Source organism: Manis pentadactyla, chromosome Y (assembly GCF_030020395.1).
Source record: "Manis pentadactyla isolate mManPen7 chromosome Y, mManPen7.hap1, whole genome shotgun sequence".
NCBI classification, from domain to species: domain Eukaryota; kingdom Metazoa; phylum Chordata; class Mammalia; order Pholidota; family Manidae; genus Manis; species Manis pentadactyla.
In genome coordinates, this window is record NC_080039.1 from 19,504,851 (window position 1) to 19,576,939 (window position 72,089).

Here is a 72,089-nt window from a genome sequence, read left to right on the forward strand (position 1 = left end):
TCTCCATGTCCACAGATGGGTCAAATCATTTGATACTTGTCCTTTTCTTGTCTCATTTCATTGAGCATGATGCCCCCTCCTCCCATCCATGTTTTTGGAAATGGTAGGATTTGATTTATTCTTATGGCTGAATGATAATTGATTGTGTATATGTACCACATCCTCTTAATCCGTTCACCTACTGATGGACACAGTCGGCTATTGTGAATAGTGCTGTTGTAACAAAGAGGTGCACATGTCTTTTTTCAACTGGGCTGCTACATTCCATCAATAAATCAATCTATCAATCTATCTGTCATCTTTGTTTCTATTATCATGTCATGTATCAACCAATCTATCTGTATATGTATCTTTCTATATTCTATAACCCATCATGTATCTATCTATATCATCTATCTACCATCTTACCATATATCTAATATATTATCTATCCACTTATCTATATATCTATTCTAATCTATCATCTGACTTCCATATATCTGCCTAATCTTTCATTTCTATCTATCTATCTTTCTATCTATCTATCTATCTATCTATCTATCTATCTATCTATCTATCTATCTATCTATCATCTATCTATCTATCTGTCTGTCTATCTGTCATCTATCTTTCAAGGTACCTATCAATCTTCCACCTATCCATCCATCTACATATGTATGCATCTATCATGTTAGTAAATCATCTATCATCTAGCAAACATTTATTTGCCTATTTATTTATCACAATTTCATGAGAAACGTTATCTTTACTAAACTAACCCATCACCAAGATCCTTCCATACACTCCATTGCAGTCACTATCTTTGAGCATTGTCAGATAATGTAGATTCACTACTTGTCTTCCCTGTTCTGTACAGCCCTCCCCATGCCCAGCAACCACAATAATGCTAATCGTAAAGTGTGCTATCCTTACCTCTGCCCTTCTTCTTGCATTCACACCTATCCACCCCAGTCTCTAGCCCTTTGGTAACTGTTACCCCAATCTTGTGATATGTGAACCTACTGGTGCTTTTTTCCCTCAGTTTTAACTTGGTTCTCCATATCCACAGTTGGGTCAAATCATTTGATAGTTGTTTTTCTCTACCTCACTTATTTCACTGAGCATAATACCCTCTAGCTCCATTCTTGTTGTTGCAAATGATAGGATTTGTTTTCTTCTTATGTCTGAATAATATTTCCTGTGTATATGAGCACATCTTCTGGAGCCATTAATCTACTGATGACAAATTAGCTTGGCAACATTGAATAGTGCTGTGATAAACATAGGGATGCATTTGTCCGTTTTAACTAGGCTTCTGTATTTGTGTTACTGGATTATTTATTTATTTATTCATTTATTTATTGCTAATCTATAATTACATGTGTAACACTACATTCACTAGACTTCCCTGATCACGAAGATCCGCCCAATGCCCCACTGCATCCACTTCCATCAACAGAGCAAGGTACTGTAGAATCCCTGTCTTCTCTTCTTGGTTCTACCCTCCGAAAACATTACATGTGCCAATCATAATGCATTCTTTCTCCCCCCAATGTTATCCCTAAATTCTCACAAGTCCTCCCTTGTCGCTTTCCCTTTGGTAACTGTTAGTTCATTCTTGGGTTCTGTGTATCTGCAGGTATTTTACGCCATCAGTTTTTTCTTGGTTATCCATGTCCACAGATGGGTCAAATCATTTAATACTTGTCCTTTTCCTGTCTCATTTCATTGAGCATAATAGCCCCTCTTTCCATCCATGTTGGAAATGGTAGGATTTGTTTTCTTCTTATGGCTGAATGATAATTGATTGTGTGTATGTACCACATCTTCTTAATCCGTTCACCTATTGATGGACACAGTAAGCTATTGAGAATAGTGCTGTGATAACAAAGAGGTGCACATGTCTTTTTTCAACTGGGCTGCTACATTCCGTCAATAAATCAATCTATCAATCTATCTGTCATCTTTGTTTCTATCTATAATGTCATGTATCAACCAATCTATCTGTATATGTATCTTTCTATATTCTATAACCCATCATGTATCTATCTATATCATCTATCTGCCATCTTTCCATATATCTAATATATTATCTATACACTTATCTATCTATTCTAGTCTGTCATCTGACTTCCAAATATCTGCCTAATCTTTCCTATCTATCTATCTATCTATCTATCTATCTATCTATCTATCTATCTATCTATCTATCTATCTATCTAACTATCTATATATCTTTCTACCTATCTATCTATCAATATGTCTGTCTATCTATTATCTATCTTTCAAGGTAACTATCAATCTTCCACCTATCCGTCCATCTACATATGTATTCATCTATCATGTTAGTAATTCATCTATCATCTATGAAACATTTATTTGCCTATTTATTTATCACAATTTCATGAGAAATATTATCTTTACTAAACTAACCCATCACCAAGATCCTTCCATACACTCCATTGCAGTCACCCTCTTTGAGGATAGTCAGATAATGTAGAATCACTACTTGGCTTCTCTGTTTTGTACAGCCCTCCCCATGCCCTGCACCCACAATAATGCTAATCGTAAAGTGTGCTATTCTTTCCTCTGCCCTTCTTCTTGCATTCACACCTGTCCAACACAGTCTCTTGCCCTTTGGTAACTGTTACCCCAATCATGGGATCTGTGAACCTACTGGTGTTTTGTTCCCTCAGTTTTTTCTTGGTTCTCCATCTGCACAGATGGGTCAAATCATTTGATAGTTCTTTTTCTCTACCTCACTTATTTCACTGATCATAATACCCTCTAGCTCCATTCATGTTGTTGCAAATGATAGGATTTCTTTTCTTCTTATGTCTGAATAATATTCCTTGTGTATATGACCACATCTTCTTGAGCCATTAATCTACTGCTGACAAATTAGCTTGGCAACTTTGAATAGTGCTGTGATAAACATATTGATTCTTTTGTCTGTTTTAACTAGGCTTCTGTGTTTGTATTTCTGGATTATTTATTTATTTATTTATTTATTGCAAATCTATAATTACATGTGTTACACTACATTTACTAGACTTCCCTGATTACGATGATCCGCCCAATGCCCCACTGCATCCACTTCCATCAGCAGAGCAAGGTACTGTAGAATCACTGTCTTCTCTGCTTGGTTCTACCTTCCCAAAACATTACAAGTGCCAATCATAATGCATTCTTTCTTCCCCCACTGTTATCCCTCCATTCTCATATATCCTCCCTAGTCGCTTTCCCTTTGGTTACTGTTATTTCATTCTTGGGTTCTGTGTGTCTGCAGCTATTTTGCTTCATCATTTTTTTTCTTGGTTCTCCATGTCCACAGATGGGTCAAATCATTTGATACTTGTCCTTTTCTTGTCTCATTTCATTGAGCATGATGCCCCCTCCTCCCATCCATGTTTTTGGAAATGGTAGGATTTGATTTATTCTTATGGCTGAATGATAATTGATTGTGTATATGTACCACATCCTCTTAATCCGTTCACCTACTGATGGACACAGTCGGCTATTGTGAATAGTGCTGTTGTAACAAAGAGGTGCACATGTCTTTTTTCAACTGGGCTGCTACATTCCATCAATAAATCAATCTATCAATCTATCTGTCATCTTTGTTTCTATTATCATGTCATGTATCAACCAATCTATCTGTATATGTATCTTTCTATATTCTATAACCCATCATGTATCTATCTATATCATCTATCTACCATCTTACCATATATCTAATATATTATCTATCCACTTATCTATATATCTATTCTAATCTATCATCTGACTTCCATATATCTGCCTAATCTTTCATTTCTATCTATCTATCTTTCTATCTATCTATCTATCTATCTATCTATCTATCTATCTATCTATCTATCATCTATCTATCTATCTGTCTGTCTATCTGTCATCTATCTTTCAAGGTACCTATCAATCTTCCACCTATCCATCCATCTACATATGTATGCATCTATCATGTTAGTAAATCATCTATCATCTAGCAAACATTTATTTGCCTATTTATTTATCACAATTTCATGAGAAACGTTATCTTTACTAAACTAACCCATCACCAAGATCCTTCCATACACTCCATTGCAGTCACTATCTTTGAGCATTGTCAGATAATGTAGATTCACTACTTGTCTTCCCTGTTCTGTACAGCCCTCCCCATGCCCAGCAACCACAATAATGCTAATCGTAAAGTGTGCTATCCTTACCTCTGCCCTTCTTCTTGCATTCACACCTATCCACCCCAGTCTCTAGCCCTTTGGTAACTGTTACCCCAATCTTGTGATATGTGAACCTACTGGTGCTTTTTTCCCTCAGTTTTAAGTTGGTTCTCCATATCCACAGTTGGGTCAAATCATTTGATAGTTGTTTTTCTCTACCTCACTTATTTCACTGAGCATAATACCCTCTAGCTCCATTCTTGTTGTTGCAAATGATAGGATTTGTTTTCTTCTTATGTCTGAATAATATTTCCTGTGTATATGAGCACATCTTCTGGAGCCATTAATCTACTGATGACAAATTAGCTTGGCAACATTGAATAGTGCTGTGATAAACATAGGGATGCATTTGTCCGTTTTAACTAGGCTTCTGTATTTGTGTTACTGGATTATTTATTTATTTATTCATTTATTTATTGCTAATCTATAATTACATGTGTAACACTACATTCACTAGACTTCCCTGATCACGAAGATCCGCCCAATGCCCCACTGCATCCACTTCCATCAACAGAGCAAGGTACTGTAGAATCCCTGTCTTCTCTTCTTGGTTCTACCCTCCGAAAACATTACATGTGCCAATCATAATGCATTCTTTCTCCCCCCAATGTTATCCCTAAATTCTCACAAGTCCTCCCTTGTCGCTTTCCCTTTGGTAACTGTTAGTTCATTCTTGGGTTCTGTGTATCTGCAGGTATTTTACGCCATCAGTTTTTTCTTGGTTATCCATGTCCACAGATGGGTCAAATCATTTAATACTTGTCCTTTTCCTGTCTCATTTCATTGAGCATAATAGCCCCTCTTTCCATCCATGTTGGAAATGGTAGGATTTGTTTTCTTCTTATGGCTGAATGATAATTGATTGTGTGTATGTACCACATCTTCTTAATCCGTTCACCTATTGATGGACACAGTAAGCTATTGAGAATAGTGCTGTGATAACAAAGAGGTGCACATGTCTTTTTTCAACTGGGCTGCTACATTCCGTCAATAAATCAATCTATCAATCTATCTGTCATCTTTGTTTCTATCTATAATGTCATGTATCAACCAATCTATCTGTATATGTATCTTTCTATATTCTATAACCCATCATGTATCTATCTATATCATCTATCTGCCATCTTTCCATATATCTAATATATTATCTATACACTTATCTATCTATTCTAGTCTGTCATCTGACTTCCAAATATCTGCCTAATCTTTCCTATCTATCTATCTATCTATCTATCTATCTATCTATCTATCTATCTATCTATCTAACTATCTATATATCTTTCTACCTATCTATCTATCAATATGTCTGTCTATCTATTATCTATCTTTCAAGGTAACTATCAATCTTCCACCTATCCGTCCATCTACATATGTATTCATCTATCATGTTAGTAATTCATCTATCATCTATGAAACATTTATTTGCCTATTTATTTATCACAATTTCATGAGAAATATTATCTTTACTAAACTAACCCATCACCAAGATCCTTCCATACACTCCATTGCAGTCACCCTCTTTGAGGATAGTCAGATAATGTAGAATCACTACTTGGCTTCTCTGTTTTGTACAGCCCTCCCCATGCCCTGCACCCACAATAATGCTAATCGTAAAGTGTGCTATTCTTTCCTCTGCCCTTCTTCTTGCATTCACACCTGTCCAACACAGTCTCTTGCCCTTTGGTAACTGTTACCCCAATCATGGGATCTGTGAACCTACTGGTGTTTTGTTCCCTCAGTTTTTTCTTGGTTCTCCATCTGCACAGATGGGTCAAATCATTTGATAGTTCTTTTTCTCTACCTCACTTATTTCACTGATCATAATACCCTCTAGCTCCATTCATGTTGTTGCAAATGATAGGATTTCTTTTCTTCTTATGTCTGAATAATATTCCTTGTGTATATGACCACATCTTCTTGAGCCATTAATCTACTGCTGACAAATTAGCTTGGCAACTTTGAATAGTGCTGTGATAAACATATTGATTCTTTTGTCTGTTTTAACTAGGCTTCTGTGTTTGTATTTCTGGATTATTTATTTATTTATTTATTTATTGCAAATCTATAATTACATGTGTTACACTACATTTACTAGACTTCCCTGATTACGATGATCCGCCCAATGCCCCACTGCATCCACTTCCATCAGCAGAGCAAGGTACTGTAGAATCACTGTCTTCTCTGCTTGGTTCTACCTTCCCAAAACATTACAAGTGCCAATCATAATGCATTCTTTCTTCCCCCACTGTTATCCCTCCATTCTCATATATCCTCCCTAGTCGCTTTCCCTTTGGTTACTGTTATTTCATTCTTGGGTTCTGTGTGTCTGCAGCTATTTTGCTTCATCATTTTTTTTCTTGGTTCTCCATGTCCACAGATGGGTCAAATCATTTGATACTTGTCCTTTTCTTGTCTCATTTCATTGAGCATGATGCCCCCTCCTCCCATCCATGTTTTTGGAAATGGTAGGATTTGATTTATTCTTATGGCTGAATGATAATTGATTGTGTATATGTACCACATCTTCTTAATCCGTTCACCTACTGATGGACACAGTCGGCTATTGTGAATAGTGCTGTTGTAACAAAGAGGTGCACATGTCTTTTTTCAACTGGGCTGCTACATTCCATCAATAAATCAATCTATCAATCTATCTGTCATCTTTGTTTCTATTATCATGTCATGTATCAACCAATCTATCTGTATATGTATCTTTCTATATTCTATAACCCATCATGTATCTATCTATATCATCTATCTACCATCTTACCATATATCTAATATATTATCTATCCACTTATCTATATATCTATTCTAATCTATCATCTGACTTCCATATATCTGCCTAATCTTTCATTTCTATCTATCTATCTTTCTATCTATCTATCTATCTATCTCTCTATCTATCTATCTATCTATCTATCTATCATCTATCTATCTATCTGTCTGTCTATCTGTCATCTATCTTTCAAGGTACCTATCAATCTTCCACCTATCCATCCATCTACATATGTATGCATCTATCATGTTAGTAAATCATCTATCATCTAGCAAACATTTATTTGCCTATTTATTTATCACAATTTCATGAGAAACGTTATCTTTACTAAACTAACCCATCACCAAGATCCTTCCATACACTCCATTGCAGTCACTATCTTTGAGCATTGTCAGATAATGTAGATTCACTACTTGTCTTCCCTGTTCTGTACAGCCCTCCCCATGCCCAGCAACCACAATAATGCTAATCGTAAAGTGTGCTATCCTTACCTCTGCCCTTCTTCTTGCATTCACACCTATCCACCCCAGTCTCTAGCCCTTTGGTAACTGTTACCCCAATCTTGTGATATGTGAACCTACTGGTGCTTTTTTCCCTCAGTTTTAACTTGGTTCTCCATATCCACAGTTGGGTCAAATCATTTGATAGTTGTTTTTCTCTACCTCACTTATTTCACTGAGCATAATACCCTCTAGCTCCATTCTTGTTGTTGCAAATGATAGGATTTGTTTTCTTCTTATGTCTGAATAATATTTCCTGTGTATATGAGCACATCTTCTGGAGCCATTAATCTACTGATGACAAATTAGCTTGGCAACATTGAATAGTGCTGTGATAAACATAGGGATGCATTTGTCCGTTTTAACTAGGCTTCTGTATTTGTGTTACTGGATTATTTATTTATTTATTCATTTATTTATTGCTAATCTATAATTACATGTGTAACACTACATTCACTAGACTTCCCTGATCACGAAGATCCGCCCAATGCCCCACTGCATCCACTTCCATCAACAGAGCAAGGTACTGTAGAATCCCTGTCTTCTCTTCTTGGTTCTACCCTCCGAAAACATTACATGTGCCAATCATAATGCATTCTTTCTCCCCCCAATGTTATCCCTAAATTCTCACAAGTCCTCCCTTGTCGCTTTCCCTTTGGTAACTGTTAGTTCATTCTTGGGTTCTGTGTATCTGCAGGTATTTTACGCCATCAGTTTTTTCTTGGTTATCCATGTCCACAGATGGGTCAAATCATTTAATACTTGTCCTTTTCCTGTCTCATTTCATTGAGCATAATAGCCCCTCTTTCCATCCATGTTGGAAATGGTAGGATTTGTTTTCTTCTTATGGCTGAATGATAATTGATTGTGTGTATGTACCACATCTTCTTAATCCGTTCACCTATTGATGGACACAGTAAGCTATTGAGAATAGTGCTGTGATAACAAAGAGGTGCACATGTCTTTTTTCAACTGGGCTGCTACATTCCGTCAATAAATCAATCTATCAATCTATCTGTCATCTTTGTTTCTATCTATAATGTCATGTATCAACCAATCTATCTGTATATGTATCTTTCTATATTCTATAACCCATCATGTATCTATCTATATCATCTATCTGCCATCTTTCCATATATCTAATATATTATCTATACACTTATCTATCTATCTATTCTAGTCTGTCATCTGACTTCCAAATATCTGCCTAATCTTTCCTATCTATCTATCTATCTATCTATCTATCTATCTATCTATCTATCTATCTATCTATCTAACTATCTATATATCTTTCTACCTATCTATCTATCAATATGTCTGTCTATCTATTATCTATCTTTCAAGGTAACTATCAATCTTCCACCTATCCGTCCATCTACATATGTATTCATCTATCATGTTAGTAATTCATCTATCATCTATGAAACATTTATTTGCCTATTTATTTATCACAATTTCATGAGAAATATTATCTTTACTAAACTAACCCATCACCAAGATCCTTCCATACACTCCATTGCAGTCACTCTCTTTGATGATAGTCAGATAATGTAGAATCACTACTTGGCTTCTCTGTTTTGTACAGCCCTCCCCATGCCCTGCACCCACAATAATGCTAATCGTAAAGTGTGCTATCCTTTCCTCTGCCCTTCTTCTTGAATTCACAGCTATCCAACACAGTCTCTTGCCCTTTGGTAACTGTTACCCCAATCTTGGGATCTGTGAACCTACTGGTGTTTAGTTCCCTCAGTTTTTTCTTGGTTCTCCATCTCCACAGATGGGTCAAATTATTTGATAGTTGTTTTTCTCTACCTCACTTATTTCACTGATCATAATACCCTCTAGCTCCATTCATGTTGTTGCAAATGATAGGATTACTTTTATTCTTATGTCTGAATAATATTCCTTGTGTATATGACCACATCTTCTTGAGCCATTAATCTACTGCTGACAAATTAGCTTGGCAACTTTGAATAGTGCTGTGATAAACATAGGGATTCATTTGTCTGTTTTAACTAGGCTTCTGTATTTGTATTTCTGGATTATTTATTTATTTATTTATTTATTGCTAATCTATAATTACATGTGTTACACTACATTTACTAGACTTCCCTGATTACGATGATCCGCCCAATGCCCCACTGCATCCACTTCCATCAGCAGAGCAAGGTACTGTAGAATCACTGTCTTCTCTGCTTGGTTCTACCTTCCCAAAACATTACAAGTGCCAATCATAATGCATTCTTTCTTCCCCCACTGTTATCCCTCCATTCTCATATATCCTCCCTAGTCGCTTTCCCTTTGGTTACTGTTATTTCATTCTTGGGTTCTGTGTGTCTGCAGCTATTTTGCTTCATCATTTTTTTTCTTGGTTCTCCATGTCCACAGATGGGTCAAATCATTTGATACTTGTCCTTTTCTTGTCTCATTTCATTGAGCATGATGCCCCCTCCTCCCATCCATGTTTTTGGAAATGGTAGGATTTGATTTATTCTTATGGCTGAATGATAATTGATTGTGTATATGTACCACATCTTCTTAATCCGTTCACCTACTGATGGACACAGTCGGCTATTGTGAATAGTGCTGTGATAACAAAGAGGTGCACATGTCTTTTTTCAACTGGGCTGCTACATTCCATCAATAAATCAATCTATCAATCTATCTGTCATCTTTGTTTCTATTATCATGTCATGTATCAACCAATCTATCTGTATATGTACCTTTCTATATTCTATAACCCATCATGTATCTATCTATATCATCTATCTACCATCTTACCATATATCTAATATATTATCTATCCACTTATCTATATATCTATTCTAATCTATCATCTGACTTCCATATATCTGCCTAATCTTTCATTTCTATCTATCTATCTTTCTATCTATCTATCTATCATCTATCTATCTATCTGTCTGTCTATCTGTCATCTATCTTTCAAGGTACCTATCAATCTTCCACCTATCCATCCATCTACATATGTATGCATCTATCATGTTAGTAAATCATCTATCATCTAGCAAACATTTATTTGCCTATTTATTTATCACAATTTCATGAGAAACGTTATCTTTACTAAACTAACCCATCACCAAGATCCTTCCATACACTCCATTGCAGTCACTATCTTTGAGCATTGTCAGATAATGTAGATTCACTACTTGTCTTCCCTGTTCTGTACAGCCCTCCCCATGCCCAGCAACCACAATAATGCTAATCGTAAAGTGTGCTATCCTTACCTCTGCCCTTCTTCTTGCATTCACACCTATCCACCCCAGTCTCTAGCCCTTTGGTAACTGTTACCCCAATCTTGTGATATGTGAACCTACTGGTGTTTTTTTCCCTCAGTTTTAACTTGGTTCTCCATATCCACAGTTGGGTCAAATCATTTGATAGTTGTTTTTCTCTACCTCACTTATTTCACTGAGCATAATACCCTCTAGCTCCATTCTTGTTGTTGCAAATGATAGGATTTGTTTTCTTCTTATGTCTGAATAATATTTCCTGTGTATATGAGCACATCTTCTGGAGCCATTAATCTACTGATGACAAATTAGCTTGGCAACATTGAATAGTGCTGTGATAAACATAGGGATGCATTTGTCCGTTTTAACTAGGCTTCTGTATTTGTGTTACTGGATTATTTATTTATTTATTCATTTATTTATTGCTAATCTATAATTACATGTGTAACACTACATTCACTAGACTTCCCTGATCACGAAGATCCGCCCAATGCCCCACTGCATCCACTTCCATCAACAGAGCAAGGTACTGTAGAATCCCTGTCTTCTCTTCTTGGTTCTACCCTCCGAAAACATTACATGTGCCAATCATAATGCATTCTTTCTCCCCCCAATGTTATCCCTAAATTCTCACAAGTCCTCCCTTGTCGCTTTCCCTTTGGTAACTGTTAGTTCATTCTTGGGTTCTGTGTATCTGCAGGTATTTTACGCCATCAGTTTTTTCTTGGTTATCCATGTCCACAGATGGGTCAAATCATTTAATACTTGTCCTTTTCCTGTCTCATTTCATTGAGCATAATAGCCCCTCTTTCCATTCATGTTGGAAATGGTAGGATTTGTTTTCTTCTTATGGCTGAATGATAATTGATTGTGTGTATGTACCACATCTTCTTAATCCGTTCACCTATTGATGGACACAGTAAGCTATTGAGAATAGTGCTGTGATAACAAAGAGGTGCACATGTCTTTTTTCAACTGGGCTGCTACATTCCGTCAATAAATCAATCTATCAATCTATCTGTCATCTTTGTTTCTATCTATAATGTCATGTATCAACCAATCTATCTGTATATGTATCTTTCTATATTCTATAACCCATCATGTATCTATCTATATCATCTATCTGCCATCTTTCCATATATCTAATATATTATCTATACACTTATCTATCTATCTATTCTAGTCTGTCATCTGACTTCCAAATATCTGCCTAATCTTTCCTATCTATCTATCTATCTATCTATCTATCTATCTATCTATCTATCTATCTAACTATCTATCTATCTAACTATCTATATATCTTTCTACCTATCTATCTATCAATATGTCTGTCTATCTATTAACTATCTTTCAAGGTAACTATCAATCTTCCACCTATCCGTCCATCTACATATGTATTCATCTATCATGTTAGTAATTCATCTATCATCTATGAAACATTTATTTGCCTATTTATTTATCACAATTTCATGAGAAATATTATCTTTACTAAACTAACCCATCACCAAGATCCTTCCATACACTCCATTGCAGTCACCCTCTTTGAGGATAGTCAGATAATGTAGAATCACTACTTGGCTTCTCTGTTTTGTACAGCCCTCCCCATGCCCTGCACCCACAATAATGCTAATCGTAAAGTGTGCTATCCTTTCCTCTGCCCTTCTTCTTGAATTCACAGCTTTCCAACACAGTCTCTTGCCCTTTGGTAACTGTTACCCCAATCTTGGGATCTGTGAACCTACTGGTGTTTAGTTCCCTCAGTTTTTTCTTGGTTCTCCATCTCCACAGATGGGTCAAATTATTTGATAGTTGTTTTTCTCTACCTCACTTATTTCACTGATCATAATACCCTCTAGCTCCATTCATGTTGTTGCAAATGATAGGATTACTTTTATTCTTATGTCTGAATAATATTCCTTGTGTATATGACCACATCTTCTTGAGCCATTAATCTACTGCTGACAAATTAGCTTGGCAACTTTGAATAGTGCTGTGATAAACATAGGGATTCATTTGTCTGTTTTAACTAGGCTTCTGTATTTGTATTTCTGGATTATTTATTTATTTATTTATTTATTGCTAATCTATAATTACATGTGTTACACTACATTTACTAGACTTCCCTGATTACGATGATCCGCCCAATGCCCCACTGCATCCACTTCCATCAGCAGAGCAAGGTACTGTAGAATCACTGTCTTCTCTGCTTGGTTCTACCTTCCCAAAACATTACAAGTGCCAATCATAATGCATTCTTTCTTCCCCCACTGTTATCCCTCCATTCTCATATATCCTCCCTAGTCGCTTTCCCTTTGGTTACTGTTATTTCATTCTTGGGTTCTGTGTGTCTGCAGCTATTTTGCTTCATCATTTTTTTTCTTGGTTCTCCATGTCCACAGATGGGTCAAATCATTTGATACTTGTCCTTTTCTTGTCTCATTTCATTGAGCATGATGCCCCCTCCTCCCATCCATGTTTTTGGAAATGGTAGGATTTGATTTATTCTTATGGCTGAATGATAATTGATTGTGTATATGTACCACATCTTCTTAATCCGTTCACCTACTGATGGACACAGTCGGCTATTGTGAATAGTGCTGTGATAACAAAGAGGTGCACATGTCTTTTTTCAACTGGGCTGCTACATTCCATCAATAAATCAATCTATCAATCTATCTGTCATCTTTGTTTCTATTATCATGTCATGTATCAACCAATCTATCTGTATATGTACCTTTCTATATTCTATAACCCATCATGTATCTATCTATATCATCTATCTACCATCTTACCATATATCTAATATATTATCTATCCACTTATCTATATATCTATTCTAATCTATCATCTGACTTCCATATATCTGCCTAATCTTTCATTTCTATCTATCTATCTTTCTATCTATCTATCTATCTATCTATCTATCTATCTATCTATCTATCTATCTATCATCTATCTATCTATCTGTCTGTCTATCTGTCATCTATCTTTCAAGGTACCTATCAATCTTCCACCTATCCATCCATCTACATATGTATGCATCTATCATGTTAGTAAATCATCTATCATCTAGCAAACATTTATTTGCCTATTTATTTATCACAATTTCATGAGAAACGTTATCTTTACTAAACTAACCCATCACCAAGATCCTTCCATACACTCCATTGCAGTCACTATCTTTGAGCATTGTCAGATAATGTAGATTCACTACTTGTCTTCCCTGTTCTGTACAGCCCTCCCCATGCCCAGCAACCACAATAATGCTAATCGTAAAGTGTGCTATCCTTACCTCTGCCCTTCTTCTTGCATTCACACCTATCCACCCCAGTCTCTAGCCCTTTGGTAACTGTTACCCCAATCTTGTGATATGTGAACCTACTGGTGTTTTTTTCCCTCAGTTTTAACTTGGTTCTCCATATCCACAGTTGGGTCAAATCATTTGATAGTTGTTTTTCTCTACCTCACTTATTTCACTGAGCATAATACCCTCTAGCTCCATTCTTGTTGTTGCAAATGATAGGATTTGTTTTCTTCTTATGTCTGAATAATATTTCCTGTGTATATGAGCACATCTTCTGGAGCCATTAATCTACTGATGACAAATTAGCTTGGCAACATTGAATAGTGCTGTGATAAACATAGGGATGCATTTGTCCGTTTTAACTAGGCTTCTGTATTTGTGTTACTGGATTATTTATTTATTTATTCATTTATTTATTGCTAATCTATAATTACATGTGTAACACTACATTCACTAGACTTCCCTGATCACGAAGATCCGCCCAATGCCCCACTGCATCCACTTCCATCAACAGAGCAAGGTACTGTAGAATCCCTGTCTTCTCTTCTTGGTTCTACCCTCCGAAAACATTACATGTGCCAATCATAATGCATTCTTTCTCCCCCCAATGTTATCCCTAAATTCTCACAAGTCCTCCCTTGTCGCTTTCCCTTTGGTAACTGTTAGTTCATTCTTGGGTTCTGTGTATCTGCAGGTATTTTACGCCATCAGTTTTTTCTTGGTTATCCATGTCCACAGATGGGTCAAATCATTTAATACTTGTCCTTTTCCTGTCTCATTTCATTGAGCATAATAGCCCCTCTTTCCATTCATGTTGGAAATGGTAGGATTTGTTTTCTTCTTATGGCTGAATGATAATTGATTGTGTGTATGTACCACATCTTCTTAATCCGTTCACCTATTGATGGACACAGTAAGCTATTGAGAATAGTGCTGTGATAACAAAGAGGTGCACATGTCTTTTTTCAACTGGGCTGCTACATTCCGTCAATAAATCAATCTATCAATCTATCTGTCATCTTTGTTTCTATCTATAATGTCATGTATCAACCAATCTATCTGTATATGTATCTTTCTATATTCTATAACCCATCATGTATCTATCTATATCATCTATCTGCCATCTTTCCATATATCTAATATATTATCTATACACTTATCTATCTATCTATTCTAGTCTGTCATCTGACTTCCAAATATCTGCCTAATCTTTCCTATCTATCTATCTATCTATCTATCTATCTATCTATCTATCTATCTATCTATCTATCTATCTAACTATCTATATATCTTTCTACCTATCTATCTATCAATATGTCTGTCTATCTATTATCTATCTTTCAAGGTAACTATCAATCTTCCACCTATCCGTCCATCTACATATGTATTCATCTATCATGTTAGTAATTCATCTATCATCTATGAAACATTTATTTGCCTATTTATTTATCACAATTTCATGAGAAATATTATCTTTACTAAACTAACCCATCACCAAGATCCTTCCATACACTCCATTGCAGTCACTCTCTTTGATGATAGTCAGATAATGTAGAATCACTACTTGGCTTCTCTGTTTTGTACAGCCCTCCCCATGCCCTGCACCCACAATAATGCTAATCGTAAAGTGTGCTATCCTTTCCTCTGCCCTTCTTCTTGAATTCACAGCTATCCAACACAGTCTCTTGCCCTTTGGTAACTGTTACCCCAATCTTGGGATCTGTGAACCTACTGGTGTTTAGTTCCCTCAGTTTTTTCTTGGTTCTCCATCTCCACAGATGGGTCAAATTATTTGATAGTTGTTTTTCTCTACCTCACTTATTTCACTGATCATAATACCCTCTAGCTCCATTCATGTTGTTGCAAATGATAGGATTACTTTTATTCTTATGTCTGAATAATATTCCTTGTGTATATGACCACATCTTCTTGAGCCATTAATCTACTGCTGACAAATTAGCTTGGCAACTTTGAATAGTGCTGTGATAAACATAGGGATTCATTTGTCTGTTTTAACTAGGCTTCTGTATTTGTATTTCTGGATTATTTATTTATTTATTTATTTATTGCTAATCTATAATTACATGTGTTACACTACATTTACTAGACTTCCCTGATTACGATGATCCGCCCAATGCCCCACTGCATCCACTTCCATCAGCAGAGCAAGGTACTGTAGAATCACTGTCTTCTCTGCTTGGTTCTACCTTCCCAAAACATTACAAGTGCCAATCATAATGCATTCTTTCTTCCCCCACTGTTATCCCTCCATTCTCATATATCCTCCCTAGTCGCTTTCCCTTTGGTTACTGTTATTTCATTCTTGGGTTCTGTGTGTCTGCAGCTATTTTGCTTCATCATTTTTTTTCTTGGTTCTCCATGTCCACAGATGGGTCAAATCATTTGATACTTGTCCTTTTCTTGTCTCATTTCATTGAGCATGATGCCCCCTCCTCCCATCCATGTTTTTGGAAATGGTAGGATTTGATTTATTCTTATGGCTGAATGATAATTGATTGTGTATATGTACCACATCTTCTTAATCCGTTCACCTACTGATGGACACAGTCGGCTATTGTGAATAGTGCTGTGATAACAAAGAGGTGCACATGTCTTTTTTCAACTGGGCTGCTACATTCCATCAATAAATCAATCTATCAATCTATCTGTCATCTTTGTTTCTATTATCATGTCATGTATCAACCAATCTATCTGTATATGTACCTTTCTATATTCTATAACCCATCATGTATCTATCTATATCATCTATCTACCATCTTACCATATATCTAATATATTATCTATCCACTTATCTATATATCTATTCTAATCTATCATCTGACTTCCATATATCTGCCTAATCTTTCATTTCTATCTATCTATCTATCTATCTATCTATCTATCTATCTATCTATCTATCTATCATCTATCTATCTATCTGTCTGTCTATCTGTCATCTATCTTTCAAGGTACCTATCAATCTTCCACCTATCCATCCATCTACATATGTATGCATCTATCATGTTAGTAAATCATCTATCATCTAGCAAACATTTATTTGCCTATTTATTTATCACAATTTCATGAGAAACGTTATCTTTACTAAACTAACCCATCACCAAGATCCTTCCATACACTCCATTGCAGTCACTATCTTTGAGCATTGTCAGATAATGTAGATTCACTACTTGTCTTCCCTGTTCTGTACAGCCCTCCCCATGCCCAGCAACCACAATAATGCTAATCGTAAAGTGTGCTATCCTTACCTCTGCCCTTCTTCTTGCATTCACACCTATCCACCCCAGTCTCTAGCCCTTTGGTAACTGTTACCCCAATCTTGTGATATGTGAACCTACTGGTGTTTTTTTCCCTCAGTTTTAACTTGGTTCTCCATATCCACAGTTGGGTCAAATCATTTGATAGTTGTTTTTCTCTACCTCACTTATTTCACTGAGCATAATACCCTCTAGCTCCATTCTTGTTGTTGCAAATGATAGGATTTGTTTTCTTCTTATGTCTGAATAATATTTCCTGTGTATATGAGCACATCTTCTGGAGCCATTAATCTACTGATGACAAATTAGCTTGGCAACATTGAATAGTGCTGTGATAAACATAGGGATGCATTTGTCCGTTTTAACTAGGCTTCTGTATTTGTGTTACTGGATTATTTATTTATTTATTCATTTATTTATTGCTAATCTATAATTACATGTGTAACACTACATTCACTAGACTTCCCTGATCACGAAGATCCGCCCAATGCCCCACTGCATCCACTTCCATCAACAGAGCAAGGTACTGTAGAATCCCTGTCTTCTCTTCTTGGTTCTACCCTCCGAAAACATTACATGTGCCAATCATAATGCATTCTTTCTCCCCCCAATGTTATCCCTAAATTCTCACAAGTCCTCCCTTGTCGCTTTCCCTTTGGTAACTGTTAGTTCATTCTTGGGTTCTGTGTATCTGCAGGTATTTTACGCCATCAGTTTTTTCTTGGTTATCCATGTCCACAGATGGGTCAAATCATTTAATACTTGTCCTTTTCCTGTCTCATTTCATTGAGCATAATAGCCCCTCTTTCCATTCATGTTGGAAATGGTAGGATTTGTTTTCTTCTTATGGCTGAATGATAATTGATTGTGTGTATGTACCACATCTTCTTAATCCGTTCACCTATTGATGGACACAGTAAGCTATTGAGAATAGTGCTGTGATAACAAAGAGGTGCACATGTCTTTTTTCAACTGGGCTGCTACATTCCGTCAATAAATCAATCTATCAATCTATCTGTCATCTTTGTTTCTATCTATAATGTCATGTATCAACCAATCTATCTGTATATGTATCTTTCTATATTCTATAACCCATCATGTATCTATCTATATCATCTATCTGCCATCTTTCCATATATCTAATATATTATCTATACACTTATCTATCTATCTATTCTAGTCTGTCATCTGACTTCCAAATATCTGCCTAATCTTTCCTATCTATCTATCTATCTATCTATCTATCTATCTATCTAACTATCTATCTATCTAACTATCTATATATCTTTCTACCTATCTATCTATCAATATGTCTGTCTATCTATTAACTATCTTTCAAGGTAACTATCAATCTTCCACCTATCCGTCCATCTACATATGTATTCATCTATCATGTTAGTAATTCATCTATCATCTATGAAACATTTATTTGCCTATTTATTTATCACAATTTCATGAGAAATATTATCTTTACTAAACTAACCCATCACCAAGATCCTTCCATACACTCCATTGCAGTCACCCTCTTTGAGGATAGTCAGATAATGTAGAATCACTACTTGGCTTCTCTGTTTTGTACAGCCCTCCCCATGCCCTGCACCCACAATAATGCTAATCGTAAAGTGTGCTATTCTTTCCTCTGACCTTCTTCTTGCATTCACACCTGTCCAACACAGTCTCTTGCCCTTTGGTAACTGTTACCCCAATCTTGGGATCTGTGAACCTACTGGTGTTTTGTTCCCTCAGTTTTTTCTTGGTTCTCCATCTGCACAGATGGGTCAAATCATTTGATAGATGTTTTTCTCTACCTCACTTATTTCACTGATCATAATACCCTCTAGCTCCATTCATGTTGTTGCAAATGATAGGATTTCTTTTCTTCTTATGTCTGAATAATATTCCTTGTGTATATGACCACATCTTCTTGAGCCATTAATCTACTGCTGACAAATTAGCTTGGCAACTTTGAATAGTGCTGTGATAAACATATTGATTCTTTTGTCTGTTTTAACAAGGCTTCTGTGTTTGTATTTCTGGATTATTTATTTATTTATTTATTTATTGCTAATCTATAATTACATGTGTTACACTACATTTACTAGACTTCCCTGATTACGATGATCCGCCCAATGCCCCACTGCATCCACTTCTATCAGCAGAGCAAGGTACTGTAGAATCACTGTCTTCTCTGCTTGGTTCTACCTCCCCAAAACATTACAAGTGCCAATCATAATGCATTCTTTCTTCCCCCACTGTTATCCCTCCATTCTCATATATCCTCCCTAGTCGCTTTCCCTTTGGTTACTGTTATTTCATTCTTGGGTTCTGTGTGTCTGCAGCTATTTTGCTTCATCATTTTTTTTCTTGGTTCTCCATGTCCACAGATGGGTCAAATCATTTGATACTTGTCCTTTTCTTGTCTCATTTCATTGAGCATGATGCCCCCTCCTCCCATCCATGTTTTTGGAAATGGTAGGATTTGATTTATTCTTATGGCTGAATGATAATTGATTGTGTATATGTACCACATCTTCTTAATCCGTTCACCTACTGATGGACACAGTCGGCTATTGTGAATAGTGCTGTGATAACAAAGAGGTGCACATGTCTTTTTTCAACTGGGCTGCTACATTCCATCAATAAATCAATCTATCAATCTATCTGTCATCTTTGTTTCTATTATCATGTCATGTATCAACCAATCTATCTGTATATGTACCTTTCTATATTCTATAACCCATCATGTATCTATCTATATCATCTATCTACCATCTTACCATATATCTAATATATTATCTATCCACTTATCTATATATCTATTCTAATCTATCATCTGACTTCCATATATCTGCCTAATCTTTCATTTCTATCTATCTATCTTTCTATCTATCTATCTATCTATCTATCTATCTATCTATCTATCTATCATCTATCTATCTATCTGTCTGTCTATCTGTCATCTATCTTTCAAGGTACCTATCAATCTTCCACCTATCCATCCATCTACATATGTATGCATCTATCATGTTAGTAAATCATCTATCATCTAGCAAACATTTATTTGCCTATTTATTTATCACAATTTCATGAGAAACGTTATCTTTACTAAACTAACCCATCACCAAGATCCTTCCATACACTCCATTGCAGTCACTATCTTTGAGCATTGTCAGATAATGTAGATTCACTACTTGTCTTCCCTGTTCTGTACAGCCCTCCCCATGCCCAGCAACCACAATAATGCTAATCGTAAAGTGTGCTATCCTTACCTCTGCCCTTCTTCTTGCATTCACACCTATCCACCCCAGTCTCTAGCCCTTTGGTAACTGTTACCCCAATCTTGTGATATGTGAACCTACTGGTGTTTTTTTCCCTCAGTTTTAACTTGGTTCTCCATATCCACAGTTGGGTCAAATCATTTGATAGTTGTTTTTCTCTACCTCACTTATTTCACTGAGCATAATACCCTCTAGCTCCATTCTTGTTGTTGCAAATGATAGGATTTGTTTTCTTCTTATGTCTGAATAATATTTCCTGTGTATATGAGCACATCTTCTGGAGCCATTAATCTACTGATGACAAATTAGCTTGGCAACATTGAATAGTGCTGTGATAAACATAGGGATGCATTTGTCCGTTTTAACTAGGCTTCTGTATTTGTGTTACTGGATTATTTATTTATTTATTCATTTATTTATTGCTAATCTATAATTACATGTGTAACACTACATTCACTAGACTTCCCTGATCACGAAGATCCGCCCAATGCCCCACTGCATCCACTTCCATCAACAGAGCAAGGTACTGTAGAATCCCTGTCTTCTCTTCTTGGTTCTACCCTCCGAAAACATTACATGTGCCAATCATAATGCATTCTTTCTCCCCCCAATGTTATCCCTAAATTCTCACAAGTCCTCCCTTGTCGCTTTCCCTTTGGTAACTGTTAGTTCATTCTTGGGTTCTGTGTATCTGCAGGTATTTTACGCCATCAGTTTTTTCTTGGTTATCCATGTCCACAGATGGGTCAAATCATTTAATACTTGTCCTTTTCCTGTCTCATTTCATTGAGCATAATAGCCCCTCTTTCCATCCATGTTGGAAATGGTAGGATTTGTTTTCTTCTTATGGCTGAATGATAATTGATTGTGTGTATGTACCACATCTTCTTAATCCGTTCACCTATTGATGGACACAGTAAGCTATTGAGAATAGTGCTGTGATAACAAAGAGGTGCACATGTCTTTTTTCAACTGGGCTGCTACATTCCGTCAATAAATCAATCTATCAATCTATCTGTCATCTTTGTTTCTATCTATAATGTCATGTATCAACCAATCTATCTGTATATGTATCTCTCTATATTCTATAACCCATCATGTATCTATCTATATCATCTATCTGCCATCTTTCCATATATCTAATATATTATCTATACACTTATCTATCTATCTATTCTAGTCTGTCATCTGACTTCCAAATATCTGCCTAATCTTTCCTATCTATCTATCTATCTATCTATCTATCTATCTATCTATCTATCTATCTATCTATCTATCTAACTATCTATATATCTTTCTACCTATCTATCTATCAATATGTCTGTCTATCTATTATCTATCTTTCAAGGTAACTATCAATCTTCCACCTATCCGTCCATCTACATATGTATTCATCTATCATGTTAGTAATTCATCTATCATCTATGAAACATTTATTTGCCTATTTAATTATCACAATTTCATGAGAAATATTATCTTTACTAAACTAACCCATCACCAAGATCCTTCCATACACTCCATTGCAGTCACTCTCTTTGATGATAGTCAGATAATGTAGAATCACTACTTGGCTTCTCTGTTTTGTACAGCCCTCCCCATGCCCTGCACCCACAATAATGCTAATCGTAAAGTGTGCTATCCTTTCCTCTGCCCTTCTTCTTGAATTCACACCTGTCCAACACAGTCTCTTGCCCTTTGGTAACTGTTACCCCAATCTTGGGATCTGTGAACCTACTGGTGTTTAGTTCCCTCAGTTTTTTCTTGGTTCTCCATCTCCACAGATGGGTCAAATTATTTGATAGTTGTTTTTCTCTACCTCACTTATTTCACTGATCATAATACCCTCTAGCTCCATTCATGTTGTTGCAAATGATAGGATTACTTTTATTCTTATGTCTGAATAATATTCCTTGTGTATATGACCACATCTTCTTGAGCCATTAATCTACTGCTGACAAATTAGCTTGGCAACTTTGAATAGTGCTGTGATAAACATAGGGATTCATTTGTCTGTTTTAACTAGGCTTCTGTATTTGTATTTCTGGATTATTTATTTATTTATTTATTTATTGCTAATCTATAATTACATGTGTTACACTACATTTACTAGACTTCCCTGATTACGATGATCCGCCCAATGCCCCACAGCATCCACTTCCATCAGCAGAGCAAGGTACTGTAGAATCACTGTCTTCTCTGCTTGGTTCTACCTTCCCAAAACATTACAAGTGCCAATCATAATGCATTCTTTCTTCCCCCACTGTTATCCCTCCATTCTCATATATCCTCCCTAGTCGCTTTCCCTTTGGTTACTGTTATTTCATTCTTGGGTTCTGTGTGTCTGCAGCTATTTTGCTTCATCATTTTTTTTCTTGGTTCTCCATGTCCACAGATGGGTCAAATCATTTGATACTTGTCCTTTTCTTGTCTCATTTCACTGAGCATGATGCCCCCTCCTCCCATCCATGTTTTTGGAAATGGTAGGATTTGATTTATTCTTATGGCTGAATGATAATTGATTGTGTATATGTACCACATCTTCTTAATCCGTTCACCTACTGATGGACACAGTCGGCTATTGTGAATAGTGCTGTGATAACAAAGAGGTGCACATGTCTTTTTTCAACTGGGCTGCTACATTCCATCAATAAATCAATCTATCAATCTATCTGTCATCTTTGTTTCTATTATCATGTCATGTATCAACCAATCTATCTGTATATGTATCTTTCTATATTCTATAACCCATCATGTATCTATCTATATCATCTATCTACCATCTTACCATATATCTAATATATTATCTATCCACTTATCTATATATCTATTCTAATCTATCATCTGACTTCCATATATCTGCCTAATCTTTCATTTCTATCTATCTATCTTTCTATCTATCTATCTATCTATCTATCTATCTATCTATCTATCTATCTATCTATCATCTATCTATCTATCTGTCTGTCTATCTGTCATCTATCTTTCAAGGTACCTATCAATCTTCCACCTATCCATCCATCTACATATGTATGCATCTATCATGTTAGTAAATCATCTATCATCTAGCAAACATTTATTTGCCTATTTATTTATCACAATTTCATGAGAAACGTTATCTTTACTAAACTAACCCATCACCAAGATCCTTCCATACACTCCATTGCAGTCACTATCTTTGAGCATTGTCAGATAATGTAGATTCACTACTTGTCTTCCCTGTTCTGTACAGCCCTCCCCATGCCCAGCAACCACAATAATGCTAATCGTAAAGTGTGCTATCCTTACCTCTGCCCTTCTTCTTGCATTCACACCTATCCACCCCAGTCTCTAGCCCTTTGGTAACTGTTACCCCAATCTTGTGATATGTGAACCTACTGGTGTTTTTTTCCCTCAGTTTTAACTTGGTTCTCCATATCCACAGTTGGGTCAAATCATTTGATAGTTGTTTTTCTCTACCTCACTTATTTCACTGAGCATAATACCCTCTAGCTCCATTCTTGTTGTTGCAAATGATAGGATTTGTTTTCTTCTTATGTCTGAATAATATTTCCTGTGTATATGAGCACATCTTCTGGAGCCATTAATCTACTGATGACAAATTAGCTTGGCAACATTGAATAGTGCTGTGATAAACATAGGGATGCATTTGTCCGTTTTAACTAGGCTTCTGTATTTGTGTTACTGGATTATTTATTTATTTATTCATTTATTTATTGCTAATCTATAATTACATGTGTAACACTACATTCACTAGACTTCCCTGATCACGAAGATCCGCCCAATGCCCCACTGCATCCACTTCCATCAACAGAGCAAGGTACTGTAGAATCCCTGTCTTCTCTTCTTGGTTCTACCCTCCGAAAACATTACATGTGCCAATCATAATGCATTCTTTCTCCCCCCAATGTTATCCCTAAATTCTCACAAGTCCTCCCTTGTCGCTTTCCCTTTGGTAACTGTTAGTTCATTCTTGGGTTCTGTGTATCTGCAGGTATTTTACGCCATCAGTTTTTTCTTGGTTATCCATGTCCACAGATGGGTCAAATCATTTAATACTTGTCCTTTTCCTGTCTCATTTCATTGAGCATAATAGCCCCTCTTTCCATCCATGTTGGAAATGGTAGGATTTGTTTTCTTCTTATGGCTGAATGATAATTGATTGTGTGTATGTACCACATCTTCTTAATCCGTTCACCTATTGATGGACACAGTAAGCTATTGAGAATAGTGCTGTGATAACAAAGAGGTGCACATGTCTTTTTTCAACTGGGCTGCTACATTCCGTCAATAAATCAATCTATCAATCTATCTGTCATCTTTGTTTCTATCTATAATGTCATGTATCAACCAATCTATCTGTATATGTATCTCTCTATATTCTATAACCCATCATGTATCTATCTATATCATCTATCTGCCATCTTTCCATATATCTAATATATTATCTATACACTTATCTATCTATCTATTCTAGTCTGTCATCTGACTTCCAAATATCTGCCTAATCTTTCCTATCTATCTATCTATCTATCTATCTATCTATCTATCTATCTATCTATCTATCTATCTAACTATCTATATATCTTTCTACCTATCTATCTATCAATATGTCTGTCTATCTATTATCTATCTTTCAAGGTGACTATCAATCTTCCACCTATCCGTCCATCTACATATGTATTCATCTATCATGTTAGAAATTCATCTATCATCTATGAAACATTTATTTGCCTATTTATTTATCACAATTTCATGAGAAATATTATCTTTACTAAACTAACCCATCACCAAGATCCTTCCATACACTCCATTGCAGTCACCCTCTTTGAGGATAGTCAGATAATGTAGAATCACTACTTGGCTTCTCTGTTTTGTACAGCCCTCCCCATGCCCTGCACCCACAATAATGCTAATCGTAAAGTGTGCTATCCTTTCCTCTGCCCTTCTTCTTGAATTCACACCTATCCAACACAGTCTCTTGCCCTTTGGTAACTGTTACCCCAATCTTGGGATCTTTGAACCAACTGGTGTTTAGTTCCCTCAGTTTTTTCTTGGTTCTCCATCTCCACAGATGGGTCAAATTATTTGATAGTTGTTTTTCTCTACCTCACTTATTTCACTGATCATAATACCCTCTAGCTCCATTCATGTTGTTGCAAATGATAGGATTACTTTTATTCTTATGTCTGAATAATATTCCTTGTGTATATGACCATATCTTCTTGAGCCATTAATCTACTGCTGACAAATTAGCTTGGCAACTTTGAATAGTGCTGTGATAAACATAGGGATTCATTTGTCTGTTTTAACTAGGCTTCTGTATTTGTATTTCTGGATTATTTATTTATTTATTTATTTATTGCTAATCTATAATTACACGTGTTACACTACATTTACTAGACTTCCCTGATTACGATGATCCGCCCAATGCCCCACTGCATCCACTTCCATCAGCAGAGCAAGGTACTGTAGAATCACTGTCTTCTCTGCTTGGTTCTACCTTCCCAAAACATTACATGTGCCAATCATAATGCATTCTTTCTTCCCCCACTGTTATCCCTCCATTCTCATATATCCTCCCTAGTCGCTTTCCCTTTGGTTACTGTTATTTCATTCTTGGGTTCTGTGTGTCTGCAGCAATTTTGCTTCATCATTTTTTTTCTTGGTTCTCCATGTCCACAGATGGGTCAAATCATTTGATACTTGTCCTTTTCTTGTCTCATTTCATTGAGCATGATGCCCCCTCCTCCCATCCATGTTTTTGGAAATGGTAGGATTTGATTTATTCTTATGGCTGAATGATAATTGATTGTGTATATGTACCACATCTTCTTAATCCGTTCACCTACTGATGGACACAGTCGGCTATTGTGAATAGTGCTGTGATAACAAAGAGGTGCACATGTCTTTTTTCAACTGGGCTGCTACATTCCATCAATAAATCAATCTATCAATCTATCTGTCATCTTTGTTTCTATTATCATGTCATGTATCAACCAATCTATCTGTATATGTATCTTTCTATATTCTATAACCCATCATGTATCTATCTATATCATCTATCTACCATCTTACCATATATCTAATATATTATCTATCCACTTATCTATATATCTATTCTAATCTATCATCTGACTTCCATATATCTGCCTAATCTTTCATTTCTATCTATCTATCTTTCTATCTATCTATCTATCTATCTATCTATCTATCTATCTATCTATCTATCATCTATCTGTCTATCTGTCTGTCTATCTGTCATCTATCTTTCAAGGTACCTATCAATCTTCCACCTATCCATCCATCTACATATGTATGCATCTATCATGTTAGTAAATCATCTATCATCTAGCAAACATTTATTTGCCTATTTATTTATCACAATTTCATGAGAAACGTTATCTTTACTAAACTAACCCATCACCAAGATCCTTCCATACACTCCATTGCAGTCACTATCTTTGAGCATTGTCAGATAATGTAGATTCACTACTTGTCTTCCCTGTTCTGTACAGCCCTCCCCATGCCCAGCAACCACAATAATGCTAATCGTAAAGTGTGCTATCCTTACCTCTGCCCTTCTTCTTGCATTCACACCTATCCACCCCAGTCTCTAGCCCTTTGGTAACTGTTACCCCAATCTTGTGATATGTGAACCTACTGGTGTTTTTTTCCCTCAGTTTTAACTTGGTTCTCCATATCCACAGTTGGGTCAAATCATTTGATAGTTGTTTTTCTCTACCTCACTTATTTCACTGAGCATAATACCCTCTAGCTCCATTCTTGTTGTTGCAAATGATAGGATTTGTTTTCTTCTTATGTCTGAATAATATTTCCTGTGTATATGAGCACATCTTCTGGAGCCATTAATCTACTGATGACAAATTAGCTTGGCAACATTGAATAGTGCTGTGATAAACATAGGGATGCATTTGTCCGTTTTAACTAGGCTTCTGTATTTGTGTTACTGGATTATTTATTTATTTATTCATTTATTTATTGCTAATCTATAATTACATGTGTAACACTACATTCACTAGACTTCCCTGATCACGAAGATCCGCCCAATGCCCCACTGCATCCACTTCCATCAACAGAGCAAGGTACTGTAGAATCCCTGTCTTCTCTTCTTGGTTCTACCCTCCGAAAACATTACATGTGCCAATCATAATGCATTCTTTCTCCCCCCAATGTTATCCCTAAATTCTCACAAGTCCTCCCTTGTCGCTTTCCCTTTGGTAACTGTTAGTTCATTCTTGGGTTCTGTGTATCTGCAGGTATTTTACGCCATCAGTTTTTTCTTGGTTATCCATGTCCACAGATGGGTCAAATCATTTAATACTTGTCCTTTTCCTGTCTCATTTCATTGAGCATAATAGCCCCTCTTTCCATCCATGTTGGAAATGGTAGGATTTGTTTTCTTCTTATGGCTGAATGATAATTGATTGTGTGTATGTACCACATCTTCTTAATCCGTTCACCTATTGATGGACACAGTAAGCTATTGAGAATAGTGCTGTGATAACAAAGAGGTGCACATGTCTTTTTTCAACTGGGCTGCTACATTCCGTCAATAAATCAATCTATCAATCTATCTGTCATCTTTGTTTCTATCTATAATGTCATGTATCAACCAATCTATCTGTATATGTATCTTTCTATATTCTATAACCCATCATGTATCTATCTATATCATCTATCTGCCATCTTTCCATCTATCTAATATATTATCTATACACTTATCTATCTATCTATTCTAGTCTGTCATCTGACTTCCAAATATCTGCCTAATCTTTCCTATCTATCTATCTATCTATCTATCTATCTATCTATCTATCTATCTATCTATCTATCTATCTATCTATCTAACTATCTATATATCTTTCTACCTATCTACCTATCAATATGTCTGTCTATCTATTATCTATCTTTCAAGGTGACTATCAATCTTCCACCTATCCGTCCATCTACATATGTATTCATCTATCATGTTAGAAATTCATCTATCATCTATGAAACATTTATTTGCCTATTTATTTATCACAATTTCATGAGAAATATTATCTTTACTAAACTAACCCATCACCAAGATCCTTCCATACACTCCATTGCAGTCACCCTCTTTGAGGATAGTCAGATAATGTAGAATCACTACTTGGCTTCTCTGTTTTGTACAGCCCTCCCCATGCCCTGCACCCACAATAATGCTAATCGTAAAGTGTGCTATCCTTTCCTCTGCCCTTCTTCTTGAATTCACACCTATCCAACACAGTCTCTTGCCCTTTGGTAACTGTTACCCCAATCTTGGGATCTGTGAACCAACTGGTGTTTAGTTCTCTCAGTTTTTTCTTGGTTCTCCATCTCCACAGATGGGTCAAATTATTTGATAGTTGTTTTTCTCTACCTCACTTATTTCACTGATCATAATACCCTCTAGCTCCATTCATGTTGTTGCAAATGATAGGATTACTTTTATTCTTATGTCTGAATAATATTCCTTGTGTATATGACCACATCTTCTTGAGCCATTAATCTACTGCTGACAAATTAGCTTGGCAACTTTGAATAGTGCTGTGATAAACATAGGGATTCATTTGTCTGTTTTAACTAGGCTTCTGTATTTGTATTTCTGGATTATTTATTTATTTATTTATTTATTGCTAATCTATAATTACATGTGTTACACTACATTTACTAGACTTCCCTGATTACGATGATCCGCCCAATGCCCCACTGCATCCACTTCCATCAGCAGAGCAAGGTACTGTAGAATCACTGTCTTCTCTGCTTGGTTCTACCTTCCCAAAACATTACATGTGCCAATCATAATGCATTCTTTCTTCCCCCACTGTTATCCCTCCATTCTCATATATCCTCCCTAGTCGCTTTCCCTTTGGTTACTGTTATTTCATTCTTGGGTTCTGTGTGTCTGCAGCTATTTTGCTTCATCATTTTTTTTCTTGGTTCTCCATGTCCACAGATGGGTCAAATCATTTGATACTTGTCCTTTTCTTGTCTCATTTCATTGAGCATGATGCCCCCTCCTCCCATCCATGTTTTTGGAAATGGTAGGATTTGATTTATTCTTATGGCTGAATGATAATTGATTGTGTATATGTACCACATCTTCTTAATCCGTTCACCTACTGATGGACACAGTCGGCTATTGTGAATAGTGCTGTGATAACAAAGAGGTGCACATGTCTTTTTTCAACTGGGCTGCTACATTCCATCAATAAATCAATCTATCAATCTATCTGTCATCTTTGTTTCTATTATCATGTCATGTATCAACCAATCTATCTGTATATGTATCTTTCTATATTCTATAACCCATCATGTATCTATCTATATCATCTATCTACCATCTTACCATATATCTAATATATTATCTATCCACTTATCTATATATCTATTCTAATCTATCATCTGACTTCCATATATCTGCCTAATCTTTCATTTCTATCTATCTATCTTTCTATCTATCTATCTATCTATCTATCTATCTATCTATCATCTATCTATCTATCTGTCTGTCTATCTGTCATCTATCTTTCAAGGTACCTATCAATCTTCCACCTATCCATCCATCTACATATGTATGCATCTATCATGTTAGTAAATCATCTATCATCTAGCAAACATTTATTTGCCTATTTATTTATCACAATTTCATGAGAAACGTTATCTTTACTAAACTAACCCATCACCAAGATCCTTCCATACACTCCATTGCAGTCACTATCTTTGAGCATTGTCAGATAATGTAGATTCACTACTTGTCTTCCCTGTTCTGTACAGCCCTCCCCATGCCCAGCAACCACAATAATGCTAATCGTAAAGTGTGCTATCCTTACCTCTGCCCTTCTTCTTGCATTCACACCTATCCACCCCAGTCTCTAGCCCTTTGGTAACTGTTACCCCAATCTTGTGATATGTGAACCTACTGGTGTTTTTTTCCCTCAGTTTTAACTTGGTTCTCCATATCCACAGTTGGGTCAAATCATTTGATAGTTGTTTTTCTCTACCTCACTTATTTCACTGAGCATAATACCCTCTAGCTCCATTCTTGTTGTTGCAAATGATAGGATTTGTTTTCTTCTTATGTCTGAATAATATTTCCTGTGTATATGAGCACATCTTCTGGAGCCATTAATCTACTGATGACAAATTAGCTTGGCAACATTGAATAGTGCTGTGATAAACATAGGGATGCATTTGTCCGTTTTAACTAGGCTTCTGTATTTGTGTTACTGGATTATTTATTTATTTATTCATTTATTTATTGCTAATCTATAATTACATGTGTAACACTACATTCACTAGACTTCCCTGATCACGAAGATCCGCCCAATGCCCCACTGCATCCACTTCCATCAACAGAGCAAGGTACTGTAGAATCCCTGTCTTCTCTTCTTGGTTCTACCCTCCGAAAACATTACATGTGCCAATCATAATGCATTCTTTCTCCCCCCAATGTTATCCCTAAATTCTCACAAGTCCTCCCTTGTCGCTTTCCCTTTGGTAACTGTTAGTTCATTCTTGGGTTCTGTGTATCTGCAGGTATTTTACGCCATCAGTTTTTTCTTGTTTATCCATGTCCACAGATGGGTCAAATCATTTAATACTTGTCCTTTTCCTGTCTCATTTCATTGAGCATAATAGCCCCTCTTTCCATCCATGTTGGAAATGGTAGGATTTGTTTTCTTCTTATGGCTGAATGATAATTGATTGTGTGTATGTACCACATCTTCTTAATCCGTTCACCTATTGATGGACACAGTAAGCTATTGAGAATAGTGCTGTGATAACAAAGAGGTGCACATGTCTTTTTTCAACTGGGCTGCTACATTCCGTCAATAAATCAATCTATCAATCTATCTGTCATCTTTGTTTCTATCTATAATGTCATGTATCAACCAATCTATCTGTATATGTATCTTTCTATATTCTATAACCCATCATGTATCTATCTATATCATCTATCTGCCATCTTTCCATATATCTAATATATTATCTATACACTTATCTATCTATCTATTCTAGTCTGTCATCTGACTTCCAAATATCTGCCTAATCTTTCCTATCTATCTATCTATCTATCTATCTATCTATCTATCTATCTATCTATCTATCTATCTAACTATCTATATATCTTTCTACCTATCTATATATCAATATGTCTGTCTATCTATTATCTATCTTTCAAGGTGACTATCAATCTTCCACCTATCCGTCCATCTACATATGTATTCATCTATCATGTTAGAAATTCATCTATCATCTATGAAACATTTATTTGCCTATTTATTTATCACAATTTCATGAGAAATATTATCTTTACTAAACTAACCCATCACCAAGATCCTTCCATACACTCCATTGCAGTCACCCTCTTTGAGGATAGTCAGATAATGTAGAATCACTACTTGGCTTCTCTGTTTTGTACAGCCCTCCCCATGCCCTGCACCCACAATAATGCTAATCGTAAAGTGTGCTATCCTTTCCTCTGCCCTTCTTCTTGAATTCACACCTATCCAACACAGTCTCTTGCCCTTTGGTAACTGTTACCCCAATCTTGGGATCTGTGAACCAACTGGTGTTTAGTTCTCTCAGTTTTTTCTTGGTTCTCCATCTCCACAGATGGGTCAAATTATTTGATAGTTGTTTTTCTCTACCTCACTTATTTCACTGATCATAATACCCTCTAGCTCCATTCATGTTGTTGCAAATGATAGGATTACTTTTATTCTTATGTCTGAATAATATTCCTTGTGTATATGACCACATCTTCTTGAGCCATTAATCTACTGCTGACAAATTAGCTTGGCAACTTTGAATAGTGCTGTGATAAACATAGGGATTCATTTGTCTGTTTTAACTAGGCTTCTGTATTTGTATTTCTGGATTATTTATTTATTTATTTATTTATTGCTAATCTATAATTACATGTGTTACACTACATTTACTAGACTTCCCTGATTACGATGATCCGCCCAATGCCCCACTGCATCCACTTCCATCAGCAGAGCAAGGTACTGTAGAATCACTGTCTTCTCTGCTTGGTTCTACCTTCCCAAAACATTACATGTGCCAATCATAATGCATTCTTTCTTCCCAAACTGTTATCCCTCCATTCTCATATATCCTCCCTAGTCGCTTTCCCTTTGGTTACTGTTATTTCATTCTTGGGTTCTGTGTGTCTGCAGCTATTTTGCTTCATCATTTTTTTTCTTGGTTCTCCATGTCCACAGATGGGTCAAATCATTTGATACTTGTCCTTTTCTTGTCTCATTTCATTGAGCATGATGCCCCCTCCTCCCATCCATGTTTTTGGAAATGGTAGGATTTGATTTATTCTTATGGCTGAATGATAATTGATTGTGTATATGTACCACATCTTCTTAATCCGTTCACCTACTGATGGACACAGTCGGCTATTGTGAATAGTGCTGTGATAACAAAGAGGTGCACATGTCTTTTTTCAACTGGGCTGCTACATTCCATCAATAAATCAATCTATCAATCTATCTGTCATCTTTGTTTCTATTATCATGTCATGTATCAACCAATCTATCTGTATATGTATCTTTCTATATTCTATAACCCATCATGTATCTATCTATATCATCTATCTACCATCTTACCATATATCTAATATATTATCTATCCACTTATCTATATATCTATTCTAATCTATCATCTGACTTCCATATATCTGCCTAATCTTTCATTTCTATCTATCTATCTTTCTATCTATCTATCTATCTATCTATCTATCTATCTATCTATCTATCTATCATCTATCTATCTATCTGTCTGTCTATCTGTCATCTATCTTTCAAGGTACCTATCAATCTTCCACCTATCCATCCATCTACATATGTATGCATCTATCATGTTAGTAAATCATCTATCATCTAGCAAACATTTATTTGCCTATTTATTTATCACAATTTCATGAGAAACGTTATCTTTACTAAACTAACCCATCACCAAGATCCTTCCATACACTCCATTGCAGTCACTATCTTTGAGCATTGTCAGATAATGTAGATTCACTACTTGTCTTTCCTGTTCTGTACAGCCCTCCCCATGCCCAGCAACCACAATAATGCTAATCGTAAAGTGTGCTATCCTTACCTCTGCCCTTCTTCTTGCATTCACACCTATCCACCCCAGTCTCTAGCCCTTTGGTAACTGTTACCCCAATCTTGTGATATGTGAACCTACTGGTGTTTTTTTCCCTCAGTTTTAACTTGGTTCTCCATATCCACAGTTGGGTCAAATCATTTGATAGTTGTTTTTCTCTACCTCACTTATTTCACTGAGCATAATACCCTCTAGCTCCATTCTTGTTGTTGCAAATGATAGGATTTGTTTTCTTCTTATGTCTGAATAATATTTCCTGTGTATATGAGCACATCTTCTGGAGCCATTAATCTACTGATGACAAATTAGCTTGGCAACATTGAATAGTGCTGTGATAAACATAGGGATGCATTTGTCCGTTTTAACTAGGCTTCTGTATTTGTGTTACTGGATTATTTATTTATTTATTCATTTATTTATTGCTAATCTATAATTACATGTGTAACACTACATTCACTAGACTTCCCTGATCACGAAGATCCGCCCAATGCCCCACTGCATCCACTTCCATCAACAGAGCAAGGTACTGTAGAATCCCTGTCTTCTCTTCTTGGTTCTACCCTCCGAAAACATTACATGTGCCAATCATAATGCATTCTTTCTCCCCCCAATGTTATCCCTAAATTCTCACAAGTCCTCCCTTGTCGCTTTCCCTTTGGTAACTGTTAGTTCATTCTTGGGTTCTGTGTATCTGCAGGTATTTTACGCCATCAGTTTTTTCTTGTTTATCCATGTCCACAGATGGGTCAAATCATTTAATACTTGTCCTTTTCCTGTCTCATTTCATTGAGCATAATAGCCCCTCTTTCCATCCATGTTGGAAATGGTAGGATTTGTTTTCTTCTTATGGCTGAATGATAATTGATTGTGTGTATGTACCACATCTTCTTAATCCGTTCACCTATTGATGGACACAGTAAGCTATTGAGAATAGTGCTGTGATAACAAAGAGGTGCACATGTCTTTTTTCAACTGGGCTGCTACATTCCGTCAATAAATCAATCTATCAATCTATCTGTCATCTTTGTTTCTATCTATAATGTCATGTATCAACCAATCTATCTGTATATGTATCTTTCTATATTCTATAACCCATCATGTATCTATCTATATCATCTATCTGCCATCTTTCCATATATCTAATATATTATCTATACACTTATCTATCTATCTATTCTAGTCTGTCATCTGACTTCCAAATATCTGCCTAATCTTTCCTATCTATCTATCTATCTATCTATCTATCTATCTATCTATCTATCTATCTATCTATCTATCTATCTGTCTATCTATCTAACTATCTATATATCTTTCTACCTATCTATCTATCAATATGTCTGTCTATCTATTATCTATCTTTCAAGGTAACTATCAATCTTCCACCTATCCGTCCATCTATATATGTATTCATCTATCAGGTTAGAAATTCATCTATCATCTATGAAACATTTATTTGCCTATTTATTTATCACAATTTCATGAGAAATATTATCTTTACTAAACTAACCCATCACCAAGATCCTTCCATACACTCCATTGCAGTCACCCTCTTTGAGGATAGTCAGATAATGTAGAATCACTACTTGGCTTCTCTGTTTTGTACAGCCCTCCCCATGCCCTGCACCCACAATAATGCTAATCGTAAAGTGTGCTATCCTTTCCTCTGCCCTTCTTCTTGAATTCACACCTATCCAACACAGTCTCTTGCCCTTTGGTAACTGTTACCCCATTCTTGGGATCTGTGAACCAACTGGTGTTTAGTTCCCTCAGTTTTTTCTTGGTTCTCCATCTCCACAGATGGGTCAAATTATTTGATAGTTGTTTTTCTCTACCTCACTTATTTCACTGATCATAATACCCTCTAGCTCCATTCATGTTGTTGCAAATGATAGGATTACTTTTATTCTTATGTCTGAATAATATTCCTTGTGTATATGACCACATCTTCTTGAGCCATTAATCTACTGCTGACAAATTAGCTTGGCAACTTTGAATAGTGCTGTGATAAACATAGGGATTCATTTGTCTGTTTTAACTAGGCTTCTGTATTTGTATTTCTGGATTATTTATTTATTTATTTATTTATTGCTAATCTATAATTACATGTGTTACACTACATTTACTAGACTTCCCTGATTACGATGATCCGCCCAATGCCCCACTGCATCCACTTCCATCAGCAGAGCAAGGTACTGTAGAATCACTGTCTTCTCTGCTTGGTTCTACCTTCCCAAAACATTAAATGTGCCAATCATAATGCATTCTTTCTTCCCCCACTGTTATCCCTCCATTCTCATATATCCTCCCTAGTCGCTTTCCCTTTGGTTACTGTTATTTCATTCTTGGGTTCTGTGTGTCTGCAGCTATTTTGCTTCATCATTTTTTTTCTTGGTTCTCCATGTCCACAGATGGGTCAAATCATTTGATACTTGTCCTTTTCTTGTCTCATTTCATTGAGCATGATGCCCCCTCCTCCCATCCATGTTTTTGGAAATGGTAGGATTTGATTTATTCTTATGGCTGAATGATAATTGATTGTGTATATGTACCACATCTTCTTAATCCGTTCACCTACTGATGGACACAGTCGGCTATTGTGAATAGTGCTGTGATAACAAAGAGGTGCACATGTCTTTTTTCAACTGGGCTGCTACATTCCATCAATAAATCAATCTATCAATCTATCTGTCATCTTTGTTTCTATTATCATGTCATGTATCAACCAATCTATCTGTATATGTATCTTTCTATATTCTATAACCCATCATGTATCTATCTATATCATCTATCTACCATCTTACCATATATCTAATATATTATCTATCCACTTATCTATATATCTATTCTAATCTATCATCTGACTTCCATATATCTGCCTAATCTTTCATTTCTATCTATCTATCTATCTATCTGTCTATCTATCTATCTATCTATCTATCTATCTATCTATCTATCATCTATCTATCTATCTGTCTGTCTATCTGTCATCTATCTTTCAAGGTACCTATCAATCTTCCACCTATCCATCCATCTACATATGTATGCATCTATCATGTTAGTAAATCATCTATCATCTAGCAAACATTTATTTGCCTATTTATTTATCACAATTTCATGAGAAACGTTATCTTTACTAAACTAACCCATCACCAAGATCCTTCCATACACTCCATTGCAGTCACTATCTTTGAGCATTGTCAGATAATGTAGATTCACTACTTGTCTTCCCTGTTCTGTACAGCCCTCCCCATGCCCAGCAACCACAATAATGCTAATCGTAAAGTGTGCTATCCTTACCTCTGCCCTTCTTCTTGCATTCACACCTATCCACCCCAGTCTCTAGCCCTTTGGTAACTGTTACCCCAATCTTGTGATATGTGAACCTACTGGTGTTTTTTTCCCTCAGTTTTAACTTGGTTCTCCATATCCACAGTTGGGTCAAATCATTTGATAGTTGTTTTTCTCTACCTCACTTATTTCACTGAGCATAATACCCTCTAGCTCCATTCTTGTTGTTGCAAATGATAGGATTTGTTTTCTTCTTATGTCTGAATAATATTTCCTGTGTATATGAGCACATCTTCTGGAGCCATTAATCTACTGATGACAAATTAGCTTGGCAACATTGAATAGTGCTGTGATAAACATAGGGATGCATTTGTCCGTTTTAACTAGGCTTCTGTATTTGTGTTACTGGATTATTTATTTATTTATTCATTTATTTATTGCTAATCTATAATTACATGTGTAACACTACATTCACTAGACTTCCCTGATCACGAAGATCCGCCCAATGCCCCACTGCATCCACTTCCATCAACAGAGCAAGGTACTGTAGAATCCCTGTCTTCTCTTCTTGGTTCTACCCTCCAAAAACATTACATGTGCCAGTCATAATGCATTCTTTCTCCCCCCAATGTTATCCCTAAATTCTCACAAGTCCTCCCTTGTCGCTTTCCCTTTGGTAACTGTTAGTTCATTCTTGGGTTCTGTGTATCTGCAGGTATTTTACGCCATCAGTTTTTTCTTGGTTATCCATGTCCACAGATGGGTCAAATCATTTAATACTTGTCCTTTTCCTGTCTCATTTCATTGAGCATAATAGCCCCTCTTTCCATCCATGTTGGAAATGGTAGGATTTGTTTTCTTCTTATGGCTGAATGATAATTGATTGTGTGTATGTACCACATCTTCTTAATCCGTTCACCTATTGATGGACACAGTAAGCTATTGAGAATAGTGCTGTGATAACAAAGAGGTGCACATGTCTTTTTTCAACTGGGCTGCTACATTCCGTCAATAAATCAATCTATCAATCTATCTGTCATCTTTGTTTCTATCTATAATGTCATGTATCAACCAATCTATCTGTATATGTATCTTTCTATATTCTATAACCCATCATGTATCTATCTATATCATCTATCTGCCATCTTTCCATATATCTAATATATTATCTATACACTTATCTATCTATCTATTCTAGTCTGTCATCTGACTTCCAAATATCTGCCTAATCTTTCCTATCTATCTATCTATCTATCTATCTATCTATCTATCTATCTATCTATCTATCTAACTATCTATATATCTTTCTACCTATCTATCTATCAATATGTCTGTCTATCTATTATCTATCTTTCAAGTTAACTATCAATCTTCCACCTATCCGTCCATCTACATATGTATTCATCTATCATGTTAGTAATTCATCTATCATCTATGAAACATTTATTTGCCTATTTATTTATCACAATTTCATGAGAAATATTATCTTTACTAAACTAACCCATCACCAAGATCCTTCCATACACTCCATTGCAGTCACCCTCTTTGAGGATAGTCAGATAATGTAGAATCACTACTTGGCTTCTCTGTTTTGTACAGCCCTCCCCTTGCCCTGCACCCACAACAATGCTAATCGTAAAGTGTGCTATCCTTTCCTCTGCCCTTCTTCTTGCATTCACACCTATCCAACACAGTCTCTTGCCCTTTGGTAACTGTTACCCCAATCTTGGGATCTGTGAACCTACTGGTGTTTTGTTCCCTCAGTTTTTTCTTGGTTCTCCATCTCCACAGATGGGTCAAATCATTTGATAGTTGTTTTTCTCTACCTCACTTATTTCACTGATCATAATACCCTCTAGCTCCATTCATGTTGTTGCAAATGATAGGATTTCTTTTCTTCTTATGTCTGAATAATATTCCTTGTGTATATGACCACATCTTCTTGAGCCATTAATCTACTGCTGACAAATTAGCTTGGCAACTTTGAATAGTGCTGTGATAAACATAGGGATTCATTTGTCCGTTTTAACTAGGCTTCTGTATTTGTATTTCTGGATTATTTATTTATTTATTTATTTATTGCTAATCTATAATTACATGTGTTACACTACATTTACTAGACTTCCCTGATTACGATGATCCGCCCAATGCCCCACTGCATCCACTTCCATCAGCAGAGCAAGGTACTGTAGAATCACTGTCTTCTCTGCTTGGTTCTACCTTCCCAAAACATTACAAGTGCCAATCATAATGCATTCTTTCTTCCCCCACTGTTATCCCTCCATTCTCATATATCCTCCCTAGTCGCTTTCCCTTTGGTTACTGTTATTTCATTCTTGGGTTCTGTGTGTCTGCAGCTATTTTGCTTCATCATTTTTTTTCTTGGTTCTCCATGTCCACAGATGGGTCAAATCATTTGATACTTGTCCTTTTCTTGTCTCATTTCATTGAGCATGATGCCCCCTCCTCCCATCCATGTTTTTGGAAATGGTAGGATTTGATTTATTCTTATGGCTGAATGATAATTGATTGTGTGTATGTACCACATCTTCTTAATCCGTTCACCTACTGATGGACACAGTCGGCTATTGTGAATAGTGCTGTGATAACAAAGAGGTGCACATGTCTTTTTTCAACTGGGCTGCTACATTCCATCAATAAATCAATCTATCAATCTATCTGTCATCTTTGTTTCTATTATCATGTCATGCATCAACCAATCTATCTGTATATGTATCTTTCTATATTCTATAACCCATCATGTATCTATCTATATCATCTATCTACCATCTTACCATATATCTAATATATTATCTATCCACTTATCTATATATCTATTCTAATCTATCATCTGACTTCCATATATCTGCCTAATCTTTCATTTCTATCTATCTATCTTTCTATCTATCTATCTATCTATCTATCTATCTATCTATCTATCTATCTATCATCTATCTATCTATCTGTCTGTCTATCTGTCATCTATCTTTCAAGGTACCTATCAATCTTCCACCTATCCATCCATCTACATATGTATGCATCTATCATGTTAGTAAATCATCTATCATCTAGCAAACATTTATTTGCCTATTTATTTATCACAATTTCATGAGAAACGTTATCTTTACTAAACTAACCCATCACCAAGATCCTTCCATACACTCCATTGCAGTCACTATCTTTGAGCATTGTCAGATAATGTAGATTCACTACTTGTCTTCCCTGTTCTGTACAGCCCTCCCCATGCCCAGCAACCACAATAATGCTAATCGTAAAGTGTGCTATCCTTACCTCTGCCCTTCTTCTTGCATTCACACCTATCCACCCCAGTCTCTAGCCCTTTGGTAACTGTTACCCCAATCTTGTGATATGTGAACCTACTGGTGTTTTTTTCCCTCAGTTTTAACTTGGTTCTCCATATCCACAGTTGGGTCAAATCATTTGATAGTTGTTTTTCTCTACCTCACTTATTTCACTGAGCATAATACCCTCTAGCTCCATTCTTGTTGTTGCAAATGATAGGATTTGTTTACTTCTTATGTCTGAATAATATTTCCTGTGTATATGAGCACATCTTCTGGAGCCATTAATCTACTGATGACAAATTAGCTTAGCAACATTGAATAGTGCTGTGATAAACATAGGGATGCATTTGTCCGTTTTAACTAGGCTTCTGTATTTGTGTTACTGGATTATTTATTTATTTATTCATTTATTTATTGCTAATCTATAATTACATGTGTAACACTACATTCACTAGACTTCCCTGATCACGAAGATCCGCCCAATGCCCCACTGCATCCACTTCCATCAACAGAGCAAGGTACTGTAGAATTCCTGTCTTCTCTTCTTGGTTCTATCCTCCGAAAACATTACATGTGCCAATCATAATGCATTCTTTCTCCCCCCAATGTTATCCCTAAATTCTCACAAGTCCTCCCTTGTCGCTTTCCCTTTGGTAACTGTTAGTTCATTCTTGGGTTCTGTGTATCTGCAGGTATTTTACGCCATCAGTTTTTTCTTGGTTATCCATGTCCACAGATGGGTCAAATCATTTAATACTTGTCCTTTTCCTGTCTCATTTCATTGAGCATAATAGCCCCTCTTTCCATCCATGTTGGAAATGGTAGGATTTGTTTTCTTCTTATGGCTGAATGATAATTGATTGTGTGTATGTACCACATCTTCTTAATCCGTTCACCTATTGATGGACACAGTAAGCTATTGAGAATAGTGCTGTGATAACAAAGAGGTGCACATGTCTTTTTTCAACTGGGCTGCTACATTCCGTCAATAAATCAATCTATCAATCTATCTGTCATCTTTGTTTCTATCTATAATGTCATGTATCAACCAATCTATCTGTATATGTATCTTTCTATATTCTATAACCCATCATGTATCTATCTATATCATCTATCTACCATCTTTCGATATATCTAATATATTATCTATACACTTATCTATCTATCTATTCTAGTCTGTCATCTGACTTCCAAATATCTGCCTAATCTTTCCTATCTATCTATCTATCTATCTATCTATCTATCTATCTATCTATCTATCTATCTATCTATCTATCTATCAATCTATCTATCTAACTATCTATATATCTTTCTACCTATCTATCTATCAATATGTCTCTCTATCTATTATCTATCTTTGAAGGTAACTATCAATCTTCCACCTATCCGTCCATCTACATATGTATTCATCTATCATGTTAGTAATTCATTTATCATCTATGAAACATTTATTTGCCTATTTATTTATCACAATATCATGAGAAATATTATCTTTACTAAACTAACCCATCACCAAGATCCTTCCATACACTCCATTGCAGTCACCCTCTTTGAGGATAGTCAGATAATGTAGAATCACTACTTGGCTTCTCTGTTTTGTACAGCCCTCCCCATGCCCTGCACCCACAATAATGCTAATCGTAAAGTGTGCTATCCTTTCCTCTGCCCTTCTTCTTGCATTCACACCTATCCAACACAGTCTCTTGCCCTTTGGTAACTGTTACCCCAATCTTGGGATCTGTGAACCTACTGGTGTTTTGTTCCCTCAGTTTTTTCTTGGTTCTCCATCTCCACAGATGGGTCAAATCATTTGATAGTTGTTTTTCTCTACCTCACTTATTTCACTGATCATAATACCCTCTAGCTCCACTCATGTTGTTGCAAATGATAGGATTTCTTTTCTTCTTATGTCTGAATAATATTCCTTGTGTATATGACCACTTCTTCTTGAGCCATTAATCTACTGCTGACAAATTAGCTTGGCAACTTTGAATAGTGCTGTGATAAACATAGGGATTCATTTGTCTGTTTTAACTAGGCTTCTGTATTTGTATTTCTGGATTATTTATTTATTTATTTATTTATGGCTAATCTATAATTACATGTGTTACACTACATTTACTAGACTTCCCTGATTACGATGATCCGCCCAATGCCCCACTGCATCCACTTCCATCAGCAGAGCAAGGTACTGTAGAATCACTGTCTTCTCGGCTTGGTTCTACCTTCCCAAAACATTACATGTGCCAATCATAATGCATTCTTTCTTCCCCCACTGTTATCCCTCCATTCTCATATATCCTCCCTAGTCGCTTTCCCTTTGGTTACTGTTATTTCATTCTTGGGTTCTGTGTGTCTGCAGCTATTTTGCTTCATCATTTTTTTTCTTGGTTCTCCATGTCCACAGATGGGTCAAATCATTTGATACTTGTCCTTTTCTTGTCTCATTTCATTGAGCATGATGCCCCCTCCTCCCATCCATGTTTTTGGAAATGGTAGGATTTGATTTATTCTTATGGCTGAATGATAATTGATTGTGTGTATGTACCACATCTTCTTAATCCGTTCACCTACTGATGGACACAGTCGGCTATTGTGAATAGTGCTGTGATAACAAAGAGGTGCACATGTCTTTTTTCAACTGGGCTGCTACATTCCATCAATAAATCAATCTATCAATCTATCTGTCATCTTTGTTTCTATTATCATGTCATGTATCAACCAATCTATCTGTATATGTATCTTTCTATATTCTATAACCCATCATGTATCTATCTATATCATCTATCTACCATCTTACCATATATCTAATATATTATCTATCCACTTATCTATATATCTATTCTAATCTATCATCTGACTTCCATATATCTGCCTAATCTTTCATTTCTATATATCTATCTTTCTATCTATCTATCTATCTATCTATCTATCTATCTATCTATCTATCTATCATCTATCTATCTATCTGTCTGTCTATCTGTCATCTATCTTTCAAGGTACCTATCAATCTTCCACCTATCCATCCATCTACATATGTATGCATCTATCATGTTAGTAAATCATCTTTCATCTTGCAAACATTTATTTGCCTATTTATTTATCACAATTTCATGAGAAACGTTATCTTTACTAAACTAACCCATCACCAAGATCCTTCCATACACTCCATTGCAGTCACTATCTTTGAGCATTGTCAGATAATGTAGATTCACTACTTGTCTTCCCTGTTCTGTACAGCCCTCCCCATGCCCAGCAACCACAATAATGCTAATCGTAAAGTGTGCTATCCTTACCTCTGCCCTTCTTCTTGCATTCACACCTATCCACCCCAGTCTCTAGCCCTTTGGTAACTGTTACCCCAGTCTTGTGATATGTGAACCTACTGGTGTTTTTTTCCCTCAGTTTTAACTTGGTTCTCCATATCCACAGTTGGGTCAAATCATTTGATAGTTGTTTTTCTCTACCTCACTTATTTCACTGAGCATAATACCCTCTAGCTCCATTCTTGTTGTTGCAAATGATAGGATTTGTTTTCTTCTTATGTCTGAATAATATTTCCTGTGTATATGAGCACATCTTCTGGAGCCATTAATCTACTGATGACAAATTAGCTTGGCAACATTGAATAGTGCTGTGATAAACATAGGGATGCATTTGTCCGTTTTAACTAGGCTTTTGTATTTGTGTTACTGGATTATTTATTTATTTATTCATTTATTTATTGCTAATCTATAATTACATGTGTAACACTACATTCACTAGACTTCCCTGATCACGAAGATCCGCCCAATGCCCCACTGCATCCACTTCCATCAACAGAGCAAGGTACTGTAGAATCCCTGTCTTCTCTTATTGGTTCTACCCTCCGAAAACATTACATGTGCCAATCATAATGCATTCTTTCTCCCCCCAATGTTATCCCTAAATTCTCACAAGTCCTCCCTTGTCGCTTTCCCTTTGGTAACTGTTAGTTCATTCTTGGGTTCTGTGTATATGCAGGTATTTTACGCCATCAGTTTTTTCTTGGTTATCCATGTCCACAGATGGGTCAAATCATTTAATACTTGTCCTTTTCCTGTCTCATTTCATTGAGCATAATAGCCCCTCTTTCCATCCATGTTGGAAATGGTAGGATTTGTTTTCTTCTTATGGCTGAATGATAATTGATTGTGTGTATGTACCACATCTTCTTAATCCGTTCACCTATTGATGGACACAGTAGGCTATTGAGAATAGTACTGTGATAACAAAGAGGTGCACATGTCTTTTTTCAACTGGGCTGCTACATTCCGTCAATAAATCAATCTATCAATCTATCTGTCATCTTTGTTTCTATCTATAATGTCATGTATCAACCAATCTATCTGTATATGTATCTTTCTATATTCTATAACCCATCATGTATCTATCTATATCATCTATCTACCATCTTTCCATATATCTAATATATTATCTATACACTTATCTATCTATCTATTCTAGTCTGTCATCTGACTTCCAAATATCTGCCTAATCTTTCCTATCTATCTATCTATCTATCTATCTATCTATCTATCTATCTATCTAACTATCTATATATCTTTCTACCTATCTATCTATCAATATGTCTGTCTATCTATTATCTATCTTTCAAGTTAACTATCAATCTTCCACCTATCCGTAAATCTACATATGTATTCATCTATCATGTTAGTAATTCATCTATCATCTATGAAACATTTATTTGCCTATTTATTTATCACAATTTCATGAGAAATATTATCTTTACTAAACTAACCCATCACCAAGATCCTTCCATACACTCCATTGCAGTCACTCTCTTTGATGATAGCCAGATAATGTAGAATCACTACTTGGCTTCTCTGTTTTGTACAGCCCTCCCCATGCCCTGCACCCACAATAATGCTAATCGTAAAGTGTGCTATCCTTTCCTCTGCCCTTCTTCTTGAATTCACACCTATCCAACACAGTCTCTTGCCCTTTGGTAACTGTTACCCCAATCTTGGGATCTGTGAACCTACTGGTGTTTAGTTCCCTCAGATTTTTCTTGGTTCTCCATCTCCACAGATGGGTCAAATTATTTGATAGTTGTTTTTCTCTACCTCACTTATTTCACTGATCATAATACCCTCTAGCTCCATTCATGTTGTTGCAAATGATAGGATTACTTTTATTCTTATGTCTGAATAATATTCCTTGTGTATATGACCACATCTTCTTGAGCCATTAATCTACTGCTGACAAATTAGCTTGGCAACTTTGAATAGTGCTGTGATAAACATAGGGATTCATTTGTCTGTTTTAACTAGGCTTCTGTATTTGTATTTCTGGATTATTTATTTATTTATTTATTTATTGCTAATCTATAATTACATGTGTTACACTACATTTACTAGACTTCCCTGATTACGATGATCCGCCCAATGCCCCACTGCATCCACTTCCATCAGCAGAGCAAGGTACTGTAGAATCACTGTCTTCTCTGCTTGGTTCTACCTTCCCAAAACATTACAAGTGCCAATCATAATGCATTCTTTCTTCCCCCACTGTTATCCCTCCATTCTCATATATCCTCCCTAGTCGCTTTCCCTTTGGTTACTGTTATTTCATTCTTGGGTTCTGTGTGTCTGCAGCTATTTTGCTTCATCATTTTTTTTCTTGGTTCTCCATGTCCACAGATGGGTCAAATCATTTGATACTTGTCCTTTTCTTGTCTCATTTCATTGAGCATGATGCCCCCTCCTCCCATCCATGTTTTTGGAAATGGTAGGATTTGATTTATTCTTATGGCTGAATGATAATTGATTGTGTGTATGTACCACATCTTCTTAATCCGTTCACCTACTGATGGACACAGTCGGCTATTGTGAATAGTGCTGTGATAACAAAGATGTGCACATGTCTTTTTTCAACTGGGCTGCTACATTCCATCAATAAATCAATCTATCAATCTATCTGTCATCTTTGTTTCTATCTATCATGTCATGTATCAACAAATCTATCTGTATATGTATCTTTCTATATTCTATAACCCATCATGTATCTATCTATATCATCTATCTACCATCTTACCATATATCTAATATATTATCTATCCACTTATCTATATATCTATTCTAATCTATCATCTGACTTCCATATATCTGCCTAATCTTTCATTTCTATCTATCTATCTTTCTATCTATCTATCTATCTATCTATCTATCTATCTATCTATCTATCTATCTATCTATCATCTATCTATCTATCTGTCTGTCTATCTGTCATCTATCTTTCAAGGTACCTATCAATCTTCCACCTATCCATCCATCTACATATGTATGCATCTATCATGTTAGTAAATCATCTATCATCTAGCAAACATTTATTTGCCTATTTATTTATCACAATTTCATGAGAAACGTTATCTTTACTAAACTAACCCATCACCAAGATCCTTCCATACACTCCAGTGCAGTCACTATCTTTGAGCATTGTCAGATAATGTAGATTCACTACTTGTCTTCCCTGTTCTGTACAGCCCTCCCCATGCCCAGCAACCACAATAATGCTAATCGTAAAGTGTGCTATCCTTACCTCTGCCCTTCTTCTTGCATTCACACCTATCCACCTCAGTCTCTAGCCCTTTGGTAACTGTTACCCCAATCTTGTGATATGTGAACCTACTGGTGTTTTTTTCCCTCAGTTTTAACTTGGTTCTCCATATCCACAGTTGGGTCAAATCATTTGATAGTTGTTTTTCTCTACCTCACTTATTTCACTGAGCATAATACCCTCTAGCTCCATTCTTGTTGTTGCAAATGATAGGATTTGTTTTCTTCTTATGTCTGAATAATATTTCCTGTGTATATGAGCACATCTTCTGGAGCCATTAATCTACTGATGACAAATTAGCTTGGCAACATTGAATAGTGCTGTGATAAACATAGGGATGCATTTGTCCGTTTTAACTAGGCTTCTGTATTTGTGTTACTGGATTATTTATTTATTTATTCATTTATTTATTGCTAATCTATAATTACATGTGTAACACTACATTCACTAGACTTCCCTGATCACGAAGATCCGCCCAATGCCCCACTGCATCCACTTCCATCAACAGAGCAAGGTACTGTAGAATCCCTGTCTTCTCTTCTTGGTTCTACCCTCCGAAAACATTACATGTGCCAATCATAATGCATTCTTTCTCCCCCCAATGTTATCCCTAAATTCTCACAAGTCCTCCCTTGTCGCTTTCCCTTTGGTAACTGTTAGTTCATTCTTGGGTTCTGTGTATCTGCAGGTATTTTACGCCATCAGTTTTTTCTTGGTTATCCATGTCCACAGATGGGTCAAATCATTTAATACTTGTCCTTTTCCTGTCTCATTTCATTGAGCATAATAGCCCCTCTTTCCATCCATGTTGGAAATGGTAGGATTTGTTTTCTTCTTATGGCTGAATGATAATTGATTGTGTGTATGTACCACATCTTCTTAATCCGTTCACCTATTGATGGACACAGTAAGCTATTGAGAATAGTGCTGTGATAACAAAGAGGTGCACATGTCTTTTTTCAACTGGGCTGCTACATTCCGTCAATAAATCAATCTATCAATCTATCTGTCATCTTTGTTTCTATCTATAATGTCATGTATCAACCAATCTATCTGTATATGTATCTTTCTATATTCTATAACCCATCATGTATCTATCTATATCATCTATCTGCCATCTTTCCATATATCTAATATATTATCTATACACTTATCTATCTATCTATTCTAGACTGTCATCTGACTTCCAAATATCTGCCTAATCTTTCCTATCTGTCTATCTATCTATCTATCTATCTATCTATCTATCTATCTATCTATCTATCTATCTATCTATCTATCTAACTATCTATATATCTTTCTACCTATCTATCTATCAATATGTCTATCTATCTATTATCTATCTTTCAAGGTAACTATCAATCTTCCACCTATCCGTCCATCTACATATGTATTCATCTATCATGTTAGTAATTCATCTATCATCTATGAAACATTTATTTGCCTATTTATTTATCACAATTTCATGAGAAATATTATCTTTACTAAACTAACCCATCACCAAGATCCTTCCATACACTCCATTGCAGTCACCCTCTTTGAGGATAGTCAGATAATGTAGAATCACTACTTGGCTTCTCTGTTTTGTACAGCCCTCCATTTGCCTTGCACCCACAATAATGCTAATCGTAAAGTGTGCTATCCTTACCTCTGCCCTTCTTCTTGCATTATTCACACCTATTCACCACAGTCTCTGGCCCTTTGGTAACTGTTACCCCAATCTTGGGATCTGTGAACCTACTGGTGTTTCGTTCCCTCAGTTTTATCTTGGTCCTCCATCTCCACAGGTGGGTCAAATCATTTGATAGTTGTTTTTCTCTACCTCACTTATTTCACTGATCATAATACCCTCTAGCTCCATCCATGTTGTTGCAAATGATAGGATTTCTTTTCTTCTTATGTCTGAATAATATTCCTTGTGTATATGACCACATCTTCTTGAGCCATTAATCTACTGCTGACAAATTAGCTTGGCAACTTTGAATAGTGCTGTGATAAACATAGGGATTCATTTGTCTGTTTTAACTAGGCTTCTGTATTTGTATTTCTGGATTATTTATTTATTTATTTATTTATTGCTAATCTATAATTACATGTGTTACACTACATTTACTAGACTTCCCTGATTACGATGATCCGCCCAATGCCCCACTGCATCCACTTCCATCAGCAGAGCAAGGTACTGTAGAATCACTGTCTTCTCTGCTTGGTTCTACCTTCCCAAAACATTACAAGTGCCAATCATAATGCATTCTTTCTTCCCCCACTGTTATCCCTCCATTCTCATATATCCTCCCTAGTCGCTTTCCCTTTGGTTACTGTTATTTCATTCTTGGGTTCTGTGTGTCTGCAGCTATTTTGCTTCATCATTTTTTTTCTTGGTTCTCCATGTCCACAGATGGGTCAAATCATTTGATACTTGTCCTTTTCTTGTCTCATTTCATTGAGCATGATACCCCCTCCTTCCATCCATGTTTTTGGAAATGGTAAGATTTGTTTTATTCTTATGGCTGAATGATAATTGATTGTGTATATGTAACACATCTTCTTAATCCGTTCACCTACTGATGGACACAGTTGGCTATTGTGAATAGTGCTGTGATAACAAAGAGGTGCACATGTCTTTTTTCAACTGGGCTGCTACATTCCATCAATAAATCAATCTATCAATCTATCTGTCATCTTTGTTTCTATTATCATGTCATGTATCAACCAATCTATCTGTATATGTATCTTCCTATATTCTATAACCCATCATGTATCTATCTATATCATCTATCTACCATCTTACCATATATCTAATATATTATCTATCCACTTATCTATATATCTATTCTAATCTATCATCTGACTTCCATATATCTGCCTAATCTTTCATTTCTATCTATCTAACTTTCTATCTATCTATCTCTCTATCTATCTATCTATCTATCTGTCTATCTATCTATCTATCATCTATCTATCTATCTGTCTGTCTATCTGTCATCTATCTTTCAAGGTACCTATCAATCTTCCACCTATCCATCCATCTACATATGTATGCATCTATCATGTTAGTAAATCATCTATCATCTAGCAAACATTTATTTGCCTATTTATTTATCACAATTTCATGAGAAACGTTATCTTTACTAAACTAACCCATCACCAAGTTCCTTCCATACACTCCATTGCAGTCACTCTCTTTGAGGATAGTCAGATAATGTAGAAACACTACTTGGCTTCTCTGTTTTGTACAGCCCTCCCCATGCCCTGCACCCACAATAATGCTAATCGTAAAGTGTGCTATCCTTAACTCTGCCCTTCTTCTTGCATTCACACCTATCCACCCCAGTCTCTAGCCATTTGGTAACTGTTACCCCAATCTTGTGATATATGAACCTACTGGTGATTTTTCCCTCAGTTTTAACTTGGTTCTCCATATCCACAGTTGGGTCAAATCATTTGACAGTTGTTTTTCTCTACCTCACTTATTTCACTGAGCATAATACCCTCTAGCTCCATTCTTGTTGTTGCAAATGATAGGATTTGTTTTCTTCTTATGTCTGAATAATATTTCCTGTGTATATGAGCACATCTTCTGGAGCCATTAATCTACTGATGACAAATTAGCTTGGCAACATTGAATAGTGCTGTGATAAACATAGGGATGCATTTGTCCGTTTTAACTAGGCTTCTGTATTTGTGTTACTGGATTATTTATTTATTTATTCATTTATTTATTGCTAATCTATAATTACATGTGTAACACTACATTCACTAGACTTCCCTGATCACGAAGATCCGCCCAATGCCCCACTGCATCCACTTCCATCAACAGAGCAAGGTACTGTAGAATCCCTGTCTTCTCTTCTTGGTTCTACCCTCCGAAAACATTACATGTGCCAAACATAATGCATTCTTTCTCCCCCCAATGTTATCCCTAAATTCTCACAAGTCCTCCCTTGTCGCTTTCCCTTTGGTAACTGTTAGTTCATTCTTGGGTTCTGTGTATCTGCAGGTATTTTACGCCATCAGTTTTTTCTTGGTTATCCATGTCCACAGATGGGTCAAATCATTTAATACTTGTCCTTTTCCTGTCTCATTTCATTGAACATAATAGCCCCTCTTTCCATCCATGTTGGAAATGGTAGGATTTGTTTTCTTCTTATGGCTGAATGATAATTGATTGTGTGTATGTACCACATCTTCTTAATCCGTTCACCTATTGATGGACACAGTAGGCTATTGAGAATAGTGCTGTGATAACAAAGAGGTGCACATGTCTTTTTTCAACTGGGCTGCTACATTCCGTCAATAAATCAATCTATCAATCTATCTGTCATCTTTGTTTCTATCTATAATGTCATGTATCAACCAATCTATCTGTATATGTATCTTTCTATATTCTATAACCCATCATGTATCTATCTATATCATCTATCTACCATCTTTCCATATATCTAATATATTATCTATACACTTATCTATCTATCTATTCTAGTCTGTCATCTCACTTCCAAATATCTGCCTAATCTTTCCTATCTATCTATCTATCTATCTATCTATCTATCTATCTATCTATCTATCTATCTATCTAACTATCTATATATCTATCTACCTATCTATCTATCAATATGTCTGTCTATCTATTATCTATCTTTCAAGGTAACTATCAATCTTCCATCTATCCGTCCATCTACATATGTATTCATCTATCATGTTAGTAATTCATCTATCATCTATGAAACATTTATTTGCCTATTTATTTATCACAATTTCATGAGAAATATTATCTTTACTAAACTAACCCATCACCAAGGTCCTTCCATACACTCCATTGCAGTCACTCTCTTTGATGATAGTCAGATAATGTAGAATCACTACTTGGCTTCTCTGTTTTGTACAGCCCTCCCCATGCCCTGCACCCACAATAATGCTAATCGTAAAGTGTGCTATCCTTTCCTCTGCCCTTCTTCTTGCATTCACACCTATCCAACACAGTCTCTTGCCCTTTGGTAACTGTTACCCCAATCTTGGGATCTGTGAACCTACTGATGTTTTGTTCCCTCAGTTTTTTCTTGGTTCTCCATCTCCACAGATGGGTCAAATCATTTGATAGTTGCTTTTCTCTACCTCACTTATTTCACTGATCATAATACCCTCTAGCTCCATTCATGTTGTTGCAAATGATAGGATTTCTTTTCTTCTTATGTCTGAATAATATTCCTTGTGTATATGACCACATCTTCTTGAGCCATTAATCTACTGCTGACAAATTAGCTTGGCAACTTTGAATAGTGCTGTGATAAACATAGGGATTCATTTGTCTGTTTTAACTAGGCTTCTGTATTTGTATTTCTGGATTATTTATTTATTTATTTATTTATTGCTAATCTATAATTACATGTGTTACACTACATTTACTAGTCTTCCCTGATTACGATGATCCGCCCAATGCCCCACTGCAACCACTTCCATCAGCAGAGCAAGGTACTGTAGAATCACTGTCTTCTCTGCTTGGTTCTACCTTCCCAAAACATTACAAGTGACAATCATAATGCATTCTTTCTTCCCCCACTGTTATCCCTCCATTCTCATATATCCTCCCTAGTCGCTTTCCCTTTGGTTACTGTTATTTCATTCTTGGGTTCTGTGTGTCTGCAGCTATTTTGCTTCATCATTTTTTTTCTTGGTTCTCCATGTCCACAGATGGGTCAAATCATTTGATACTTGTCCTTTTCTTGTCTCATTTCATTGAGCATGATGCCCCCTCCTCCCATCCATGTTTTTGGAAATGGTAGGATTTGATTTATTCTTATGGCTCAATGATAATTGATTGTGTATATGTACCACATCTTCTTAATCCGTTCACCTACTAATGGACACCGTCAGCTATTGTGAATAGTGCTGTGATAACAAAGAGGTGCACATGTCTTTTTTCAACTGGGCTGCTACATTCCATCAATAAATCAATCTATCAATCTATCTGTCATCTTTGTTTCTATTATCATGTCATGTATCAACCAATCTATCTGTATATGTATCTTTCTATATTCTATAACCCATCATGTATCTATCTATATCATCTATCTACCATCTTACCATATATCTAATATATTATCTATCCACTTATCTATATATCTATTCTAATCTATCATCTGACTTCCATATATCTGCCTAATCTTTCATTTCTATCTATCTGTCTTTCTATCTATCTATCTATCTATCTATCTATCTATCTATCTATCTATCTATCATCTATCTATCTATCTGTCTGTCTATCTGTCATCTATCTTTCAAGGTACCTATCAATCTTCCACCTATCCATCCATCTACATATGTATGCATCTATCATGTTAGTAAATCATCTATCATCTAGCAAACATTTATTTGCCTATTTATTTATCACAATTTCATGAGAAACGTTATCTTTACTAAACTAACCCATCACCAAGATCCTTCCATACACTCCATTGCAGTCACTATCTTTGAGCATTGTCAGATAATGTAGATTCACTACTTGTCTTCCCTGTTCTGTACAGCCCTCCCCATGCCCAGCAACCACAATAATGCTAATCGTAAAGTGTGCTATCCTTACCTCTGCCCTTCTTCTTGCATTCACACCTATCCACCCCAGTCTCTAGCCCTTTGGTAACTGTTACCCCAATCTTGTGATATGTGAACCTACTGGTGTTTTTTTCCCTCAGTTTTAACTTGGTTCTCCATATCCACAGTTGGGTCAAATCATTTGATAGTTGTTTTTCTCTACCTCACTTATTTCACTGAGCATAATACCCTCTAGCTCCATTCTTGTTGTTGCAAATGATAGGATTTGTTTTCTTCTTATGTCTGAATAATATTTCCTGTGTATATGAGCACATCTTCTGGAGCCATTAATCTACTGATGACAAATTAGCTTGGCAACATTGAATAGTGCTGTGATAAACATAGGGATGCATTTGTCTGTTTTAACTAGGCTTCATTATTTGTATTACTGGATTATTTATTTATTTATTCATTTATTTATTGCTAATCTATAATTACATGTGTAACACTACATTCACTAGACTTCCCTGATCACGAAGATCCGCCCAATGCCCCACTGCATCCACTTCCATCAACAGAGCAAGGTACTGTAGAATCCCTGTCTTCTCTTCTTGGTTCTACCCTCCGAAAACATTACATGTGCCAATCATAATGCATTCTTTCTCCCCCCAATGTTATCCCTAAATTCTCACAAGTCCTCCCTTGTCGCTTTCCATTTGGTAACTGTTAGTTCATTCTTGGGTTCTGTGTATCTGCAGGTATTTTACGCCGTCAGTTTTTTCTTGGTTATCCATGTCCACAGATGGGTCAAATCATTTGATACTTGTCCTTTTCCTGTCTCATTTCCTTGAGCATAATAGCCCCTCTTTCCATCCATGTTGTTGGAAATGGTAGGATTTGTTTTCTTCTTATGGCTGAATGATAATTGATTGTGTGTATGTACCACATCTTCTTAATCCGTTCACCTACTTATGGACACAGTAAGCTATTGAGAATAGTGCTGTGATAACAAAGAGGTGCACATGTCTTTTTTCAACTGGGCTGCTACATTCCGTCAATAAATCAATCTATCAATCTATCTGTCATCTTTGTTTCTATCTATAATGTCATGTATCAACCAATCTATCTGTATATGTATCTTTCTATATTCTATAACCCATCATGTATCTGTCTATATCATCTATCTACCATCTTTCCATATATCTAATATATTATCTATACACTTATCTATCTATCTTTTCTAGTCTGTCATCTCACTTCCAAATATCTGCCTAATCTTTCCTATCTATCTATCTATCTATCTATCTATCTATCTATCTATCTATCTATCTATCTATCTATCTATCTATCTAACTATCTATATATCTATCTACCTATCTATCTATCAATATGTCTGTCTATCTATTATCTATCTTTCAAGGTAACTATCAATCTTCCACCTATCCGTCCATCTACATATGTATTCATCTATCATGTTAGTAATTCATCTATCATCTATGAAACATTTATTTGCCTATTTATTTATCACAATTTCATGAGAAATATTATCTTTACTAAACTAACCCATCACCAAGATAATTCCATACACTCCATTGCAGTCACCCTCTTTGAGGATAGTCAGATAATGCAGAATCACTACTTGGCTTCTCTGTTTTGTACAGCCCTCCCCATGCCCTGCACCCACAATAATGCTAATCGTAAAGTGTGCTATTCTTTCCTCTGCCCTTCTTCTTGCATTCACACCTGTCCAACACAGTCTCTTGCCCTTTGGTAACTGTTACCCCAATCTTGGGATCTGTGAACCTACTGGTGTTTTGTTCCCTCAGTTTTTTCTTGGTTCTCCATCTCCACAGATGGGTCAAATCATTTGATAGTTGTTTTTCTCTACCTCACTTATTTCACTGATCATAATACCCTCTAGCTCCATTCATGTTGTTGCAAATGATAGGATTTCTTTTCTTCTTATGTCTGAATAATATTCCTTGTGTATATGACCACATCTTCTTGAGCCATTAATCTACTGCTGACAAATTAGCTTGGCAACTTTGAATAGTGCTGTGATAAACATAGGGATTCATTTGTCTGTTTTAACTAGGCTTCTGTATTTGTATTTCTGGATTATTTATTTATTTATTTATTTATTGCTAATCTATAATTACATGTGTTACACTACATTTACTAGACTTCCCTGATTACGATGATCCGCCCAATGCCCCACTGCAACCACTTCCATCAGCAGAGCAAGGTACTGTAGAATCACTGTCTTCTCGTCTTGGTTCTACCTTCCCAGAACATTACAAGTGCCAATCATAATGCATTCTTTCTTCCCCCACTGTTATCCCTCCATTCTCATATATCCTCCCTAGTCGCTTTCCCTTTGGTTACTGTTATTTCATTCTTGGGTTCTGTGTGTCTGCAGCTATTTTGCTTCATCATTTTTTTTCTTGGTTCTCCATGTCCACAGATGGGTCAAATCATTTGATACTTGTCCTTTTCTTGTCTCATTTCATTGAGCATGATGCCCCCTCCTCCCATCCATGTTTTTGGAAATGGTAGGATTTGATTTATTCGTATGGCTGAATGATAATTGATTGTGTATATGTACCACATCTTCTTAATCCGTTCACCTACTGATGGACACAGTCGGTTATTGTGAATAGTGCTGTGATAACAAAGAGGTGCACATGTCTTTTTTCAACTGGGCTGCTACATTCCATCAGTAAATCAATCTATCAATCTATCTGTCATCTTTGTTTCTATTATCATGTCATGTATCAACCAATCTATCTGTATATGTATCTTTCTATATTCTATAACCCATCATGTATCTATCTATATCATCTATCTACCATCTTACCATATATCTAATATATTATCTATCCACTTATCTATATATCTATTCTAATCTATCATCTGACTTCCATATATCTGCCTAATCTTTCATTTCTATCTATCTATCTTTCTATCTATCTATCTATCTATCTATCTATCTATCTATCTATCTATCATCTATCTATCTATCTGTCTGTCTATCTGTCATCTATCTTTCAAGGTACCTATCAATCTTCCACCTATCCATCCATTTACATATGTATGCATCTATCATGTTAGTAAATCATCTATCATCTAGCAAACATTTATTTGCCTATTTATTTATCACAATCTCATGAGAAACGTTATCTTTACTAAACTAACCCATCACCAAGATCCTTCCATACACTCCATTGCAGTCACTATCTTTGAGCATTGTCAGATAAAGTAGATTCACCACTTGTCTTCTCTGTTCTGTACAGCCCTCCCCATGCCCAGCAACCACAATAATGCTAATCGTAAAGTGTGCTATCCTTACCTCTGCCCTTCTTCTTGCATTCACACCTATCCACCCCAGTCTCTAGCCCTTTGGTAACTGTTACCCCAATCTTGTGATATGTGAACCTACTGGTGTTTTTTTCCTTCAGTTTTAACTTGGTTCTCCATATCCACAGTTGGGTCAAATCATTTGATAGTTGTTTTTCTCTACCTCACTTATTTCACTGAGCATAATACACTCTAGCTCCATCCATGTTGTTGCAAATGATAGGATTTGTTTTCTTCTTATGTCTGAATAATATTCCTTGTGTATATGACCACATCTTCTTGAGCCATTTATCTACTAATGACAAATAAGCTTGGCAACTTTGAATAGTGCGTGATAAACACAGGGATGCATTTGTCTGTTTTAAATAGGCTTCTGTATTTGTTTTACTGGTTATTTATTTATTTATTGCTAATCGATAATTACATGTGTAACACTACATTTAATAGACTTCCCTGATTACGAAGATCCGCCCAATGCCCCACTGCATCCACTTCCATCAACAGAGCAAGGTACTGTGGAATCACTGTCTTCTATGTTTGGTTCTACCCTCCCAAAACATTACATGTGCCAATCATAATGCATTCTTTCTTCACCCACTGTTATCCCTCCATTCTCACATGTCCTCCCAAGTCGCGTTCCCTTTGGTAACTGTTACTTCATTCTTGGTTTCTGTGTGTCTGCAGCTATTTTGCGCCATCAGGTTTTTCTTGGTTCTCCATGTCCACAGATGGTTCAAGTCATTTGATACTTGTCCTTTTCCTGTCTCATTTCATTGAGCATAATACCCCCGCCTCCAATTCATGTTGTTGGAAATGGTAGGATTTGTTTTCTTCTTATGGCTGAATGGTAATTGATTGTATATATGTACCACATCTTCTTAATCCATTCACCTACTGATGGACATACTTGGCTATTGTGAACAGTGCTGTGATAACAAAGAGGTGCACATGACTTATTTCTACTGGGCTGCTACATTCCATCAATAAATCAATCTATCAATCTATCTGTCAACTTTGTTTCTATCTATCATGTCATGTATCAAACAATCTATCTGTATATGTATCTTTCTATATTCAATAACCCATCATGTATCTATCTATATCATCTATCTACCATCTTACTATATATCTAATATATTATCTATCCACTTATCAAATATCTATTATAACCTATCATCTGTCCTCCATCTATCTGCCTAATCTCTCCTGTCTATCTATCTATCTATCTATCTATCTATCTATCTATCTATCTATCTATCTATCTATCTATCTATCTATCTGTCTATCATCTATCTATCTATCTATCTATCTATCTATCTATTTATCTATCTATCTATCTATCATCTATCTATGTATCTATCTATCTATCTAACTATCTATCTATGTATCTATCTATCTATCTATCTATCTATCTATCTATATATCTATCTGTCTATCTATCTATCTATCTGTCTGTCTATGTATCATCTATCTTTCAAGTTACCTATCAATCTTTCACCTATCCATACATCTACATATGTATTCATCTATCATGGTACAAATTCATCTATCATCAATGAAAATTTACTTGCCTACTTATTTATCACAATTTCATGAGAAACATTATCTTTACTAAACTAACCCATCACCAAGATCCTTCCATACACTCCTTTGCAGTCTCTCTCTTTGAGCATAGTCAGATAATGCAGAATCACTACTTGTCTTCTCTGTTTTGTACAGCCCTCCCCATGCCCAGCAACCATAATAATGCTAATTGTAAAGTGTGCTAACCTTAACCCTGCTCTTCTTCTTTCATTCACACCTATCCACCCCAGTCTCTTGCCGTTTGCTAACTGTTACCCCAATCTTGGGATCTGTGAATCTACTGGTGTTTTATTCCCTCAGTTTTATCTTGGTTCTCCATCTCCACAGATGGGTCAAATCATTTGATAGTTGTTTTTCTCTACCTCACTTATTTCCCTGAGCATAATACCCTCTATCTCCATCCATGTTGTTGCAAATGATAGGATTTGTTTTCTTCTTATGTCTGAATAATATTCCTTGTGTATATGACCACATCTTCTTGAGCCATTTATCTACTGATGACAAATTAGCTTGGCAACTTTGAATTGTGCGTGATAAACATAGGGATGCATTTGTCTGTTTTAAATAGGCTTCTGTATTTGTTTTACTGGTTATTTATTTATTTATTGCTAATCGATAATTAAATGTGTAACACTACATTTAATAGACTTCCCTGATTACGAAGATCCGCCCAATGCCCCACTGCATCCACTTCCATCAACAGAGCAAGGTACTGTGGAATCACTGTCTTCTATGTTTGGTTCTACCCTCCCAAAACATTACATGTGCCAATCATAATGCATTCTTTCTTCCCCCACTGTTATCCCTCCATTCTCACATGTCCTCCCTAGTCGCGTTCCCTTTGGTAACTGTTACTTCATTCTTGGTTTCTGTGTGTCTGCAGCTATTTTGCGCCATCAGGTTTTTTCTTGGTTCTCCATGTCCACAGATGGTTCAAGTCATTTGATACTTGTCCTTTTCCTGTCTCATTTCATTGAGCATAATACCCCCGCCTCCAATTCATGTTGTTGGAAATGGTAGGATTTGTTTTCTTCTTATGGCTGAATGGTAATTGATTGTATATATGTACCACATCTTCTTAATCCATTCACCTACTGATGGACATACTTGGCTATTGTGAACAATGCTGTGATAACAAAGAGGTGCACATGACTTATTTCTACTGGGCTGCTACATTCCATCAATAAATCAATCTATCAATCTATCTGTCAACTTTGTTTCTATCTATCATGTCATGTATCAACCAATCTATCTGTATATGTATCTTTCTATATTCAATAACCCATCATGTATCTATCTATATCATCTATCTACCATCTTACTATATATCTAATATATTATCTATTCACTTATCAAAATATCTATTCTAATCTATCATCTGTCCTCCATCTCTCTGCCTAATCTTTCCTGTCTGTCTATCTATCCATCTCTCTATCTCTCTATCTATCTATCTATCTATCTATCTATCTATCTATCTATCTATCTGTCTGTCTATGTATCATCTATCTTTCAAGTTACCTATCAAACTTTCACCTATCCATCCATCTACATATGTATTCATCTATCATGGTAGTAATTCATCTATCAGCAATGAAAATTTATTTGCCTATTTATTTATCACAATTTCATGAGAAACATTATCTTTACTAAACTAACCCATCACCAAGATCCTTCCAAACACTCCATTGCTGTCACTCTCTTTGAGCATTGTCAGATAATGTAGAATCACTACTTGTCTTCTCTGATTTGTACAGCCCTCCCCATGCCCAGCACCCACAATAATGCTAATTCTAAAGTGTGCTATCCCTAACCCTGCCCTACTTCTTGCATTCACACCTATCCAACCTAGTCTCTTGCCCTTTGGTAACTTTTACCCCAATCTTGGGATCTGTGAATCTACTGGTGTTTTGTTCCCTCAGTTTTATCTTGGTTCTCCATCTCCACAGATGGGTCAAATCATTTCATAGTTGTTTTTCTCTACCTCACTTATTTCACTGAGCATAATACCCTCTAGCTCCATCCATGTTGTTGCAAATGATAGGATTTGTTTTCTTCTTATGTCTGAATAATATTCCCTGTGTATATGAGCACATCTTCTGGAGCCATTAATCTACTGATGACAAATTAGCTTGGCAACTTTGAATAGTGCTGTGATAAACATAGGGATGCATTTGTCTGTTTCAACTAGGTTTCTGTATATGTTTTACTGGATTATTTATTTATTTATTTATTTATTGCTTGTCTATAATTACATGTGTAACACTACATTCAATAGACTTCCCTGATCACGAAGATCCGCCCAATGCCCCACTGCATCCACTTCCATCAACAGAGCAAGGTACTGTAGATTCACTGTCTTCTCTGTTTGGTGCAACCCTCAAAAAACATTACATGTGCCAATCATAATGCATTCTTTCTTCCCAAACTGTTATCTCCCAATTGTCACATGTCCTCCCTAGTCTCTTTCCTTTGGTAACTGTTAGTTCATTCTTGGGTTCTGTGTTCTGCTGCTATTTTCCTCCGTCAGTTTTTTTCTTCGTTCTCTATGTCCTCAGATGATTCAAATCATTTTTTACTTATCCTTTTCCTGTCTCATTTCATTAAGCATAAGACCCCCTCCTTCCATCCATGTTGTTGGAAATGGTAGGATTTGTTTTCTTCTTATGGCTGAATGATAATTGATTGTGTATATGTACCACATCTTCTTAATCTATTCACCTACTGATGGACACAGTTGGCTATTGTGTATAGTGCTGTGATAACAAAGAGTTTCACATGTTTTTTTCAACTGGGCTGCTACATTCCCTCAATAAATCAATCTATCAATCTATCTGTCATCTTTGTTTCTATCTATCATGTCATGTATCAACCAACCTATCTGTATATGTATCTTTCTATATTCTACAACCCATCATGTATCTACCTATATCATCTATCTACCATCTTACTATATATCTAATATATTATCTATCCACTTATCTATATATCTATTCTAATCTATCATCTGCCTTCCATCTATCTGCCTAATCTTTCCCATCTATCTATCTATCTATCTATCTATCTATCTATCTATCTATCTATCTATCTATCTATCTATCTATCTATCTATCTATCTATCTCTCTATCTATCTACCTATCTCTCTGTCTGTCTATCTATCATCTCTCTTTCCAGGTACCTATCAATCTTTCACCTATCCATCCATCAACATATGTATTCATCGATCATGTTAGTAATTTATCTATCATCTGTTAAACATTTATTTGCTTATTTATTTATCACAATTTCATGAGAAACATTATCTTTACTAAACTAACCCATCACCAAGATCCTTCCATACACTCCTTTGCAGTCACTCTCTTTGAGCATAGTCAGATAATGTAGAATCACTACTTGTCTTCTCTGTTTTGTACAGCCCTCCCCATGCCAGCAACCACAATAATGCTAATTGTAAAGTGAGCTACCCTTAACCCTCCCCTTCTTCTTGCATTCACACCTATCCACCCCAGTCTCTTGCCCTTTGTTAACTGTTACCATAATCTTGGGATCTGTGAATATACTGGTGTTTTGTTCCCTCAGTTTTATCTTGGTTCTCCATCTCCACAGATAGGTCAAATCTTTTGATAGTTGTTTTTCTCTACCTCACTTATTTCACTGAGCATAATACCCTCCACCTCCATCCATGTTGTTGCAAATGATCGGATTTGTTTTCTTCTTATGTCTGAATAATATTCCTTGTGTATATGACCACATCTTCTTGAGCCATTTATCTACTGATGACAAATTAGCTTGGCAACTTTGAATAGTGCGTGATAAACATAGGGATTCATTTGTCTGTTTTAAATAGGCTTCTGTATTTGTTTTACTCGTTATTTATTTATTTATTGCTAATCTATAATTACATGTGTAACACTACATTTAATCGACTTCCCTGATTAAGAAGATGTGCCCAATGCCCCACTGCATCCACTTCCATCAACAGAGCAAGGTACTGTGGAATCACTGTCTTCTATGTTTGGTTCTACCCTCCCAAAACATTACATGTGCCAATCATAATGCATTCTTTCTTCCCCCACTGTTATCTCTCCATTGTCACATGTCCTCCCTAGTCGCTTTCCCTTTGGTAAATGTTAGTTCATTCTTGGGTTCTGTGTTCTGCTGCTATTTTGCTCCATCAGTTTTTTTCTTGGTTCTCCAAGTGCACAGATGTGTCATGTCATTTGATACTTGTCCTTTTCCTGTCTCATTTCATTGAGCATAATACCCCCTCCTTCCATCCATGTTGTTGGAAATGGTAGGATTTGTTTTCTTCTTATGGCTCAATGATTATTGATTGTGTATATGTACCACATCTTCTTAATCTTTTCACCTACTGATGGACACAGTTGTCTATTGTGAATAGTGCTGTGATAACAAAGAGGTTCACATGTTTTTTTCAACTGGGCTGCTACATTCCATCAATAAATCAATCTATCAATCTATCTGTCATCTTTGTTTCTATTATCATGTCATGTATCAACCAATCTATCTGTATATGTATCTTTCTATATTCTATAACCCATCATGTATCTATCTATATCATCTATCTACCATCTTACCATATATCTAATATATTATCTATCCACTTATCTATATATCTATTCTAATCTATCATCTGACTTCCATATATCTGCCTAATCTTTCATTTCTATCTATCTGTCTTTCTATCTATCTATCTATCTATCTATCTATCTATCTATCTATCTATCATCTATCTATCTATCTGTCTGTCTATCTGTCATCTATCTTTCAAGGTACCTATCAATCTTCCACCTATCCATCCATCTACATATGTATGCATCTATCATGTTAGTAAATCATCTATCATCTAGCAAACATTTATTTGCCTATTTATTTATCACAATTTCATGAGAAACGTTATCTTTACTAAACTAACCCATCACCAAGATCCTTCCATACACTCCATTGCAGTCACTATCTTTGAGCATTGTCAGATAATGTAGATTCACTACTTGTCTTCCCTGTTCTGTACAGCCCTCCCCATGCCCAGCAACCACAATAATGCTAATCGTAAAGTGTGCTATCCTTACCTCTGCCCTTCTTCTTGCATTCACACCTATCCACCCCAGTCTCTAGCCCTTTGGTAACTGTTACCCCAATCTTGTGATATGTGAACCTACTGGTGTTTTTTTCCCTCAGTTTTAACTTGGTTCTCCATATCCACAGTTGGGTCAAATCATTTGATAGTTGTTTTTCTCTACCTCACTTATTTCACTGAGCATAATACCCTCTAGCTCCATTCTTGTTGTTGCAAATGATAGGATTTGTTTTCTTCTTATGTCTGAATAATATTTCCTGTGTATATGAGCACATCTTCTGGAGCCATTAATCTACTGATGACAAATTAGCTTGGCAACATTGAATAGTGCTGTGATAAACATAGGGATGCATTTGTCTGTTTTAACTAGGCTTCATTATTTGTATTACTGGATTATTTATTTATTTATTCATTTATTTATTGCTAATCTATAATTACATGTGTAACACTACATTCACTAGACTTCCCTGATCACGAAGATCCGCCCAATGCCCCACTGCATCCACTTCCATCAACAGAGCAAGGTACTGTAGAATCCCTGTCTTCTCTTCTTGGTTCTACCCTCCGAAAACATTACATGTGCCAATCATAATGCATTCTTTCTCCCCCCAATGTTATCCCTAAATTCTCACAAGTCCTCCCTTGTCGCTTTCCCTTTGGTAACTGTTAGTTCATTCTTGGGTTCTGTGTATCTGCAGGTATTTTACGCCGTCAGTTTTTTCTTGGTTATCCATGTCCACAGATGGGTCAAATCATTTGATACTTGTCCTTTTCCTGTCTCATTTCATTGAGCATAATAGCCCCTCTTTCCATCCATGTTGTTGGAAATGGTAGGATTTGTTTTCTTCTTATGGCTGAATGATAATTGATTGTGTGTATGTACCACATCTTCTTAATCCGTTCACCTACTTATGGACAAAGTTTACTATTGAGAATAGTGCTGTGATAACAAAGAGGTGCACATGTCTTTTTTCAACTGGGCTGCTACATTCCGTCAATAAATCAATCTATCAATCTATCTGTCATCTTTGTTTCTATCTATAATGTCATGTATCAACCAATCTATCTGTATATGTATCTTTCTATATTCTATAACCCATCATGTATCTGTCTATATCATCTATCTACCATCTTTCCATATATCTAATATATTATCTATACACTTATCTATCTATCTATCTATCTATCTATCTAACTATCTATATATCTATCTACCTATCTATCTATCAATATGTCTGTCTATCTATTATCTATCTTTCAAGGTAACTATCAATCTTCCACCTATCCGTCCATCTACATATGTATTCATCTATCATGTTAGTAATTCATCTATCATCTATGAAACATTTATTTGCCTATTTATTTATCACAATTTCTTGAGAAATATTATCTTTACTAAACTAACCCATCACCAAGATAATTCCATACACTCCATTGCAGTCACCCTCTTTGAGGATAGTCAGATAATGCAGAATCACTACTTGGCTTCTCTGTTTTGTACAGCCCTCCCCATGCCCTGCACCCACAATAATGCTAATCGTAAAGTGTGCTATTCTTTCCTCTGCCCTTCTTCTTGCATTCACACCTGTCCAACACAGTCTCTTGCCCTTTGGTAACTGTTACCCCAATCTTGGGATCTGTGAACCTACTGGTGTTTTGTTCCCTCAGTTTTTTCTTGGTTCTCCATCTCCACAGATGGGTCAAATCATTTGATAGTTGTTTTTCTCTACCTCACTTATTTCACTGATCATAATACCCTCTAGCTCCATTCATGTTGTTGCAAATGATAGGATTTCTTTTCTTCTTATGTCTGAATAATATTCCTTGTGTATATGACCACATCTTCTTGAGCCATTAATCTACTGCTGACAAATTAGCTTGGCAACTTTGAATAGTGCTGTGATAAACATAGGGATTCATTTGTCTGTTTTAACTAGGCTTCTGTATTTGTATTTCTGGATTATTTATTTATTTATTTATTTATTTCTAATCTATAATTACATGTGTTACACTACATTTACTAGACTTCCCTGATTACGATGATCCGCCCAATGCCCCACTGCAACCACTTCCATCAGCAGAGCAAGGTACTGTAGAATCACTGTCTTCTCGTCTTGGTTCTACCTTCCCAGAACATTACAAGTGCCAATCATAATGCATTCTTTCTTCCCCCACTGTTATCCCTCCATTCTCATATATCCTCCCTAGTCGCTTTCCCTTTGGTTACTGTTATTTCATTCTTGGGTTCTGTGTGTCTGCAGCTATTTTGCTTCATCATTTTTTTTCTTGGTTCTCCATGTCCACAGATGGGTCAAATCATTTGATACTTGTCCTTTTCTTGTCTCATTTCATTGAGCTTGATGCCCCCTCCTCCCATCCATGTTTTTGGAAATGGTAGGATTTGATTTATTCTTATGGCTGAATGATAATTGATTGTGTATATGTACCACATCTTCTTAATCCGTTCACCTACTGATGGACACAGTCGGTTATTGTGAATAGTGCTGTGATAACAAAGAGGTGCACATGTCTTTTTTCAACTGGGCTGCTACATTCCATCAGTAAATCAATCTATCAATCTATCTGTCATCTTTGTTTCTATTATCATGTCATGTATCAACCAATCTATCTGTATATGTATCTTTCTATATTCTATAACCCATCATGTATCTATCTATATCATCTATCTACCATCTTACCATATATCTAATATATTATCTATCCACTTATCTATATATCTATTCTAATCTATCATCTGACTTCCATATATCTGCCTAATCTTTCATTTCTATCTATCTATCTTTCTATCTATCTATCTATCTATCTATCTATCTATCTATCTATCTATCTATCTATCATCTATCTATCTATCTGTCTGTCTATCTGTCATCTATCTTTCAAGGTACCTATCAATCTTCCACCTATCCATCCATTTACATATGTATGCATCTATCATGTTAGTAAATCATCTATCATCTAGCAAACATTTATTTGCCTATTTATTTATCACAATCTCATGAGAAACGTTATCTTTACTAAACTAACCCATCACCAAGATCCTTCCATACACTCCATTGCAGTCACTATCTTTGAGCATTGTCAGATAAAGTAGATTCACCACTTGTCTTCTCTGTTCTGTACAGCCCTCCCCATGCCCAGCAACCACAATAATGCTAATCGTAAAGTGTGCTATCCTTACCTCTGCCCTTCTTCTTGCATTCACACCTATCCACCCCAGTCTCTAGCCCTTTGGTAACTGTTACCCCAATCTTGTGATATGTGAACCTACTGGTGTTTTTTTCCTTCAGTTTTAACTTGGTTCTCCATATCCACAGTTGGGTCAAATCATTTGATAGTTGTTTTTCTCTACCTCACTTTTTTCACTGAGCATAATACCCTCCAGCTCCATTCATGTTGTTGCAAATGATAGGATTTCTTTTCTTCTTATGTCTGAATAATATTCCTTGTGTATATGACCATATCTTCTTGAGCCATTAATCTACTGATGACAAATTAGCTTGGCAACTTTGAATAGTGCTGTGATAAACATAGGGATGCATTTGTCTGTTTTAACTAGGCTTCTATATTTGTATTACTGGATTATTTATTTATTTATTTATTTATTTATTGCTAATCTATATTTACATGTGTTACACTACATTTACTAGACTTCACTGATCACGATGATCCGCCCAATGTCCCACTGCATCCACTTCCATCAACAGAGCAAGGTACTGTAGAATCACTGTCTTCTCTGCTTGGTTCTTCTTTCCCAAAACTTTACATGTTCCAATCATAATGCATTCTTTCTTCCCCCACTGTTATCCCTCCATTCTCATATATCCTCCCTAGTCGCTTTCCCTTTGGTTACTGTTAGTTCATTCTTGGGTTCTGTGTGTCCGCAGCTATTTTGCTCCATCATTTTTTTTCTTGGTTCTCCATGTCCAGAGATGGGTCATATCATTTGATACTTGTCCTTTTCCTGTCTCATTTCATTGAGCATAATACCCCCTCCTTCCATCCATGCTGTTGTAAATGGTAGGATTTGATTTATTCTTATAGCTGAATGATAATTGATTGTGTATATGTACCACATCTTCTTAATCCGTTCACCTACTGATGGACACAGTCGGCTATTGTGAATAGTGCTGTGATAACAAAGAGGTGCACATGTCTTTTTTCAAATGGGCTGCTACATTCCATCAATAAATCAATCTATCAATCTATCTGTCATCTTTGTTTCCATCTATCATGTCATGTATCAACCAATGTATCTGTATATATATCTTTCTATATTCTATAACCCATCATGTATCTATCTATATCATCTACTACCATCTTACCATATATCTAATATATTATCTATCCACTTATCTATATATCTATTCTAATCTATCATCTGACTTCCATATATCTGCCTAATCTTTCATTTCTATCTATCTATCTATCTATCTATCTATCTATCTATCTATCTATCTATCTATCTATCTATGTATCTATCTATCTATCTATCATCTATCTATCTATATGTCCGTCTATCTAACATCTATCTTTCAAGGTACCTATCAATCTTCCACCTATCCATCCATCTACATATGTAATCATCTATCATGTTAGTAATTCATCTATCATCTATGAAACATTTATTTGCCTATTTATTTATCACAATTTCATGAGAAATATTATCTTTACTAAACTAACCCATCACCAAGATCCTTCCATACACTCCATTGCAGTCACTCTCTTTGAGGATAGTCAGAAAATGTAGAATCACTTCTTGGCTTCTCTGTTTTGTACAGCCCTCCCCATGCCCAGCAACCACAATAATGCTAATCGTAAAGTGTGCTATCCTTACCTCTGCCCTTCTTCTTGCATTCACACCTATCCACCCCAGTCTCTTGCCCTTTGGTAACTGTTACCCCAATCTTGGGATCTGTGAACCTACTGGTGTTTTGTTCCCTCAGTTTTTTCTTGGTTCTCCATCTCCACAGATGGGTCAAATCATTTGATAGTTGTTTTTCTCTACCTCACTTATTTCACTGAGCATAATACCCTCTAGCTCCATTCATTTTGTTGCAAATGATAGGATTTCTTTCCTTCTTATGTCTGAATAATATTCCTTGTGTGTATGACACATCTTCTTGAGCCCTTAATCTACTGCTGACAAATTAGCTTGGAAACTTTGAATAGTGCTGTGAAAAACATAGGGATGCATTTGTCTGTTTTAACTAGGCTTCTGTATATGTTTTACTGGATTATTTATTTATTTATTTATTTATTTATTTATTGCTAATCTATAATTACATGTGTTACACTACACTTACTAGAGTTCACTGATCACGATGATCCACCCAATGCCCCACTGCATCCACTTCCATCAACATAAAAAGGTACTGTAGAATCCCTGTCTTCTCTGCTTGGTTCTACCCTCCCAAAACATTACATGTGCCAATCATAATGCATTCTTTCTACCCCACTGTTATCCCTTCATTCTCACATGTCCTCCCTAGTCGCTTTCCCTTTGGTAACTTTTAGTTCATTCTTGGGTTCTGTGTGTCTGCAGGTATTTTGCTCCATCAGTTTTTTTCTTGGTTCTCCATGTCCAGAGATGGGTCAAATCATTTAATACTTGTCTTTTTCCTGTCTCATTTCACTGAGCATAATACCCCCTCCTTCCATCCACTTTGTTGGAAATGGTAGGATTTGTTTTCTTCTTATGGCTGAATGATAATTGATTGTGTATATGTACGACATCTTCTTAATCCATTCACCTACTGTTCTACACAGTTGGCTATTGTTAATAGTGCTGTTATAACAAAGAGGTGCTCATGTCTTTTTTCAACTGGACTGCTACATTCCATCAATAAATCAATCTATCAATCTATCTGTCATCTTTGTTTCTATCTATCATATCATGTATCAACCAATCTATCTGTGTATGTATCTTTCTATATTCGAAAACCCATCATGTATCTATCTATATAATCTATCAAACATCTTACCATATATCTAATATATTATCTATCCACTTATCTATATATCCATTCTAATCTATCATCTGACATCCATATATATGCCTAATCTTCCCTATCCATCTATCTATCTATCTATCTATCTATCTATCTATCTATCTATCTATCTATCTATCTATATATCTATCATCTATCTATCTATCTATCTATCTATCTATTTATCTATCTGTCTGTCTATCTATCATCTATCTTTCAAGGTACCTATCAATCTTCCACCTATCCATCCATCTACATATGTATTCATCTATCATGATAGTAATTCATCTATCATCTATGAAACATTTATTTGCTTATTTATTTATCACAATTTCATGAGAAACATTATCTTTACTAAACTAACCCATCACCAAGATCCTTAAATACACTCCATTGCAGTCACTCTCTTTGAGCATAGTCAGATAATGTAGAATCACTTCTTGTCTTCTGTGTTTTCTACAGCCCTCCCCATGACCATCAACCACAATAATGCAAATCGTAAAGTTTGCTATCCTTACCAATGCCCTTCGTCGTGCATTCACACCTATCCACCCTAGTCTCTTGCCCTTTGGTAACTGTTACCCCAATCTTGGGTTCTGTGAACCTACTGGTGTTTTGTTCCCTCAGTTTTATCTTGGTTCTCCATCTCCACAGATGGGTCAAATCATTTGATAGTTGTTTTTCTCTACCTCACTTATTTCACTGAGCACAATACCCTCTAGCTCCATTCTTGTTGTTGCAAATGATAGGATTTTTTTTCTTATGTCTGAATAATATTCCTTGTGTATATGACCACATTTTATTGAGCCATTAATCTACTGATGACAAATTAGCTTGGCAAATTTGAAGAGTGATGTGATAAACATAGGGATGCCTTTGTCTGTTTTAAATAGGCTTTTGTATTTGATTTACTGAACTATTTATTTATTTATTTATTTATTGCTAATCTATAATTACATGTGTTATAATACACTTACTAGACTTCACTGATCACGATGATCCACCCAATGCCCCACTGCATCGACTTCCATCAGCAGAGCAAGGTACTGTAGAATCCCTGTCTTCTCTGCTTGGTTCTACCCTCCCAAATCATTACATGTGACAATCATAATGCTTTCTTTCTACCCCACTGTTATCCCTCCATTCTCACATGTCCTCCCTAGTCGCTTTCCCTTTGGTAACTGTTAGTTCATTCTTGGGTTCTGTGAGTCTGCAGTTATTTTAATCCATCACTTTTTTCTTGGTTCTCCTTGTCCACAGATGGGTCAAGTCATTTGATACTTGTCCTTTTCCTGTCTCATTTCAATGAGCATAATACCCCCTCCTTCAATCCATGTTGTTGGAAATGGTAAGATTTGTTTTCTTCTTATGGCTGAATGATAATTGATTGTGTATATGTACCACATCTTCTTAATCCGTTCAAATACTGATGGACACAGTTGGCTATTGAGAATAGTGCTGTGATAACAAAGAAGTGCACATGTCTTTTTTCAACTGGGCTGCTACATTCCATCAATAAATCAATATATCAATCTATCTGTCATCTTTGTTTCTATCTATCATGTCATGTATCAACCAATCTATCTGTATATGTATCTTTCTATATTCTATAACCAATCATGTATCTATCTATATCATCTACTAACCATCTTACCATATAACAAATATGTTATCTATCCACTTATCTATATATCTATTCTAAACTATCATCTGACTTCCATATATCTTCCTAATCTTTCCTATCTATCTATCTATCTATCTATCTTTCTATCTATCTATCTATCTATCTATCTATCTATCTATCTATCTATCTATCTATCTATCTATCTATCTATCTAGGTATCTATCTATCTGTCTGTCTATCTATCATCTATCTTTCAAGGTACCTATCAATCTTCCACCTATCCATCCATCTACATATGTATTCATCTATCATGTTAGTAATTCATCTTTCATCTATGAAACATTTATTTGCTTATTTATTTATCACAATTTCATGAGAAACATTATCTTTACTAAACTAACCCATCACCAAGATCCTTCCATACACTCCCTACAGTCACTCTCTTTGAGCATAGTCAGATATTGTAAAATCACTACTTGTCTTCTGTGTTTTATACAGCCCTCCCCATGCCAAGCACACACAATAATGCTAATAGTAAAGTGTGCTATCCTTACCCCTGAACTTCTTCTTGCATTCACACCTATCCACCGCAGTCTCTTGCACTTTGGTAACTGTTTCCCCCATCTTATGATCTGTAAACCTACTGGTGTTTTGTTCCCTCAGTTTTATCTTGGTTTTCCATCTCCACAGATGGGTCAAATCATTTGATAGTTGTTTTTCCCCACCTCACTTATTTCCCTGAGCATAATACCCTCTAGCTCCATCCATGTTGTTGCAAATGATAGGATTTGTTTTCTTCTTATGTCTGAATAATATTCCTTGTGTATATGACCACATCTTCTTTAGCCATTAATCTACTGATGACAAATTAGATTCGCAAATTGGAAGAGTGATGTGATAAACATAGGGATGCATTTGTCTGTTTTAAATAGGCTTTTGTATTTGATTT